General features: G+C 34.6%; 2 protein-coding genes across 2 annotated transcripts; one reads left to right on the forward strand and one right to left on the reverse strand.

The window, feature by feature from the left end:
• Positions 1–11,141: 11,141 nt before the first annotated feature.
• Positions 11,142–12,922, forward strand: LOC129941172 (uncharacterized). Its single transcript, XM_056049740.1, has one exon. The coding sequence runs from the start codon at positions 11,213–11,215 to the stop codon at positions 12,773–12,775; it is 1,563 nt and encodes a 520-aa protein (XP_055905715.1). The 5' UTR covers positions 11,142–11,212; the 3' UTR covers positions 12,776–12,922.
• A 6,739-nt stretch (positions 12,923–19,661) lies between these two features.
• Positions 19,662–53,817, reverse strand: LOC129939398 (protein patched). Its single transcript, XM_056047396.1, has 7 exons — positions 53,018–53,817; positions 23,929–24,121; positions 23,504–23,864; positions 21,493–23,440; positions 21,210–21,417; positions 20,851–21,122; positions 19,662–20,715 (listed from the first exon to the last, which is right to left on the reverse strand). The coding sequence occupies exons 1-7, from the start codon at positions 53,153–53,155 to the stop codon at positions 19,837–19,839; spliced, it is 3,999 nt and encodes a 1,332-aa protein (XP_055903371.1). The 5' UTR covers positions 53,156–53,817; the 3' UTR covers positions 19,662–19,836.
• Positions 53,818–72,089: the final 18,272 nt, after the last annotated feature.

Below are 72,089 nucleotides of genomic sequence, written 5' to 3' on the forward strand. Positions count from 1 at the left end.
GTTATTATAAATAAAAAGTTTCAAACCCTCTAAAAGGTCAACGATATAGTAAATCAGCCTTATCAAAATAAGGCATAGTGTTGATTGATAAGAAATTAGGAAGTGAGATCGAATTAATTCATTATTGATTTCAGTGCAATTTTATTCTCTCATAAGTGCAAATAAGTTATTTTTGAAGCATGAATTGCGTTTCAAATTCTAAAGTTCTAATTTACCTATTCTTCTGGCTTTCAAGTTTTCCGATCCTCTATGGACTTTCGCACAACGAAAGTATTAGCAGTGCTGTCGAAGAAATACGTAATGGTGAATTTTTACTAGCCCAACGAATTATTTTGTCGACAGATTTAAACGACGAAGTGATTTCTGAAATAGTTCGAACACTTTACAATAGTTCTCAAAATAACGCCGACATTATTTTGAATTTTTCAAGAGCAACAACGAAAATCTATATAAGTTTGCTATTACTGACAGATTTGCATAATGAAATGGTGAAATACGGACATCGGGATCCTTACAAGCTTATGGCTCTTGTCAGAGCTATGACAAGTGAAGTTCTTAATCAAAGCACAACCAAAAACAGTGAAAAGGCAAAAAAGGTAATAGATGAAGTGACACTTGAAAATGAGAAATCTGTCAAGGAAATTCTTAAGTCATTTATGATCGCAAATAATTTTCAAAATAACAAAGAGGTTCGAACTTTAACCGGAAGTCTTTTCGAATTCAACGAAAAAAGTTCCGAATTAGTTATGAACGAACTAATTGACGAACGAATCCCAAATACCTCGGCTGTTCGTATTGCCGATGACATCATGTTTGGTTATTCACAAACCTCACAAATCGCGTCCGGATTGACGTTTTTATTTTTAAGACTATTACACAACAACAATTTGGATAATCCTGCTATTCTAAGAATTGCAAATTACATTTCTTTGCTTAAATCATCGAAAAGCTATGTGAACACTTCGAAAAAGATCAAATATGCAGTCAATGTACTCATTGAAAAATTGCCCTTGTGCGCTAAAAATTTAAATTTTGCCAATGAAATATGCATTCGGAATAGGGGAAACGCGGAGTATATTTTTGCGTCAGAATCGGAATTTTATCGCAATACGAGTAAACGCAGAGCTGTCTTCACCAATGACATAGACGAAATCACGGATAATGGTGCTTGGAGAGTTGTGAAACTTAACCATGATATTTATTTCAAAAATCAAGCTCACACAAAGGAATATTTGTATGCTTCACCATTCGAAATGTATGATTCTGAAAAACGACACATTCAAACTTGGAGTGATGATGGTACAAACAGCCGGTCAATTTACAGTGCTTGGAGTGTAGAATTGAAAGGAGATTATTGCCAAATCAAAAATACCCATTTTCAAGAGTATTTGTATGCGTCGAATTTGATTTATAGTGATCGAAATCGGTATATTTTTACCGCTAAAAATGGTATGTTTCATAAACTGGAACCAGAGTTTCAATGGCAAATAGAAGATTGTTCTTAGCGTGTGATTTTTTTTTGTAATAAAATTTTGATCAATGATTTCGAGTTTTCTTTTTCCTTTTATTTTAAGAATGGTGATCATATTCGAATCTCTTTAAGGTAACTCTTTTGACATTATATTATTGTATCTCTTTCTCGCTTGATAGTTTAAAAGAGACAGGAAAATAAGGTGTACATGTTTGTATTTTTTTTAATTAATGGGAGTTGAAAAACTAATGAAATGTCATTAAATGGAAACATACTTTTGGATGTCACTTTTTTTAAATGTCAGGAATGTCAATATTCTCAATATAAATGTAAAATCACAACTTTATTTTAAACTTTATTTTATAATAATATTTGCCAGACCTTGTAAGATCCAGTTTTGTAAGATCTACCAATTGTGCAGCTTTATACTTTAGAAATTCTTTCAATTGTCAGTAAAGCAACAGGTACTTTGCTATCTTCCAGAACCGTTTAAAATGGCATATTAGGTCGTACTTCCCAAAAGTAAAAGCTGACAGAACTTAACATTTTAGGTATGTTTGGTTACTAAAATTTAGTATAACGCCGCACAAAGTTCCATAAATTCTTGTTTGTCAACTCAAGAAAGTTGCAACAGGATATCACAACCTGAAAGAATAAAATTTCCCCTCCATTGAATAACTTGCAACTTTCTCCTGCAAGAATTTTTGAGTGCAAGGAGTTTGACATCTGTCACAATCAGCATTTGACATTTCTGTCTTTGTTTTTAAATGTGAGAGTTGTTTTTTTAAGGCTTTGATGACTAACTTAATTTAACTATTGCCTTCGAAACTTTATATCGGCTTTCAAAGAACTCACTTGTTCTCCTCAGTGGGCTACTTTGTGGCTTTGAGGCTCATGTTGCTGAGGAACATTGTCATTATTTCTGTTATTCCAAAAAGAAAGATTGAAACAAGAACACCAAATCGACACCCACTATCTTTTCATCGATTTCAAGGCCGCATAAGACAGCATCTACAGGGACGAGCTGTATTGAGCCATGTCTAGTTTTGGCATTCCTGCCAAACTCGTCTGTTTGTGCAGGATGACCATGAAGAATTCACGATGCTCCATAAAGGTTGGAAACAACTTAACAGAACCTTTAGATGTCAAAAATGATTTTAGACAAGGTGATGCGCTGTCATGCGATTTTTTTAACATCGTACTTGAAAGAATAGTGCAGAGTTCACACGTCAATACTAGAGCCACTATCTTTCAAAAGTCTGTCCAATTCCTAGCATATGCTGATGACATTGACATAATCGGAAGAACTCACCGTGATGTCAATGAGGCTCTTGTGAGTATTGAAGCAGAGGCGGCAAAAATGCGTTTAACTGTTAATGAAAGCAAAACAAAGGACATGTCAAGAAAGGACATATAACACCGACGTATTGGTCGAAACGTCACCATCGACAGACGTTAATTTGAGGTAGTCAAGAACTTCGTCTACCTAGGCTCCACTACAAACGCAGAAAACAACACCAGCTCTGAGATCAAACGCAGAATAACTTTTGCTAACCGCTGTTTATTTGGACTAAGAAAGCAATTGATTGTAAAAGTCCTCTCTTGAGGGACGGTGCAGAAGCATGGACTACGACAAAAGCAGATGAAAGCACCTTGGGTCGGTTCGAGAGAAAAGTTCTTCGTGTTATCTACGGTCCCGTATGCATCTAAGGGGAGTGGAGGAGAAGATGGAACGACGAGCTGTACGGGCTGTACAGCGACGTAGACTTAGCCAGAAGGGTAAAAGTCTTACGACTCAGATGGCTGGGTCACGTAGAGCACATGGAAACTAATGTTCCCGCCCGGAAAGTCTTCAAATCCTCACCCACAGAATAGCGCAGTAGGGGGAGACCGTGGATCAGGTGGGGCGCACAAGTGGAAAGTGACCTCAACCAACTTGGAGCGCGAAACTGGAGGCATCCAGCTAAGGACCGAACTAGATGGAGAAGTTTGTTAGGTGAGACCCTAGTTCACACAGGACTGTAGCGCATTCTTAAGTAAGTAATAGGGCCCATACACTACACATGCCTGCATGCGCATACAGTGCTTGCGCATGCAAACTGCCAGTGTATGGTGTGAACTGTGTGTTTGTGCAAGCGGCATGAGCAATATCAAAAAATTTTGATATTTTCTTGCTTGTGCATGCAAGCATGAGTGGTGTGTGTGCTACATTTGCTCAGTCAAGGGCTAAAGCAATCAAAATTGCCGCAGCAGCGGAGTCGGAGCTTGACATTTTTTAAAGTTTTCTGTTCAGCGGTGAACACAAAACTGAATTTTGTACAGTTTGCAGGCGTAGTGTATGGGGAAAGAGTGTTTGCGCATTTTTGTGCTTGCGCATGCAGGCATGTGTTGTGTATGGGGCCTATAAGTAAGAAGGCACAACTTTCGAGTTACTTTTTAATGAATTTCTTTGTGCACTGCTTCCTTGCATTGCCTTTTCTATTCCAAATGATCCCACGTCTGAATCATTCATCATTTCAAAAAATATACTCGAGTTATCATTGAGTCATTATGATTAACAGATGAAGACGAATCCAAAATTTCCGACACCACCGTTCACTATTTTCTGAAGACATATCGGTTTTATAAATAAATTTAAATTTCACAAAAAAAGATCCTGCCACACTGTTGTTTATAAGCATATGATTTTATTTTACTTTGTGGCAATTTTACTCTCACTAAATGAATACTCCCCTCCTTTCAAAAATTTTCAAAACAGACCTTTTAATATTTTTTCGTTCATTACATTTTCAGAAATGCTCTGACATTCCTATGGAACATAAGGTGTGAACTCTCACTAGATTCTAGATTCTGACATTTTTTTAGTGTAAGTGATAAGAACTGTAAGTGTTGAACTGTCAAAAACCTAAACTTGGGCGAAAAAACACAAGACATCAATTTTGACGTTTTGTTCAATTTTAACATTTAGCTTATATGTATGTGTGTGCTGTCACACTGACATAAGTCAAATTTCCTGAAATACTAATCAAAAACTGTCGAACTGAAAACAAAATTGAAGGACCGTATTTTATTTACTTTACACAAATAAGAATTCAATAACTTTGTTTAATGTTGGGTAAAAATTACGCAGGGATGGGCAAATGGATTTATGAAGAAAAAAAAAACTTAAATCTCTTATAAAGCTGAAAAAAAGCTTCAAAGGAGTTGGCTTGTAACTGTTATAATCCTAGCAACTTTAAAGCGAATTCCAAAATTTAAAAGTTCGTACTCCATAGAAAACTTTTATCTTAAAGCTTTAGATAAAGCTTTGAGAAAAACTTGACGATGTTAATGCTATGTTTTTAATAAAAAAGGAAGTTAAGGTTTTTGAAAAGAACAATTTTGGAATGGAGGCTTTTAAAATGAATACAATTTGAATTTTTGGTAGTTTTTAAAAACTAAAGTGAATTTGAAACCGTTAAGAAACAAGACTTTGGATGTAACAACGTCTACATTTTATTACCACTATGGTATGTTTTAGTAAGAGTTTGGAAATACAAATAAAACAAAATAAGTAACTACTGATTGCGACCGAACTTTCGATTTTCCGAAATTAATTGAATAATTATAATTCGAAAAAAGAAAGATAAGTTATGTTATCTCATGCTCAAAAGCAGGACAATAACTTCTAGCATGAGAAGTTTTACTACCACCAGATTGGTGAATCGAGGCATCCCCAAGGTGGGGTCCTTTGAATAATTATAATTCGAAAAAAGAAAGATAAGTTATGTTATCTCATGCTCAAAAGCAGGACAATAACTTCTAGCATGAGAAGTTTTACTACCACCAGATTGGTGAATCGAGGCATCCCCAAGGTGGGGTCCTTTGGACTCTTATGGAACATACGACCTACTAAGATCATTGGAAGCAAAGGGTTTCAGGGTGATTGCCTATGCTGACGACGTTGCAATGTCTGTATCTGGAAAACACCCCCAAGTTCTCTCGGAACTCCTACAAAATGCCTTAAATAGGCTAACAAAATGGGCTTGGACGTCAATCCACATAAAACAGAATTAATACTCTTTTCGAGAAGACATAAAATTCCTCAGATTAGCCCACCCAATATTAAAGGAATACCATTAAGCTTTTCCGACCAAGCTAAATATTTATGTCTCATTTAAGAATTATTGATGAAAGAGTAAAAATGACTACTGTAGCGCTTTTTACTTGTAAAAAGGACATAGACATAGGAAAATGAGGCTTCTCCCCAAAAATAACCCACTGGCTATACACTTTGGTAATCAGACCGATACTCATTTATGGAGTTGTCGTATGGTGGACCGCACTGGACAAGATGGTAAATCTAAATAAACTCATCAAAGTCCAGCGGTCAGCAGGTATGTGCATCACAGAAGCACTTCGCTCAACACCAACCGCAGCACTGGAAGTGCTTTTAAACCTAACACCTCTTGACATCTTCTCCAAAATGGTGGCAGCCAACTCATATATGAGGTTTAGAGCGACCTCTCAATGGAACAGTAAAAATATTGGACATACTACTATTCTAGACAATTTCAGAACTATCCCAGATCGCTTAAACTATACCAACCCAAAAATGGTATTCGGTAAAAGCTTCCATGTGTCCATCCCTTCAAGATCCTCCTGGGAAGAAGAGGGACCCCTGGAAGACGATGCGGTAAACTTCTATACAGACGGTTCAAAGACCGACCACGGAGTTGGAAGTGGTATCCATTCGGAACAACTGAATCTCAGTCTATCGACTTCCCAATCAATGTAGTGTATTCCAGGCATAAGTAATGGCAATTAAAGAAGCACTATCCTGGCTCAAAGAAAACTTTATATCTTGCAAGGATATACGAATCTTTTCGGACAGCCAAGCCACTCTTAAATCTCTCCCGTCTGTCTCCACAAACTCTCAAATAGTTCACGATTGTCGATCATCTCTGAATGAGATGACCGAACAGTTTAACATTCACCTCATTTGGGTGCCGGGCCACATAGACATTCCGTGAAATTGCAAAGCCTATGATCTCGCCAAAAACGGAATACTTCTGTCCAATGTTAGACAAAAACATAACATAGGAACACCACTTGCTATATGCAAATATCTTCTTAAACAATATGCTCTAGAATCAACAAATGCTAGATGGTCCAGAGTACCACCTGCCTAGCAACCAAGCAAATATGGCCAAGCATGGACTTAAAACGGTCAAAAGGCTTGAGCAGACAAAGTATAAGCTCTACAATTGGAGTAATAACAAGACACTCATAGCAAGACATGCCACTCCAACCTAACCTAACCTTTAGCGTTCCTTCCGATATCATTGTTATTATTATATAAAACTCGTTTCAATTAATTCAATTTTAAAATCAAAAGCTACAAAATATTAATTTTTCAGCCACACTTCAAGAATGTAGAACCCTTTAACTTAACACCATTATTTTATCATCATATTTTTTTTAAATTCAAAGCTTCAATGCGCAGTTCATGATCTTTGCTTTGATAACAAAAACAAGTAACAACAAATGGCCATACGACATCACCCTGAGGTACTCCAACATTCCCTACCGTTGTCATCAATCCCAACCCATTATTTTACATATTTCTCAGATTAAAAACTAACATAATTACGTAATCAAATAAAATATAAAAACTTTGCATCAGCAATCATAAACAATCAATAAAAATTAACATTATTTTGTTTTTCGTAGTGAATGAAAAATAATTACTTCATAAAAAATAAAAATGTTTGAGTATTAAGTTGTTTGTTTTGCCGGCAAATTTATTCTTCAAAATAATATCATACAACACAGTACTAACTATAGTTGTGACAATTTATACATTTTTCAATCATTTGTAATAATAAACAAGTTTAATAAATAAATTTCAACTAAACATGCATTTTACCACGTTTATATTATATGGATATACGAGTAAGTACGAGTATTCTTATTTTGATTATTATACTTAGTAAAAGGTATCCCCAGCTTACTGCACGTCACATGTATAAAGACGCCATTCAATTGCACGTTTTTATAAAATAAATTTAACATTTCTCAGGTAAATAAACACCTCAATAGAATAAACTTGTTTTTGACATAATTATTAACTGACAGTCGGTGATGAAAGTCATCGGCACTGTCATAAATTCATTAAAACGTACCTTTATGAGTTGCGCTAAGTTCAATGTTTAACATTCCTTAATTTTCTTAATGGTAGTTTGAAGATTAAAATTTGTAATCAATATTAATAATCGTATAATTTCGGTAAAAAAAAAGTATTCATAGTTTTCTTCTTCAATTTGTGTTCATATTCAATAATTTTGGCCCAAATTCATGTGTTTAAACACTTGTTTGAGTCGTTTATAAGTTAACGAAAAAACAATAAATATTTCATTGGATCAACGTATTTATTTCATACATCAATTAACTTAATAGAAGGGTTAATAGACTAAACGAAAGATATCAGTTAAGCAAGAAACACTTAGTCTCATGCATTCTCCTAACAACAACTACACAGAACGAAAAAAGTCATCCTATTGACTATTTTGGTATTGACTCTTAATTTTCAGCTGTCAATTTCGTGATATAGAATTTTTTTACCAATTGGTAGTCAATGTCAATGAGGTGTTTCCACTTAAAAACCTCTTTTTATCCAGACGGTAGCGGAGGAATTCCCGAGATGGATTCAACGGTGGCGTTTACAGTTCCAGTAAGGGGGGACTACTTAGTGAACACCTCATAGGGCTTCTACGACTTATTCGGAGCCCAGGCCTATAGGGAGCGGTATATCCGGCTCCCCGTCTTTGGAGTTATACTAAGGATCCGGCCCTCCAGCTTGGGGGTAGTGCCGTTGGGGTGACTTCCTGGCCACGTAAAAACATCATAGTTGCGAAGCACCAACAAGCCTCGAATACGGACGGATTTATTGTTGACAACCTACGCAAATGAATTAAGGACAACGAACTGCGGATATGCACGTGGAATGTTAGGTCCCTTAACAGACCACGTGTAGCCGAAGAATTAGCCGAAGAAACAGCGCTTAGTTGGATGCGCCTTTGTCATTGGAGCGAGACTTAGGCTAGAAGTCTTGAGCTATAGGTGCATCAATGAGTGCCTCATGACCATAATCATCAAGGCTTAATTCGGCAACATAAGCCTGATATGCGCGCACGCCCTAACAGAAGAGAAAGATGACAACACCAAAGATATGTTCTTCGAGCTCTTAGACAAAACATATGAGCAGTGTCCTAGTTATGATATTAAAATTGTCCTGGGCGATTTTAATGCCAACCTAAGAAAGGAAGACATCTTTGGTGGAATAATCGGAAAAAAAGCCTGCACGACAACACTTCCGGATTCAGGCTCATAGACTTTGCTGCGGGGCGAAACGTCATGGTAGCCAGTACGCGTTTTCCACACCTCCACATCCACAAAGAAACTTGCAGTTCTCCAGATCAATCTACCGTCAACCAGATTGACCATATTGCGATCGATGCCAGACACGCTTCCAGCATCATAGATGCCTGAACTTTCCGAGGAGCTAACATCTACTCGTACCACTTTCTCGTTGTAGCCAAGGTAGCATTTCGGGTTTCCAGACCCAAGGCAAAACAGGGAGGTGCTGGGAGAAGGTACAACGTCTAACGGCTACAATCGCCAGAGATCACTCAATCATTTTCCGACCGAGGTACAAGTAACCTCTCTCGAAGTTCTCTGCCGCCAACACAATGTATCGAAAATCAGTGGCAACATTGCCAAGATGCAATCAGAGAAACCGCTTCTGATGTGCTGAGTTTCAAGCAGCCACCAACAAGGAACCCGTGGTTTGAAGAGTAATGTCAGCAGGCAAATACAGCCAATCAACAGGCACTGAAAGCGGTGCTGCATAAAAGGACGAGAGCTGCTAATGAGCTCTATAAGCAGAAGAGGCGAGAGGAACACCGACTTCTCAGAAGGAAAAAGAGAGGGCATAAGAAGCGTGCGGTCAAAGATTTTGAGAGAAATGAAGGTTTAAGGTGAAACGAAAGTCACAAATACATAAACCTAGAACTAGAGGCTGCAAAGACGAAAGTGGAAACATCATAGTGGAACCGTAGTCAATGCTGAAGATATGGAAGGACCACTTCTGCAGACTGTATAACGGCGATGACGAACTGAATTCCGCTGTCAGGCAGGATGATTCATTGAACATAAACGACGAAAGCCAACAATCCCGTCCTCCCGACTTAGACGAAGTAAAGATTGCCATATCTAAGCTGAAGTCAAAAAAAGCCGCTGGAGCGGATGGCTTGAATGCCAAGCTTTTTAAAGCAGCTGGATATAAGTTTGAACCTCAGTATTGTTTGCCCGATCCTGAAAAAAGCCCTTGGTATGGGCTGTATTATTGATGTTGAAGGCTACGCTATGTTTAGATCATTCCATTCTTTGAAAGGCGATATTTGACGTCTAAGTGCATATTTTAATGTCTGTTTTTAAAAATTTGAGGCAGGATTGCATATGTAGGTATTGAGTTACCCAGTTTAAAGATGCGCTTGAAAAATAAGACTTGAATTACTTTAAACTCTTCTAAGTTTTGATAGCCAAACACTTGATTTGCATAGCATAGGCATGTTTTAATGATTGCATCAAACACTTTAAATTTAGCAGTTGCATCCACATACTTGTTGCAGAAGAAATTTGTTTTGGCTGCAGTGAATCTTTTTTACATGTCCAAAAACCAAGGTTACGAGTTATCAAGCAACCTAAGTAATTGAACTGATTTACTATTTCTATTGGTCCACGTTCCAAAAACCATTTCTCTTGGGAACTTGTTCTTCGATAAGTATTTTCAAAAACCATGATTTTCGACTTTGCAACATTTATACTTAAATCCCATAAATTCACAAAAACGCTTGAGCTTGTTTATTTGTAACTGCAAAGCTATGGTATTATCAGTCAATGATTTCGGAATAGCTTCCTCAAGAAGCCTGTTAAAGAATAAATGAATATGAACCAAAAAATTTACTGATGAGTTTTTGTAAAATTCAACGGGAATACCGTCAACAGACTAATAATTTTTCAAAGTATCTGGTACCTTTTTCATTGAAATAGGCCCATCAAGTTCCGGGATTTTTACTAAAGGTAAAACGTTTGTTGTACCAATAACGGGTTCAGAAGAACTTTGAAGTGATCAGTAAGTTTTTCAGCTGCCAACACTGAAATTGTCACATTTTTACAGGCACCTAACAACCTCACCTTTGATTAATATGTTTTTGAGTCCTGACATGATGAGTGAGTTTCTGTTTTTGAACTAAAAGCTGTTTATATTGTTTGTTCGCCTCTTAGTAAAGTGTTTTGAAAAACACGGAATTGTTCTTCCTTAAAAGGTTAAGAAGAGCAAAACACTTTGCAGTAGTAAATCTTATTTTTTAAAATAAGATTGTCATATAGATTATTTTGGTAGTCAATGAGACAATTTGGCCAAATTTTAAGTTGACTATAGACGATTGTTAATATGACAACTTTCAGTGCAAATAAATCAGTCGGAATAATTTTGAACACCACAGTATTAAATGGAAAAACAGAATCTTTACTTTGAAAATTAAAAACGTCACTAGAATTTCCAGCAAAACTACCTTACATGCTAATTATTAGTTAAAAATTGTATAAAGTTACTAGCTGCCTTCAAATCTTCTTAAGTATCAATTTTTTCCTACACAAGTTCAGTTCAGAACCTTAGGTCTAAGCAAAAATAGAAAAATGTTTTCTTATATTGTTATTATTTTGTGTTGTGTTCAATTTATCAATGCCGTTGCATTGCCGAAATATATTTCAACTTCTTCGCATCTTAATGAATATCATGAAAATTTGGTAGAAACGGATTATTATTCACCTTCCAAAGAAGTGGAAGTTACTTTACCAAGTCGATTATTGAAGTTTTCTAACCCTACACCTGCACCAGACATCAAACCACAGATACTAAAAGAACAACTTAGGCAAGATCGAGTTCCTGTCACAAATAAGGAAACCCAAACAACTCCTATGGAATATGAGAACCCCATCAATAAAGGACTTGCAGAAATTGTTGAAGAAATTCGCAGACATCATTTCACCGAAGCTCAGAAAATTTTGAGCGGAATAAATTTTAATGATAAAATTCCAGACATCGTTCATCAAGTCTACAATAATTCGATGACAAATATTGATCTTCTATTGGACTTTGGACGTAATCTGACCAAAACCGATGTGGCTTGTAGTGTTTTGTTTGCTCTGTGGAATGAAATGAAGGTGAATGGACATCGTGATGTGTACAAAATGATTGCTCTTGTAAATGCAATCGAGTCGCAGTTACTTAATGTCAATGGATCTACCGAATTGAAGAACAAAGCTGAACTCGTGACCAATGAAGGTATCTTAGACATCACAAGTGCTACGGTAAAGATTCTCAAGGCAGCTATGACATCAGCGCCAAATAATAAAAGTAACACACAAGCTAGACTTTTAGCTGATTCGATCTTTGAACTGGACTCAAATCATAAAGTGTTCGATGAAGTTATTAAAAACGTGGCTAATGAAAGTTTCTCCGAGGTTTCAGCAATCCAAATTGCTCAAAATCTCTATAGTCATGTGTTTATATCACAAGCTATCTCAGGTATTCAGGAATTGTTTAAAAAGCTCGAGGATTCTCATAACTTAGACAGCCCTGCGGTGCTAAATATTGCTGAATACCTTAAGAACCTCAAAAATATGCCAAACTATGTAAACTTAAGTAAGCCCAAGAAAGACGCTGTCGATGCAATGATCCAGAAGATGCCTCTCTGTGCAAGAAATCTTATCTTCGAGCCATATGTTTGCATTTGGAATAGGGGCAAATCGGAGTACCTCTATGTCGCGGGTTCAGAATTCAATCGGAACGAAGACAAACGGAGCGTATTCACTAGAACCACCCGAGAGGCTGTTGGTCCCGGTGTTTGGATTGTTGAGAAGATGGGCGACGAGTTCTTTTTCCAGAACAAAGCTTATGAGAATGAGTACTTATTTGCAGCTACTGGCATGCATAGCAAAGACAGCCGTTTTGTTCATACATGGACCGAAGGTGGCAAAGTGGGGAAGAAGAGCTCTTGGCAGATTGTACTGGAATCAGATGTGTGTTATCTTCGAAATGTCAACTATGATGAATATTTATTTGCATCGGATCGACAGAGTGGAGACAAGAGTCGATACGTATTCACTTGGATTCCAAAGACGTCGACGAGAGAAGCAAATTTCCAGTGGCAGATTAGAAAATGTGACTTAAGTGAGATTTTAAAGAAAGGTCTTTAAATATGTTTTTGATTTAATTGATTGTGTATTTAATGCTGTTTGCATTTTTGTAATTAAATTACCAAAGCTTAGTTAGATAGTCATTATTATTTATATTTAAATGTTTAAGTTAAAAATTAATAAAATACTAGAATTTTTGTACATGAATTACGACGAATTTGTATTTATTTTTGTTTTCAAGTTCGATAGTGTCAAAAATTGCGATACATAAGAAAACATTTCGAAAATTTGATACACACTAAAAATACATACCTTACTTCGTATTTGGTTCATGGTGGAGTCCAAAGATATTAAGTCAGGGTATAATTTTGTATGACTTTGTCCAATATATGACTCATTATTCTAGTAATATTAACTCGAATATTGAGATTTGTTAAAATTTGATGATTCCTAATAAAAGATAGAGGAAAGGGAAAATAATGGAGTCATTAGTCGAAAAATTTGATAAAATGAAAATAATGGAGTTCTTTTTGATCACCCAGCTAGTATCACCTCAATTAATAAGGTCCAAATTCAACCGTAAAATAAGCCTTTAACAATGCTATTCAATTTATCGTGACAGGGTCAATATTTCTTTATTTTTCGGACATACATCAATTTTGCATTGCTTTTTTGGACATTATATAAAACGTTTCTTTTTGTATAAGTTTTATACATACATTTTCCACAAAGTTGTTGTTTTCTGCCATTATCCATATAAGCCATAAGCCATATAAGCGACATCTTCCGGAAAAATAAAAGCATTGGAGTAAGATTTTCTTAACCCCCTCCGAAGATAGCGAAAAAGCATTATTTTTACATAAAAAAACGTATGAAAAACGGATTCATAATACCAAATGTACTCTTAATTTCCAAAGAAAAATATTGCCTTATTTTCTTCCAAAAACCCCAGTTTTCCAGCTTTGGAGAAAGTAAGATTATTGCACTTGATATTTAAAAAGCATTTAATAGGGTTTGGCATCAGGCTCTCTTATCGAAAATGCGTTCTGTCGGTTTCTATGAATCACTTTTTCATTGGATAAGTAATTACCTCTCGGATTCAAGTTTGAAGTCCATAAAATAAATGCTGGTGTGCCCCAGGGCTCTGTTCTATCTCCAACACTCTTTCTCATTTTTATTAATGATCTCCTGTCTGCAATTTCTAATCCAATTCTCTTAGCTTTTCATATTCGTTTTCAGATTCACATTCCACTTCTTCGGAAAGGAACTGCAACGACAAAATATGATAAGTTCATCAAATTCTGACGTAAAAACATATTCAATATTCTCGGTAGGTTTACCACCAACTGGCTGTTATTTACAAGACTTATATACGTCCAAAGCTTTAGTATAATTCCCATCTAATGGCTGGTGCTCCTGCAACTTACTTAAGCCTCTTGGACAGTAATGAACGTAGAGCATTCCGATTGATTGGTGATAATACCATCATAGGATCATTTACGTCGCTCGAACATTGTCGTTAAGTTTCCTGTCTCACCCTATTGTACCGTTATTTTAAGGGTTTATGCTCTAGAGAAATAGCCAACTGCATTTCTACCCTTAAACAGTTCAATTGTAATACTCGCGCTTCTTGGAATGCCTATCAGTATACCTTCGAGCCCAACTTCAGTTGTATCTTCAAGTACAGATATTCGTTCTTGAGCCGTACTACGTGAATGTGGAATTCCTTACCACACTCTGTCTTTCCCAGTAATTGCAATATTCAGGAATTCAAAGCCAATGTGCACGACACCTCCTTTTAACCCCTCTCTCCCTTTCCTAGTGCTCACACTGTGTCTTCATAATATTGGTAGCAATATCCCATTGAGTGTGTGCTAATTATAAAAAAAAGTACGAGGTCGGCCTAATCTTTTCTTACATTCCGTTGAATCTTTTTTCGCTTTTTTGAACAGAATCTCTGAACTCTTTGGATTTTCGCATTCTATCGGTTTACTTTTCTACTCCTAATGCTTGAAACTTTGATCGTTTCAAAGCAGAAACGTTAAAATATCAAAAGGTATTGCTTATACTTTCTTATTGGCATTTTGGTGTTTTTTCGTGTGTTTTCTGTTTTAATTAATTACTTACTTACTGATGGTTGAAAGTACCCGTGGCGTAATAGTCAGTGCGTTAAAGTATATCATGGGTTCAATCTTTGCCTGTGCCACAAGTTTTTTAACATGTACTTCCTCAAGTGGGGAATAATTGACAAATCCTCCAAGAGTAATTCTTTTCATAAAAAAGTCGATCGTAATATGGTCAATCTGGTTGACGATAAATTAAGCTGGAGAACTCCAAGTTCCTTTGTGAGTTATTTAAGTGTTTGGGTAACGCCTACTGGCTCAGCAGCAAAATCAATAAGCCTGAATCCGTTATGGAGAGTGGTTGCGCTATTTGGACCGATTATTCCACCAAAAAAATCTTCCCTTCCTAGCTTGGTATTCAAAACCTCTAAGATAATTTTAATACATCGTAACTGCTTATATGCTTTGTACAAAAGCTTGAAGAACATATCCCTGGTTTTGTCACCCTTCTCTTCTGCGGGAATGTATGCGCATATAAGGCTATTGTTGTCGAATTATGCTTTGATGCGGATGAGGCCTCATTGATGCACCTATAGCTCAAGACTTTTGCAATTGCACGTAGTCTATTCAGATACCTAGCATTCCAAGTGCATATCCGAAGTTCTTTTTTTTTAAGTCGTTTGCGTGTATTTTCAATAACAAATCCTTCCATAATCGAGGCTAGTTGGTGATTCCCAACTTGTTTTTTAAAATTCACCCCGACCCAAGAACTTCAACCTGAAGGACGAAGTGTGGAATCGGATAACGCGATTATTGACTGTCGCGTTGTTGATAGTTGTTTTTGATTATCAACTCTGATTTGCTCTGTGTAAAGTTATCAATAAAACGGTTTGAGTTTTTGGCAGCACTTGCTGCGAGAAATGTCATTTTGCTCAGTTCATTTTTGTTATTTAAATTGTTTCGATTTTTAATTTTGTTTTCTAGTGAAAATGTAAGGAAATTTAAAATTTGTATGCATATAAAAGAAATACATAATTGTTATTTTATAAGGTCGCATGTACCGAAAGCATAAATTTCAATCCTCTCCACGCATATGGAAGCACATCCAGAGCTGGCAATATCGTACAATGGCCTCTCAGCCACTGGGCAAACCTCTCCCAAAAGCAGCAATGGGAAAAATTGGCACGATCCTTAAATTTGAATAGACCACCAACAAAATTCGTAGCGGAATGGAAAAGGGTAGATATAAAATAATGTAAATAGAAACATCATTAGTTCTAAAATAATCATATCTTAATTAGATTTGGACGCTTCGTAAATATGCTTCGAAAAAAATATTGATGGAGAATAAAAACTCCATCAAGAAAAAGACGCAACTGATGAAGCCATAATTGCTGCATGCGGGATGGAAGCATCAGTGAGTACTTTTTATTGATTATAGTATTCTATATTTGCTTTTTTTAATAGGAAAATAGCGAAGATATAATTCATGAATTTGAGCAGCTTCGCGATTATCTAAAAAACTCATCAAACCGGAAGAGTCCAAAGCAAATATTGTGTGTGCTTCATATATTGAGCAGAGCAGCACATACGTTTGCTATTTCCACAACTCCTATAGGTTCGTATCTGCATTTTATTTCTTCTAAGATTATGCGCCATCGACTTGCACCGGTGTGCATCGGTTTTTATCTATAAAAGATAAGTGTCAAATGTTACATGATTTAAATGCTAGACATCCTGGGTGTGCATTAGCTACAAAATATGGTGTGTCCAGGTCAACAATTACGGGAATAAAATTGAATTCCAAAAAGCTGCTGGACCATTGCAAAAAAACTGAATCAGGACCAGGGAAGAAAAAGACGCTTAGGAAATCCGAAATGCCTATAATGGAAAATGCATTGTTCGAGTGGCTAAAAAAACAAAGTGATAACCACGTTCCAGTTTCAACAGATCTTCTCTGCCGAAAAGCAAATTAGTTTAATTTACGATTTAAAGAAGCCCGGAAATTCAAAGATAGTCAAGGTTGGGTACACAAATTCAAGCAAAGGCATGGTGTTCGAACATTAAAAATATGCGGCGAAAAGTTGTCATGTAATAAAACTGCAGTTAATCCATTTTTGGAAAAACTGCATAAAACAATACGAGAAATGTCTCTTACTCCACAACAAATTTATAATGCGGGAAGAAAAACTAGCAAAGAAAGGATAACGTTTTTGGCCTGTACGAACGCAACTGGAACACATTAGCTTACTCCATTAGTTATCGGGAAGTGGATGACCAGTGAAATCTTTCAAAATTGGTTTAATGACAATTTTGTCAAAGAGATAAGCACTTTATTTAAATTAATTCTTTGTCTTAAGCAAATCATTTCTATGATCACTTTGCACCTACAATTTTTTTTTCTTAACGCTTTCCAGGTTAAACTCTATCTGAGAGAAAATAGTTGCTCCTTGACAATGCAACTTGTCACTCCAATAAAAAAAAAGCTTACTAGCCCTGAAGGAGACAACAGTTATGTTTTTTCCCCAAAACGTTACTGCTTTGATTCAACCTATGGACCAAAATGTTATAAATTTAGTCAAGGCATACTACAAAAAACGATTGCTTAATGAAATTATTGCAACAGAAAGTGAAGACATTGCTGCTGGGATAAAAAAAATATCCTTGAGACATGCTGAAATGAACCTGAAATTGTCTTGGGCCAACTTCCCACTTCCTCTATCGCAAAGTGCTTTAAATGTATACTTCCACGTGAAGAAACCTGGGAGGAAGAAGATTTAATTCCACTTTTACAATTACGGAGGACACTGCCCGAAACTCTGCTTCAAAGAGAGTTGCAGGAAATTAATGATCTTCTTGCAATTATAGATAGTGAACAAAGCATTTCAATACAAGAAGTTAGAAAATGGGTAGTCGTAGAAGAAACTGCCCCTGAACCAACTGAGGATATTTCGGAGAGTGAAACCGAAGAAGTCTCTACAGCTTCTAAAATAACAAGCTCCCAAGCAATACAATGCACAAATACGCTGCTTGAGTACTCATATCAAAATGAACTGGATCCAGAAACGATTTCCAGTTTGCTGAAACTAAGAGCAGTGGTAATAGAAAGGTCAAGCCAAGCTGTTCGACAATCAAAAATTACAAGTTTTTTTTATGAAGAAGATTTAACCGAATCTAATGTTTTATTTTTAGTTTTTTAAATGAAGTGTACTCGCAATTACTGGTATTTTATGTATTTATTTTTTTGAGAATTCAATAAATGTTGAAACAGTGATTTAAAAAAATATTTTTTGTTGTATTCGATGGAGGTAAGGATTATTTTGATAATTTTAATGAGAATTGAAAAAAGTTCCAGTAATGTGAATCCCTCTAAAATCCGAAAACCCCTTGTTTTAATTAGTTCACATTATCGAGGGACTACTGTAGGTGGAATATGTGTAGACCTTACTCCAGACGGCAAGTCGAGTAACCTCAAAACAATCATGAAGGCTTCTTTTGATTGATACATTTTTTTTAAGAATCTAAACAATGTAATTTATAATAGATGAACGTTTATTGATCATTTTTATGTACATACATTTGGTCAGCGAATTCCAGAATATTTGCTTTATTACGTAAAGAAGTTCTGAGCAATCGGACAGGCTCATAATTGTGTTCTTCATTTCTCCTATTCACGTTATTAAATATTCTCACTGAAGTAAACATTCCGGTTCTTTTATTTATGATTTTGCTTTTATTTAACAATATTTTACACACAATTTATTTGCTTTGGAAATTGAATGCAAACAAACGATTTTACTCACAAAAAATCCATGAAAACAATAAAGAAATGTGATAGCTATTCAACTATCAAGTAAGCCGATTTTACCCCAGATCCTTGATTTGAAACCGGCATAAAAGCTTCTTACATGCTCATGCATAACTTTATTTACGAAATCACCAAAAACCTAATTTATCCTAAAACCAAAAATCAAAAACAAAAAATTGATGACTTTAAAAAATAATGCAGCGTTTTTGATTGTTTTATGTTTATTTATTCATTCTATTCCCAACATTCTTTGAGGTACAAGAGTTCGTTATTTTTGTTTTGTTACGTTCTTTTTTTTAATTTAATTTATTCCTTTTTTCGTATCGCGAGCAGCAGTTTAGAAAAAATATCTAAGTATCGTTAAGTTAAGAAATTTGTATGTTCAACTCAAAGATAAGACGGTGTTGCCAGATTGAGATTCTATTATTTTGTTTTGTTTTTCTTTTGTTAAACACTAAATAAATGTCATAACATTTCAGTCTTTAATGAATACAATTAATTATTGTTTTGTTCAAATAAATATTAATCTGATGAGTTTTGTTTGTCTGTTTAAATATATTTTCGTTAAAAGAAACAAAAAAAAAGTCAAACATTAATGTATGTAGGTATGTATGTGTATGTATGGATGTATGTGTTCGTGTATGTGTATGATAAAGATGGACACAAAAAAAAGAAGAAAATTTCAAGGATACAATAATTATTATTATACATACTTTATACTAAAATAATTAATAATTAAAACTTTTTTCATAATTTTTTTCACGTGGTGTCTCGTAGTAGTTCGTCCTAATATAATAAATAAATAGGTTTTATTTTGTATAAAACAACAACGTTTTTTTGTGTTTTTTTCGTTTTTCTATTTGTTATATAATAAAATTATGTATAAAACTAAAAATATAGTAAGTACATATACAAAAGAGATGATCTTCTTAAATTTACGAATAGTTAACACTCTACAAGCATAATTCTTATAATTTAAAATATATTTAAAGATTTAAAAAAAAAGAAAACATTTTTGTTTTTTAAATTATAATTATGTATAATCATTTTTAATATCTTATATTATGTACATTAATTTTAATATTAATTGTTTTTTGTTTAATACTATGCGTTCGCATTTTTCTGTTGTTTTTTGTTTTCTTTTTTTTCTCTTGTGTTTGTTTCAAAATATCAAAAAATTAGGGTTTTATTTCTATAAACTAAAATAAATAATAATATTAATAGTAGTTAATTTTGGAAAACACTTAACGCTAGCTTGTGAAGTTATAACTTCGAACCGCTCGTCCTGGTGTCACGAGCTCGACTTTGATGTTCGCCGTTGCTGTCACCTTCGTTGTATTTGAATCGGAGTGATGTGTCTCAACTGTCACTTCTGGCTGAACTACGATACTTTGTAATTCGGGATAGTTTCCACCCATGTTCATGCTTCCGCCGCCATAGTTGTTGTTCTTCGATGGACCATGGTGTTGATTGTGATGTTGATGCTGATAGTGTTGTTGTTGTTGTTGTTGATGCTGGTGTGGTGGCTGTGATTGTTGTTGATGTTGATTATGTTGTTGTTGCTGCTGCGATGGATGTTGATAATGATAATTGTTGCTGCTATTACTGCTACCGCCGCCACCACTTCCTCCACCACCACAATTCTTCTGATTCCAATCATTGTTCATTGTTATGGACGAATTCGAGGACTTCCATGATGGTGGCTCTTCAGTGATTGTTGTCAATGAAGGGTCATTGATATTCACATGTTTATGATGGTAGTGTGGTTTATTACAACGTGAACGTGATCCATTCACAATGACAGTCTTATTAGCACCGCTTCGCTTGCTTCGTGACAATATCGGTGAGGGTGTAGAAATTCGATCCGGATGCTCAAGGGGTATCAGTTCGGCTTCTGGTCCAACAATACTTAGAATTATGGGGAAGAAAATCAGACCATTGATGGCACCAACTGTCAGAACAACTAACAGTAGCCAAAAGAAATGACGTATGATAAATTCGAAGGGTGATGTTGAGAGCATGAATACAGCTAGAGCGGAAGTGAGGATACCGTGCACAAGTGGTCCCATCGATACTTGCATTGATAGTAGAACACGTCTTTCACGACTGCCGACAGAAGTCATGAAACCCTGGAAGAAAAAAGGATACATTTAATAAGTTAGAAACTTTTGAATGAGGAAAACTTGAGTGACAAGAGGAGCTGACGAAGAGTGACCAATAGCCTTTAGTAAAAGTGGAAACAAGAAGAAGAAAACGCAACTCACCAGTGATATCCGGACAGTAAAGCACACGATTAATCCAACGCCCAAGATCAAAATCACAGCTGGAATAGCTGACAATTTAATGCCAAGCAATGTCATTGCACCAAAAATTTGCACTAACGATGCCACAACATTTATAACCACCAACAAAGCCGCCCATCCGGAAAGTAACAATGCCGCAACGAGCACAAATGCGGCCGCCAACGAGCAACATAAAATCAGTGCCAAAGAAGAACGCAATGTCATGTACTGCTCCCAGAAGATAAATGGAATGCCTGCAAGAAAAATTCAGAAAATATTTTATTCAAGACTTTTCAAGTGGTTGTATGTTTTTTTTTTTTTCTTTGTTTTGAAACACTTACCCGATGGATAGTTAGGTAGGCCTTTTCGTTCGAATTTTTCACTCAAATCACGAATGTGTCCAATGAGACTCTTAATTTCGGATGTATCTGTCAGGCCGTGTAAGTAGAATGGCAGTTGGGTGTAGACAAGTGGTTGGCTCTTTGGAATTTTTAATTCATACTCGAATGGGGAATGTTCGAAGGGACGAGGTTCTGGTCGTAATTTAGCCTAAAAGAAAAAAAAATTATCAATTAATAAAGTCTTAAAAGACAAGCAAGTTTCGTTAAGTTAAGTGACACTTACCTGAGAAGCTCCATAGGCAAACATGTCATTAGTCGCCCAAGCTGACAAATAATTATAGAACGCCTTTGGGTTGATAATTCCATTTCCATCGACCAAGCGATTTTCGGTTACCAGCGTCTTGTCAATAGGATTATCCACATAGCCAGTCTGAACGAGAAGCTTATACGCCAAAATTGCATCTCCACTCGCATTACTATACCATCGTTCTTGAGTAATTCGACCTTCCCTCCTCTCCCGATCGAATGTGTCTTGTAAATTCTTCAACCAATCTCGAAATAGTGAAAGCCAGAAATCCGGTAGTCCTCCATTATCGTTCTTAATCACATGCGGAATACGCACAAAAGCCTCATGATATTGATGCAGCAACGCCTGATTATTGGGATATTCGAAATTTCCCTGTGTCACCGCATACATGCTATAGAAGCCAAACATTGATGTTTGGGCATTAAGGAACTTATATTCGTTTGTGTCTTTGGGCACTAAGTCTATTAAATCGAGGCCATCTTGAAGTTTCGTCGCCGAATAGAATCCAAAGATCAGGGTTCCTATGAAAACCATAACAGCCAGGAACTTAACCGAGCTCTTCATTAGAATCGGAGTGTAGTGTTTGTAGGCGAATTTCGATAATGAAAAACGCCACATACGTTTCTCGGAACACGATAGCAGTGCTTCTTCTTGATTGACTTGGTTGGGGAGGCCACTAACTCCTGAGCCACGATTGTTGCAGTTCTTGATGGGGAAACCCAAATTTCGAGGATTTTCATAACGATTGTTATTCAAACTTGACGAACCACTTGATGATCTCGTGGAGATGCTTGCTGAAGGTTTCTCCTTCCAGATGGGGAAACAGCAACATAAAATATCAGCCCTTCCAGCTTGTCTTCTTCGAAGATCCAGGGAAATCATAGCGGGAAATACCAACAAGGCCGCTGCCAAATTGAAACACATAACAATCGCAGCTTGAAGACAGAATGATTTCAAAGCTGGGACGGGAATGAAGACTGCAGCAAAGAAACTCCCTGCTGTTGTGACCGCACTGAAAAGGATACTTGGTCCGACCTTCTTGAGAATGTACTTGGTCTCTTCTTTGCGATTACTCTCCGCATAAGCCGCTGTTAGCATGAAGATGTGATCCACTCCTAGACCCAGAGCTAGAAATGGCACAACTTGAGTTGTAGCTGCATTGAACACAATCCCCAATAACGCACAGAGTCCAAGACCAGCTGCCGTTGATACTCCAATTAGAAGCACTCCAGCAACTCCCACAGTACTCTGTCCCTTAACCGGCTCCTTCCAACGAAGTAGAGTGCAAAACGCATAAAACACTGTCGCTGCAACTCCAATCACAATACTCAAGGGACTGGCATTGGAGAACTTAGCAAGAATATCATCCAACGAGGCCGATGAAAACACATAGATATCATAGGAATTTGATATTCTCGAGTTTTTCAGCAAGTTATCGACTTCGTTGGAGAACTTCTTTTGCCAAGCATTCAAGACTTCAGCTGCTTTCTCTGGTGTCCAGCTTATGTGATGGACTTTGTATTGATCGTAGAACGAGTCATACATTTCCTTTTCTGTCATCAACTGAACTACTGTCTGAAGTCCCTTAGCCTTCTTTAAGTGTCCAGTTCGATTCCTGATCACTCCCCCAACAATAAGCTCCTCGGGCCAGTGCATGTATTTCGTGGCGTATCCATAGCATCCTCCAGTTAGAATCGCTCCAACATCAGGTGGTGTCGTACTATTCTTATTCGGAGCCGTATCAGGACAATCGGGATTTTTCGGATCCAAACATGGTTTCTGCGTGTAGCCTGATGAGATGCCAGCCCGTTTCATGTACTGCTCCACAACTTCAATGGGGAAAGGATCCTTCATGTCGCGTTTCATAGAATGCAGGAAATTCAGTGGATTCAACCAAGCCCACTTGATACGTTTGTCCATGCCACTGAAATAGAGAAAACAAGTGTTAAACTAAATTTTCGAGAAATGCCGGTTTTTCAAAACTTACGGTATCTGCACAGGGAACTCCGGCCCCAGTAGATGACTGCCCTCCCAAAAACAATCCAATGGAGTTATTATCGAACAAGGTATAACATGGTTGAAAATCTGTTCCACCAAATAGTGTTCCTCGAAACTTGGTATTGTCGGCGTGTTGCACATATCACGCAACGTCCATTCCGTTTCGAACATATAAACTCCCACAGAAGTCGCCTTTTTCAAAACTTCTAAATGCGTTAGCAGGGCCTTCGGATGTAGGACCGAGGCATTTGGATCATGCGCCGTTTGTATAATAAGCTGATGCGTTGATGATTCTACTTCGCCAATAGCTTTTTGTGTATAAGCTAACTCATTTTCCAATCGACCACCCTCTACAAAAAGAAGAAACCAAAAGTAAGATGTATGGTCAGAGTGGAGACCTTCCTGAGAACTTACCTTGTATCCATAATTGATTTACTGTGGAATGCATTTGGGCACTTTTAAGGCCAACACAAAATGTACTGAGGACTAAAATCGCAACAAATAGCACTTTTCCGGCATGTTTCTGTACCGAATAGCCAAGGGATTGGAGGTGAGATTGAAACACTGAACGTAGGTATATCGCTGTTCGACTTCCTCTTGCTTTTCCCTGGAAATATAAAGAAGACACAAAATATAGAGATTGGTTTTGAGATTTTGAATTGAGCAATTAAATTAAGATCAAATAAAGTCTGATTTTCCTGAAACCATCATAGATAAGAGCTTCCTCTTCAGAGCAGTGTTTCGTGAGGTCTCAGACCCTCATGATTAGAATTGATCACCTATCATATAAATTCATAATATTTTTTTCTACAAAATAAGCTAAGCAACGACTTCAGATAAAATTCCATTCCCATGCTTTTAAGTTCGTTCGTTCATTCGTTTGGTTTGTTGATTGTCTCCCTCAATCAGCGACCATCAATTCCGTCGTGACACCTAATGAGGGTCACAAAACCAATTCACCTTTCCGAAAGAATTCTATCAATAAGAATAACAAAAATAATAAAAAAAAGTTTCAGTTTTACGATAAAGATTATGTCTTCTTCGAAAGCGAACATTCTATAGATACCTCGAAGATGCTCTACCTTACATAAACCTTTACCTTCCTACTAAAGTCGATGATGTTATCAATTAAAGAAGAGTTCCGAACGAGCCTGGAAATTCCCTGAATACTTTCGATAGCCTACCTAGTTTGTTCTCTTTTGCATTCTTTAACCTTTCAGAAATCCCCAAGATCGTTGGTTATATGAATGCAAAAACAAAACACAGCTTCCATTGAATCAAAAAGATATAATATCTTACAACGTATATAGGTTGGTATCAACCTTTAAAGGCATAGAATTTTTTGTACACCTATATTTATTACCCGAGAAAAAGCCTACTACACCAGCCGCCCATGTGTTTTTTTTTTCTTTTTTGACAACGAACCACCCGACCCGACCAGACCAACCAGTGTGATGGACCCATAAATGCCCAAGATTGGGTCCCATCATAAAATGAGACCTCACAAGCTCAATGCTCTTTTACAACTTTACCAACTAACCACTATATATCGCTTAGGTAGGTAAGTTATATTAAACACTATACACAATATCACAGGGCAACAACTCAATTTTCTCCGAACGCCCAATGTGCGCGCTCTTGTCTTTCGGTCATAAAACCTATACCGGTGCCTATCCCTCTGCCACACCATCACGCCATAGGCACCTTTATACTTTTTAAGCCAAATATCTTCAAAATACAACAAAAAAACATAACAGAATTACGACAGAAAAGGTATTTCATTCCATACCTAGAGGAGGAAAGGACTGAAAAATAGATAAAAACAAACTTAAATCTGAAATGAACCTCAAAGGTATCTGCACAAACAGGGACAGATTTACTAAGCCCCTTCTTCAGAGAGAGCACATTGCATTAATGAACATTGTAATTTGTGACAGTTAAAGTCACTTTTTACAACTTGAATGAAACTTGTCTCCAAATGTCAGTCTGACAGAATTTACTCTCCAGTATTCAAAATTGTTACCAGAAAGTATCCACATAAAATCCAATATTAATATTTCAAAACATCCTTTTCTTTCAAGACAATGAACTTGGCTAGTCAATTTTGACAAGTTAGCACTCGTGTAAATCTGGTAATGTCAAACTGTCACACTAAGGTTGTCTAAGGCGTTTTTCTTTTTCATTTAGTTTAGAGCAGAACTTGATCTGTCAAACAATCGATTGTTTTTCTGTTTTACATCCGAACGTTCAGAACTTCAAATTTGTGTTTCTTTCTTTCGTCTGAACGTTTTCTGAGCTTGTTCAGAGCGCACTCATAACAAATTGAATGCTTTAGTTTTTCCAGTTTTTAATCTAAGTTTTTAATCTTATTTCTTGTTCCTGTAGAAGAAAATGACAAATGTCAAATATAGACAGCTAAGTATTCAATTCTATCTCAAAAATACTTCAGAGCGCTAAAATCGCATTTTGTGCATAGGATGTTCAAACTATGTTCAGAACTCTTTTCTGAGCAAAACACGAAAAATGTCTTATAATGGTTTAGCACGTATTTAACGAACAGTTACATAAAAGCATTGAACAAAACCACTGCAACGTCAATATGAAGTTGTAGCTTGGAAATAATTCAATGTTGAACTGGTTATTTACTAGTTGATATTACCAACTATGGAGCTGCATGTTTTGTATACTATTTGTATTTTGACAGTTTTACAAAACAAAGTTGTTAGTTGCATTATTCATTATGACAGTTTAGTATTTCTCTTTTACCTTAAAAAAAAAAAGATGAAATGTCTAACAACACTTTGCTGTCATTTTCTCTTCATGCGTTAAAATGTGTCGAGCGAATAAAAAATCTCAAAATGTTTGTCAATTGTTTGATAGAAATCGTTAGTTTTGTACGTATGTAGGTTCAAAACAAATCCTCTAGCTTTGACAGTTCAGAAAGACTTTTCAGCTTGATTATAATTCTATTGAATAAGTTTTTTCTGGGAAAAAATGAAATGGCTGTCACTCTTTGTAATTTTTGTAGCTCTCAGTCAAGCAAAACAATGACTGTCATATTTAACGAATTCGTTAAGTTTACATAAAAGCATTAAACAAAACCACTGCAACGTCAAAATGAAGCTGTAGCTTTACAAATAATTAAATGTTGAATTGATTATTTGGTAGTTGATGTTACCAAATATGGAGCTGTATGTTTTGTATGTTTTGTATATTATATATTTTATAGTTTGACAGTTGTACAAAACAAAGTTTTTAGTTGCACAGTTCATTTTGACATTTCTCCATTTTGGCATTTCTCTTTGACCTTAAGAATGTTCTCTTCATGAGTCATAATGTTTCGAGCGAATAAAAAGATCTTAAAATTGTTGTCAACTATTTCCTAGAAATTGTCAGTTTTGTACGTATGTAGGTTCAGAACAATTCCTCTAACTTTGACAGTTTGGAGAGACTTTTCAGTTTGATTATAATTCCATTGAATAAGGTTTTTCGTGAGTGTATAAAAAAAAAACAGTGACAGTTGTAGCTGTCAGTCAAGCAAAACAATGACTGTCACATTTAACGAATTCGTTAAGTTAACTATTTTAAAACTGCTGTCAATTTCAGAAATTCATATTTTAAAATATATAAGAAATCTTGTACATATGAAAGACTTCGCCCTATAAAACTTGCCGCCCTAGACCGTTTCTCTATGTTAAATCCGCCTTTGTACAATCGAAGTACCAACGTACCTACATACAATTTTGTACTTCTTTTGTTGGCCTTGTTGTGTTTTTGGTCTTATGGCCTAGCTGAGTTCGCGGCATGGAACATATTTTAGCATTTCCGTGTGTGTCTACGGATAATTAAGACGTCAACCAGCATACTTTTCACAGCAGGCGGGCGGTGACGGCAGCGGCTGTAAGTGCAACTGCAACTGCTGCGACTGCAGTTTAGCGCAGCGCACAGCGCATCGACTAAACCGACAACTACGATCGAGAAACGATCGAAGATCGACGATCGACGACGACGACGCGACCGGGAGGAAATGCCGCCCTTGCTGTTGTTGTTGTTGTTATTGTAATTGTTGCCGATTTATGTTAAAATGTATGTATTTATGCGGATGTATCGGTAAACGCCCGCAGCTTGAACAACATCAGAATCTACTTAGAGAAGAGGCTGATGGTCTGTCTACATGGCGGCTAAGGCTTAGCAATGACGGCGACGACGACGACGACGTGCTACGTTACGGCTACAACGACGACAGATCGGCGCGGCGGCTGCCGTAAGTTGTGGTGGTGGCGCGTTGGAGGACGTACGGATTGGATGGCCTACACAGAAATAGCTATAAATGCTTTTGTTCGAGTTTCGTTTGAAATCGTTGTTGTTTTGTTTTTGGAATTGTTACGATGCTGCGAAAACCTTTTTTCCGTAAGTCCCTGATGTATAAGTATACATTGTTTTGTTTGTGTGTTGTATTCTTTCTCCTTTGTAACATCTTTTAACTTCTAAGAATTTGTTTTAATCTTTCCTCGTGTATTTCCACAAATCCGAAATTATAGGCCTGGCACGTTGTCGTCGAACGGTCGTCGTCGCGTCGGTCCTCAGTCATTCGTCGTATACAACTCAATTCAGCTGAACCGATCACACAGAGCCTCATTGTTTGGGATCATCACCAGGTAGGTCTTCATCGTCATCTTCATCTCTTCATACAGCTCAGCATATTCCAGTGCTTGATCATCTCTCTCGAATTGGTCTTCTGTCACAAATCACAATTCATTTCTTGAAAATTGTATTCTTTTTTTTCTCTGGATTTCTGTTAATTTGTTCTTCCGAAAATTTGTCGGAATCGTCCATAACGTCGGTGGTCTTTGTTATTAAGATATCGAAAAAGAATTTTGGTGGTTGTTAACACTTCATGTGCATATACATAGTTTGGAATGGAGAGAATGATACATTAGGGGCCAAGATTCTGGGATTTCAAGAGAAAAGAAAAGGAAATACCTACCTACCTATACCTTTGTTATTATTTGGCAAAACGATTTTGAATTTAAACGTTCCGTGACGAAAGAAATATTTTGTATTGACCACTGATGCTGTCTTGACATAGTCATGGTCTCCGTAGTCGTCATCGTGGTCGTGATCTTGATCTCTATACCTGAGTTACAGAAATTGATGTTTCAATAAACAGACATTTCTGGGATTCGATTATCCCAATCCCAGCGTACAGGTAGATGAACGACAACAATGATTGCATATCGAATCTTTTTTTTTCTTTAGAAGAAATAACCTTTTATGTATGTTTTGCACAAAATAAAATTTGGTAGGTTAGGTAGGTACGTACCATTAAATAACCGTAGATAATTTTTTAAGACGATGATGATGACATAAACGACTAATATATTTTTTTAAATGTCTCAATTTTCATGGGAAGAACGAATTTTTCGAGAGATGCTAGAAGGATGTTGCGCAAAATTGGAATAGCACACAAAAAATAGATGACTTAATTTCTTACATTGGGTTTAATTTACCAACAAGCTGGATGAACAGATGGCTGAAATTACAGCTGGTAGTAAGGTTGACGAACCCTTTGTTGTCAGGTTTAAAGACCGCAGATCTTTGATATGTTTTTTTTTTTTATTCTTTGACAAGCTTTTTAATGGTTGTCACTTCAATTAAATTTTTTATCTCTACGAGAACAATAGTTTTGACATCTAGACGTAACCTAAAGATGTAATTTGGCGGACATACAAAAGATTTATTTCGTGTTCATAGAACATCTGAAAAGAGATCTTGAAGAAACAATAAACAGAGGCTCATTTTGGAAACCTTACTTACTTACTTAAGTGGCGCATTTTGGAAACCTAAGCAAGGAAAAGTAAAGCGATGGTAGTGACCGAGTCCGTTTAGTACCCGTTCAAAAAATCGCCTATTCCAAATTTGAAAGATCTGCGAAAAATCTTTAAGCGAGTCTACACTCATCATCAGTTTACGTTTACGAGTTCAGCCTTAGGAATTCACACAACCGAGCTTCGACCTCACGTTTCGTTTGACAATCGTCTGACAGCTTGACAGCTGTAAAAAAAGTCAACAAACAAAATATAAGCCCTTTGGAGGGATGAAATAATAGAAATGTCATTCAAAGCAACCCCGAAGCAAACCCATCGTAGCGCAGACGAAGCCGAAGCTAAAGCGTGTTTGTGATTCAGCCATTATGCTTAGTGAAGTTGGCTGTCCTTTTCATATATAAAGATGTACAAATAGAACTTAGATAAATCTTAGCGGTTTAGCAATTTAAAACAGTTAAAAACGCATTGATAAATCTTTTTGAGCCTATAGTCAATAAATCACTCAGTTCATGAAAAATTTTAAAGATAATTCGATCAAATCATCGCTTTTTTGACAAGGAGTTTCCTTATGAAATGCCCAGTTCATATTTGAAAGATTACTTTGAATTTTCTCAGTCAGATTGACGAAGAAACATTTTAACCCAGCAATCAAATAAACTGTCTTTCTTGTCTTCCCTTTAAAATTGTGCGAAAGAGAATTCTTGAAAAATCGAATCATAAAAATTCTATTCCCAGATTTCTGACAGCAAATGTGAGAAAGTTTGTTTATATTCCTGAGAGTACAAAATCTTCACGATCTTAGAAATATAAACTTGCCAAATCTTTTAATTAAGTTTGTCTTAATGCCCAACTATAATAGACTTAACCGAGCTTAAGCCAGTTTAAGGGAACGAACCAATACGCAGGCTTATATGTCACTAACCATAATAGACGTTCTCCTAAGTTTCGTTAAATTCCGCTTACTTTCGCGCAATTACGCAAGAGCCATTTAAATGACTCGAGCTTAAGCAAATGTCAAATTTGCTTAAGTTACTTGAATCCATAATTGTTACTTTTTGTTTTGACGATAACTTCTGATAACTTTTCGTTCGGTTTTGACATTAGCTTACTTTCGGTTAAGTCTATTATAGTTGGGCAATTAGTTTCGTCAAATTTCTATTAAGCATTGCTTACGAAGGAAAAAAGTTCACCAAATGGAAGTTAATTTGACAGCTAAATGTACATTGAAATTGGTTAAAAAGACTATTCACATGAGCACGGCCAACAAATGAACGAATATTCGTCGAATTTGACATTTGTTTCACATGAGAGTTTTTAATTCGTCGGGAATGAAGTTCGACAAGGAGCCACAGCTAAACACCATTCACCACCGAAGCCAAAACAAGAATGATTTTTTAGGTTAAGTACGCGCGATTATTTTATTCGTTGCGAGTGGGACGCGAATTAAGTTTGACAGTTCGTAGCAACCACACTTCAATTCGTTACTACCAAACTGTTTTTGTTTTAGAGAACAAAATGCAAATTTTACCATCCTAACATTCATGTCAATTGGTTTCTTATAATTTAAATGTGTAAAATCACGTTTGTTCGTCCATTAGTTCATTCGCTGTTCGCTCTCATGTGCAAAGCCCTTAATAGTACATAGTAAAACATTTGGTCTGTTTATATTTCTAAGACATCTGAGAATTTTCCCATATATATTGACAAAGCTGGAGAATGAACTATGTAAAAAGTTTACTATTCATTTAAACTTTGTGTTCTTTTTCAATTATGCGATAGAGAGTTCTTATAAAATGGAATCAGAAAAATTCTGTCTTCAGATTACTGACAGCAAAACTGAAAAATGTTGTTTATATTTCTGAAAGTCCAAGAATCTGAAAGATCTTAGAAATATAAATTGGCCAAATTTCTTAAGGGAATTTTTCTTAGTTTCGTTCAATTTTCATTAAATGTTGATTAGAAAATAGAAAAAACGATTACATCCAATGGAAGTCAATTTGACAGTTGACTGGTGTAATAGTAGTAAATGCCAAAATTCAAAATATAAGCATTTTTTATTTGTTTATGATATTAACTTCTTCACGTATTGTTCAATTTGTCAAAATTAAGAGTGTCAGAAGTTATCAACGACTGTTCGATAGATTTGAGTCAGATTGAAGCTGACAAATTGAACACAGTACAAAATTTTGAAATGTTTCACTTGAAGCTAATTTTTGTATTTTTGTGGAACCTCGAATCTGGCAAATAAAAAATGTCAAATACAAATATAAAAATACAATGTAAACACCGCCTTAAATAAACTTTTGACTCCCTTTTGGAGCAGTAATTAAAGATTGACTGGAGAAGCTCTCAAGACTTTTGTTTAACTTTCAATTAACAAGAATCGCACATAACCCATGTCCAAAATAAGATATAAGTTCCAGGATATAGGTATAGATTATTAATTCAACTGTCAAACACAATGTGATCTTGAAATTTGTGAATTGAACGGATCTTATAGAGAATTCATTGAACTTTTTCCAATGCCTCTTAAAAAATGTGAATCCACGCAGGACATCAATTACATCACGTTTGGCCCAAAAGTGCTTTACTCCGATTCAAAATGCAAAATTCTTCTTTTAATAATCGTTTTATCAAAATAAAATCAATTAACTCGTAGACATTTTCAATTGGATGAGCGGTGATGCCAATTTCGAATTCGAATAATAAAATTAATTATTTCCGCTTCTCCGAAAAAATCAATTAATTTTTATTTATTATTATTTGTATTCATATAGACCACACACGCACTCAAAAGTTATACATACATACATATATACCTAATAGGTATGTTCGACGACCTAAAAGAATATTAAACAAAATCTCTTAACCCCTTTGAAAAGCATAAAAACCAATCAAATGACAGTTACTATTTATTACCGAAGAATATAAAATAAACCAACAACGAAAATAAAGAGCAAAATAAAATAAAGTAGGTATAATAAAGTATCTTCAATGTCGTGTGTGGGGTGAATATAAAAAATTCAAGAAATATCTACAAAATATGTAGGTATGTCGTCTACGTATACCCTATATAACTTCCACTCAACGCGAACGCATGACATTAAAATTGATAGCCATCTTCTTGGGTGGTACCCTCAGCGATTTTGATTGAACCTCTATAATCAACAACAGCAACAAAAACAACAACAACATCTACAACAAAACCAACATCGAGACCACCCAAGAGAGCTATCTGAATCTGACTGACAGTATAACTAAATACATCCCATCTACATTCAAGATATACCTACTCGACTCGCTATCTTGAATATATATGTATTGAACAAGTATTTAAATCTTTAAAAATTTTTGGCTGTTTTGTGTTGCAAAAAGTCTGACACACATGTGTACAGTGTATGCCATGGAAGTCTATCATTATAATGAAAACAATAGGCCAAAAAAAGACCCCCCACATGACATCTGTCAAAATATTTAGCGCATTGAATATGCCAAATGATTGCTGCTGCCAAACGTCTGCTGTACACATGTTCCTAGATATAGAAGTTTTCTTTTCATTTTCAGCGCACATAAATACATACATTCATATAAGTAGTCTACACGATGCGATATACGCCCGCTCCACTACTGAAGCCAATACCGACCGCTGCGCGCTGCGATCACTTCAGTTTAGAAGCAAAGTTCTGTTTCTTTACTTTTTTTTGTGTTTTATTTTAATTTTATTATTTTTGCTGTGGGAAATAAACACGAACTAGGTACCTACTACTACTGAATGGATGGGACCACCCAAGTTAAACTCTAGAAAAGTGTATATAGTCGTTTGAATGTGTCTATCGTCCGTCGTAGTTCGGTTCGACTCTGCAGGCAACCACTACCACCACCGCCGCCGCATGCCACCATAAAATAACAAAATTTAATTCAAAAACTTTACGACCGTCTAAGTAAGAATTTCACATTATATATCTACTCGTACAAACTAATTAGAATATAATGGGTTTACGGCAAAGAAGAGGGAAGAACAAACGCAAAATGTAAATGATAAATGACGTCTAACGTCATGTTGACATTAATGGCGACCTTACATAATTAAGACCCAGAGCTGTCAAACATTAAAATTAAAAAAAGGGACTGGCATAGATGTCTATTTCAGTTACAATTTTTCGTTTTCGAAAATGATTCCAAGTGGGCAACTAACAGAAATATAAATAGGAAGTAAAAGGGACTATTACAATGAAATTTTATTAGACATCATGCTGTCCCTGTCGTTCTTTCTTAATGTCTTAATGGTGATCGACCAAAAGGGACCACCAACATCGAAGAAGAAAAAACCAAAAAAAAAGAAGCATTTCAGAGATATTGATTCTAGAGTGCTCTGAGGAGAGTTTGCAGCTGCTGTTGTTCTTCGTTCCTATAGAATTTTAATACTCCATGGAGTGTATAGTTTGCTGTAACAGAGAGCAACAACGACAGCAAACAGCATATGGGGATAATGATGATAATGGTCCCTGCGGATGAAGATACAACAACATAATACCAAAATAAGAGAAAAATAATACCAACATCAACAACCAAAAAAGAAAAAATTCCAATCTTGTATATTGAAACAAGTGTGAGTGATAGAGACAGAGAGATATAGAGAGATGCCTTACCCAACATAATATCTTGTCCAGGAAGAAATAAAATTGAAATAAAAATAAAAGAGGAGCAAAATTGACTTGATGGGTAGCGTAGTAGCAGAAACTATAATGTTGGTCTTTCGGGACATCAACAACATCATTACGATGATCCCTCATTCTCATCATCATTAGGTTGGAATGGATATCACCTGTTGTTGTTTTTGATGGATCAGTGTGACGGAAAGGAAAAATATATATGAACATAGTTATACACCAAATGCTTTTTTTCGTCTTTAAGTCTTGAGGTGAATTAGCAACAACTTAAGGTTACGTAGGTACCAACCTTTAAAGGGATATGATAGTAGTGAGAAAATGAAAATGATCCGCTAACAGATTTGCTTTATAGACAAAGTGACACTTGAAATCATGTTGTCTTTCTTTGCGTTCTATTTCTAAGCTGTCAATTTGTTCCAATTGATTTAGCTCCAATATTACCTAGAAGATGGTGTAAATGTCATATCAGTGTCGTAAGATGCTATAATTTTTGCATATGGTGGCAAATGTTAATGAAAATTTGACACTTGTCAACTGAAGCACATACAAACGGTACGTCAACAAGACATAGATGCAATAATTATTTAATTTTGTAGACAACTTGTCGTCGACATTTTATGCGCCATCTTGTATTTTGATTTTATAAAATTTCAGTTTTGTACAACAAATTTTTTGACAGATGAACAAATACAGCCCATGTTTGTCAGTCAAAAATTCAATATGATGGAGCATTATAGCAGGTAAACATAAATTATACCATGTATAAAGCGATTTTCTTTTTTACCGCAGTAAAGTGTTTTGAACAGAGTCTGAGCATATCGAGCATGGTCTTAACATCCTATGAACAAAGCGTGTTCTGAAAGCTCAGAATTATTTTTCGAACAGAACTGAATACTTGGCTATCGCTATTTGACATTTGTCAATTTACTTGTCATTATCTTTCATCGAAACATGAAATAATAATTCAAAACTTAAATTAAAATGGAAAAACTATAATTATAATCAACCAAGCTTTCAATTGTTTTCTTTTTTTCAAAAAAGTGAGAATGTTGATTCTGATGCATGTGTTCAGCATTCAACTCGGTCTTCTCAGTTATTTTATTCTGAGCTCAAAGAGCACACTCTGAACACGTTCAGAATTGAAAAAGAAACACAAATTTGAAGCTCTGAACGTTCAGAAGCATACTTTTTTGTTTGACAGTTAAGGCTCTGCTCCGAACTTAAAAAAATAAAAACGCATACAACCGCGATTTTTCTAGGAATTGACGCCAAATTCTGTTAGTTTTGTTGAAACTCACTTATGGCAAGATCAAAATTGAAATGTTACAGAGATTGTAATAAATCAAGTTTTATATTAGTTGAACTGCTTAAATCACACTGCATCTGTCAAACTTAATTTCATTGAAAAAAGTGCTGCCAATTTTTTTAAAAAAAGTTTTGCAAAGGATTATTTGTTGGTTTATTTTCTTAGTGTAACTGAACTTTGGAATTTCAAAATAAAAATGGCTGCCCAATTAGTACAGAATTGAATTATAACCCTCCTGCAGATTAATCTTCTTTTAAAATCAAATTTTAAAAGTACAAATAAACTCCACTTCCATTAAGTTGACCAAATTTTATATGAACCCCAGACTGTCCCTGTTTAATATGTCAAAGAGTGACAAGTCAGAGCGGAAACCAGTGACAGTAAAAACTTAAACAAAACAAAAAAAACGTCCATTCATTCTGAAAACATCCTCCATTGAATACAATCGATTTTAATTCCCCCTTTTTTCTTCTTTGCTGTCACTGTACATTTTTATGTGCACCTCGTTTTTTGAATTTCAATTTATTTTGTATTTTTTTACAGTTTTTTTTTATATTTTTACAGACTAAACCATTTAAAACAAAGCCAAAGGTAGCAGGTACAACTGAATACCAAGCTGCGAGTTGCCCAACTTTTTGAATCGCCTTTTTTCGCATTGACCTTGATTTATATTCGAAAAATAAAAATGGAAGTGTATGCAAAGAGAATTTGTTAACACACTCTGCAAACATGATGCATTTGACGTTTTCTTTTATTCTTTTTTTTCTTCGTTTTTTGTTTTATTATTTTGTGCAGGTTTGTGACACGGAAAAAAAAGCGAATTTATCTCCAAAGCAAAAGAAAAGGAAGAGGAACTCCTCAACGAGGAATTGCTCATCGTTATCGCTGTCATCATCATTGTCGTCTTCATTGCTGTCGTCGTCATTGTCGTCGTCGTCTTCGGAGTTGTCTCCCACATTGATAAACATCAAAAGCACAGACAAATGCATCCTACATACACAAAGGCATATCTAAATGCTCGTGTGTTTGTTTTCACGAACACGAAACCCAACCCATATATTTGTTATTATGGAATTCACTTTGATCTACGTGCACGGAATACCTAACCTCTCATTCAATAAATTTGCAGTTAGAAAATGTAGAATAGCAGTAAGTAAAAAACAAACGTAAAATAAGGAAATACCAACCGTAACACGAAAGTGTGCACCATGCATCGCATCGTGTCGTTCGATTGTTTGGGCAGGATCGAGAAACAGAAACACTAAACTATGCAATACACCACAACAACATCACGCTTGCGCTCTGCGGTGCATATCCGGTTTCCTGTTTCTCACATCATTTACCGCCGCGTTGCATTTATCAGAATAACCGCCCGCAAATTGATCAAATAATTACCATCGTCGTCGTCGTCAACACGTGAATATCTTGCTACCGATGAAGACGGACGAGCGACGGACTGAATACGATGCGATGAGGGACTTTGTTGCGGTCATGAAGATTGGTTTCGTTTTATTTCATTTAAGTTTTTGTTGTTGTTGTTTGTGCTCGTATCAAGACAAACCCACATCAATGTCCAACAAAAAAGGAACCTAACCATGCTAAAGGGAAAAGATACGAGGGCAATAAAATGAAAAAGAAAAAAAAAGAAACCAAACCGTTTTATTTCGGCCAGCAAAAGATCTCGGAACAGATGAAGTTATTATTACTATTAACATTTCATTCTTCTTTTCATTTTCTACTTACAGCCGATCGTCTATCTCTTGACATAAATAATGATATCAAAAAAAAAAATATTTTATAATAATACCGGAAAGCGCACAGATGAAGAAGACTCCAAAAGGCCTCCGAGTGTTGCCAAGAAGTTTTATTTTTGTTTCTTCATTTTTCTTTTTTTGTTGGGCGCCATTTAACTGAAACTTTTCCTCGCTATGATGTGCCAAATTGTCCCTAGAGTTGTATGATATTAGATAGGTTTGTGTTTTATGGGATTCTGATTTGAAATAATGCACTTCTCATCTAAATTACGTATAACTCCACGTTGGGCGCCATTTTTAAAATAAATTCATAGTTGTCCTAATTGCTTATGGAAGCTTTTTGGGTTAATAATACCGGAAAGCGCACAGATGAAGAAGACTCCGAAAAGCCTCCGAGAGTTGCCAAGAAGTTTTTTGTTTGCTTCTTCATTTATCATCTTTCTTGGGCGCCATTTAACTAAAACTACTTTTTTCGCTATGATGTGCTAAATTGTCCCTAGAGTTGTATGATGTATAATAGATTTGTGTTTTATGAGATTTGTATTTGATATAATGCGCTTCTCATCTAAATAATCGTATAGCTCCACGTTGGGCGCCATTTTAAAAATAAATTCATAGTTGTCCTTATTGCTTATATAAGCTTTTTGGGTTAATAATACAGGGAAGCGCACAAAATGAAGAAGAATCCAAAAGGCATCCGAGTAGAAGTTGTCAAGAAGTTTTTTTTTTGTAAATTTTTCATATTTGTTGGTCGCCATTTAACTAAAAAAAATCTTTTCGCAATGATATGTCAAACTGTCCTTAGACTTGTGTGATGCTAGATCTGTTTGTGTTTTATGGGATTTTTAAATGATATAATGCTCTTCTTATCTAAATAATCCCCACGTTGGGCGCCATTTTTAAAATAAATTCATAGTTGTCCTTATTGCTTATATAAGTTTTTTGGGTTAATAATACAGAAAAGCGCACAGACGAAGAAGACTCCAAAAGGCATTCGAGTGTTGCCAAGAAGTTTTTTTGGTTTCTTCATTTTTCATCATTGTTGGGCGCCATTTAACTGAAACTTTTCCTAGCTATGATGTGCCAAATTGTCCCTAGAGTTTTATGATGTTAGATAGATTTGTGTTTTATGGGATTTTCATTGTATATAATGCAACTCTCATCTAAATAATCGTATAACTCCACATTGGGCGCCATTTTTAAAATAAATTCATAGTTGTTGAGCTAAACTTCTATGAGATTAATTCGTTTTCGGTTTTTCATTTAATATGATGCATTCCTGATCTAGATCGTATGAGACGATTTACGTTGGGTGCCATTTTTATGATAAATTCATAGTTGTTTTATTTGCTCATAGAAGCTTTTTGGTTAATATATATTTAAAAATGTCTGTGTATCTGTTTATTCAAAGGCTTGATGCTGTCCAATGTTTATATTTTTTGATCGTCTCTGTTGGGCGCCATTTAAATGAAACGACTATGTCGTAACATAGTTTCTTTCGAATATTCTCTAGATTATCAAAAAAGTTAGTCATTAAGTTTTATTTTGTTATAAATAATAATAAATTGGGTGGCGCAACAGTCCGTTGAGAACCAAGGCCTAGTGACCTAGTGACCTAGTGAACTCTCGACCATTCCAGGAATAGAGGGGACCTACAGTTTATATGCCCAATCCAAACGGCTTATTTGAGAAAGCACTTTTTTATGACAAGAGTTACTTTAAAAGAAATGGTTAATACCTCGCAAGAGGCAGTACCCGTGAAAAGACTTTAGATGGCATAAGCAGGGATCGAACCCAAGCCATCTGACATAACAGTCCAAAACACTAACCATTATGCCACTTGTAATATTTTGTTAACCATTTAGAACAGCAGACTGATTTAAATGCTTTCTTTATTAACGTTGGGCGCCATTTAACTCATGTTCATGTTAATAGCAACGAAACTTATTCTTATAAACTAAGATGTTATAAACACAATACCGGTGTTTTTTTTGGCATTCTATAAATATGGTAGAAAAATCCCAAGAAAACCCATCGGCAGTAGCCAGATTTTTGTATTTACAAATTGGTACAACTTGAAGAAGATCTGTCAGAATAATAATTTCCAAAAAAAAAAAACACAAATAGAGGAAAATTTTTGTGAAAATCAAACTCCATTTTCATTAAAATAACTAAATAATATCAACAGCTACCGATTGATTTTTGTCCGCAATGAAAAACGCATGATTCCAAATGCTCTACTACTCAACGAACACAGCCATCGAGATACAAATGCAATATCAATTGTACCAACATTTGAGAACGAAATCACATAAGATCCATTCGAGACTCGTATAAATGTCAAAAACCCATCCTTAGGAAGATTCTACTTTAACTTTTATCGGCAGTATTCATGCTGTGGATATTGTTTTTGTTATTCGTCTAAAATCCTACTATACTATTGATAGATTTTCCAACAAAACACGGGTAATGTTTGAATATGAAATCCTATTTATTCCTTTCAATTTCTTTTTGATTTTTAATCGAAGTTGGTAGATATTTAGTCAAAATTACTTTTGATAGATGTTCCATTTGAAGATTTGATTGTATTTAGATTATAAGAGATTTAAGTTAAGTCAAACGCAATTTCTTTATAATTCTTAACAGTTTATCGATTAAAATCATGTTAATCCTCACTTGGGCGCCATTTAAATGAATGTTATGATAATTATCTAACTTATACGTTCATATTTTTACAATCAATCTCTACAATCAGTTCTTGCTAAATACAATTTTAATCTAATAGTGACAAAATTAAAAGTGCAAGTCACATAAACTCTTAGTTGATTGAAATTGGTTTCCACTTGGGCGCCATTTAGTAAATTATCATTTTCTTTTGAAATTATTTAGAAAAAAAACATCCCGGCAACACTTTTAACTTCAAAAACCCGTAATAAAGAAATTAAATTCGTTGAGGTAACAATAGCATACACGAAAATGAAAAAAAAAGTTGAGCAAGAAGACAAAAAAAAACAAGATCAAAATGTTCATGGTGGGCAGATAGTTCAAAAGGAAAGATCGCGCAATACGACAAAAAGAAAAAGAGTAAAAATCAAAAATAAAAAAAAAACAAAAACAAAATAACACGAAATGAAAATTTCATTGAATACCTAGTGATCAAGACAAAATATACCCACGACTAATGCAACGTGGTAGATCTAGTACTATCACTATTTTCAAATACTCTCATCGTAGTTATATCCATGCATATAACTGAAGCTGCTGCATGCCGCCAAGAATCACCTTCATTTTGTATGTGAAGTCTTCGTCGTCTCGGTTCCACGTTCGTCGGTCTTTTCGAAGGTATAATGTAGGAGTTACTATAGAATTGTGGAGGCCGAAAGCAAGAAAATCATGGTGGTGATATATACCATATATAACGTTGTTAAGACCTCACTTTATAGATCTATCTATTGTATTTGTGAAAATGTAGACCTCACGGCACAAACTAAAGGAGAAGCTGGAATGCATTAAGGCGACGCTAACAACTTAATCCGGGTTCGGCCATTTGGATAGGTTTTTTTGGTTTCGTGGTAAAATAATGAGGGGCATTTATAGATGGGAGTCTTTTAATATCTAGGTAAATTTTTGTTTCACAGAGGCTTTTGAGAGTTAACGGTTGAAAAATATGGAAATAAAAGGAGTTTAATGTAGGCAAAGCGTTTTGAAATGTCTGCTTTTGTCTATGGCTTCATTGCGCGCATTAAGATGCTTTGGAAATGGTTTTATAGTTTTGCAGAAATGCTTAAAGGTTATACTGATGTTATGATAACTTAAAGAGGTATACGTTACGTTTACCTGCAGGTGAATTGGGGTTTGTTCAAAAGAATTTATATAAGTTTTAAAATATGATGGGAATTCGAAGGAAATACAACATGAGAAGACTTTGACCTTAGGCAGTGTTAAGTAACCCCGCTAAGATAAAAAATAAATCCTTAATAAATGAGCAATATAGTTTTTCAAAAGAGGAATAATTTGACATTTAGGTTTCCAGAAATCTCTGTTTCACTATTGAAATCGAAAGGAGACTGTTTTCTGTGTTTTTAATCGATAATTTGTATCTATATTTTTTAGATTCTGCAAATGTTCAAGTTCTTGGATATCAAAAAGCTGAAAAGAAATATGTAAACAAAAGTATTTGCAATTCATCAACTCGAAAACTTCTATCAAATTGTTTATTCAACAAAAATAACCCGAAATTATTCTTCATCATAAGAAATAAAGATTTGCTTTAAAGTATACAAGAATCTCAGCTCAATGATTATATTATGAAGATCAAATCTCATTCAACTGGATAGAAATTGAAGACTAAAATTCATATTCGCTAAGCAGCAAAAAAGACATAAAACCATTAATCTTTTTAAGCAGAAAAATCTTATTCGTTTGTAACGTTTTATCTTTATACGATAGCAAACAATCTTAAAGATCTTTTTTTGTTCTTAGATAATAATAAACACTTATGTATACAAAAGTCTATACCTGCGTATGAACCGAACGTAAATAATAATTGTTTGTTTTGTTTGTCAACAAATATTTATTATTATTTTTTCTGAAATACATTTTTTTCTCAAAGAAAATTACAAGTGTTACATGAATGCTTTTAAGTTTTATCAGTTGTTTATATTATAAAGAATTATTGAGATTAGTAAAGAGAGATATAGATACGTAAATTTAACTAAATTCATTCCGACAAACACGTGTAGGCATTTGAGTCTTTGAAAAGAAATAATAAAAGACCACACACCATACACAGGGTTTTTGTTGACAGAAAAATTAGTATTTCAATTTTATCTCGTCATAATATAACTTTGTTAGTTAAACAAGAAACACACATTTTTTATTTAATTATATCTTGAACTTTGAACATCAATTACAATACCGACACACGGTTGGCATTTCTTTATTGATGTATAACTTGATTTCGTTTAAATACATTCAAATACGTTTTTATGATGAAAATAAGAGTAAAGTTTATATCTTTCAAATGGTATGCATCTTTAACGGTTTGTTTTTGAAGAAAAGATGCAAACTCACCACGATTTGCAAATTCTTCAACCAAATGTCAGTGTGACAGTTGCAAAATTGCAAACTATTTAAGAGTAAAAGCGTACTCATTACATTTGCAGCTTAACTTGATTGAAGAAATTTGACATTTGTTATATACCTCTACGTATATTTGCCGCCATGTTTTTACCGTGAACAGTCAACATTTTAAAGCTGAATTTCACTGACAAATAGTGGAATTTCATTCTCTAGTTCATCTATAAACGTCAAACCCAGGTACAAATGTCATGACGCTCTTCAATATTTAAAATGTCCTACACAACATTTTGTTATGACATTTTTGATTATTAAAAAAAATTCCAGTAAATGGTTTTAAACAAATACTGTTTGGTCCTTCTTCCTGATTTTGAAATTTCAAATATCCGTGTCAAAAAGAAGAACAGTACATTTTTTGGTACCTGACATTTTTGATTATCTTTTAAAGGATTGAAAGACTATGATAGTCTTCAGCTATTGAACTTTTGATCTGTACCGATAGTTTTATTAATATTGTTTAATCATTCTTCGCAGCAAAAACAAATTAAAACACAGCTGGTCTAGCATCAGCTTAAATGTGTGGGGTCTAATTGATAAACTTTTCAACAGATGAGTTAGTTTATTTACTTTTAAAAATGTCAAAATGTCAAATTTTTGTAGATTATCAAAAAAGTATAAAATTTTAATCAAAGGTTTTTCTTCAATTTTACTTTGACGTCAAAATTATGTTCCAAAGCATAACCCAACGAAAAGATGTACGTATACAAACATTTTTTTTTTAATTACCCATCAGCATCAATTATTTCTTAAAAAAATCTTATCAGCCAGCACGAGTCTTACTCGAGCTTGATTAGTTTAAAGTCCAATCTTTCAAAACAATGGTGTAGCAGTGAAATAATAGAATAAAAAGATTGGTACCATTATGACGAAAATTCATAATATTCTGACCTCTTCCAATATCTTTTAGAGCTGACGTAATATCTGTCAACATTTTTTTTCTCTCTGCAAATAAGCAAAACCATGTTGAACTGTCACATTGACTTTAATTTTTCAATTCATTTTGAACTGACATAATTTCTGTAAAAATTATGTATCTTTGCAAAAAAAAAATGTTTTGAACTGTCAAATTGACTTTGAATATTGCAATGTCCAAAAGTTTTGTAACAATGGCTTTGCACAACTCTGTACTTACAAACAAAACTCTAAGCGAGAAACCCCTGAAATCAACGTAAAAGGCTACGTTACGATTTATGGCTAAATCACAAAGACGCTTCAGCTTCGGCTTCGGCTTCGTCTACGTTACGGTGGGCCTGCTTCGAGGTCGCTTTGAATGACATTTCTGTTATTACATCCCTCAAAGGAGCAAATATTTTGTTTGTTGACATTTTTTTGCTAGACAAAGGAAATGTTCATCAAATTTGAACTAGAGCTTCCGTTTGGAGTGACATTACGTAACATTACGTTATTTTCTTACGATTGTCAAACGTGAGGTCGAAGCTTCATTGTGATAGCATGCATTAAATTCCTATGGCTGAACTCGTAAACGTCAGACAAAGCCGAAGCTGAAGCGTGTTTGTGTTTCAGCCATTTATGACAGATTGATATAAAATGGCTGCCTTATTTGAATTCATCTATACAAATTTAATCAGTGGTTCAAGATTTTAAATCATCGTCTGATCATCTAAATCTCAATCAACGCGCGTTCAGAGTTCAGGCACTTTCGAAAAATAAAAAAGTCAATAAGGTACTCAAGAATTTCTCACTCAAATTGCCAATAAATGGATTTAATTATCAATAGGTACGTTTTTATTATTTCATGATTAACATTCAATCCCTATAATTGGCAAAATTATATGTAAATATCGATACACACGATCCATTCAGGTACATGTGTACTTTGAATTTCAAATAAGTAAGTTCAAATACCTGAGTGTACCTCACCTTAAAACGTTATTGGTGTTAACATGACAATTTGAAAACCCACATTCTCGTTTACATACCAACCAACTTCAGAAATCAATTATGCTAGGTACCACCACCGTTCGCCGCCGCCACTGCGCCAGCACCTTCAAGCTTCATATTATGCTAAGGTGCCAACACAATAATATTCAGCACAAGCTACTGCCATTTTTCCTCCGCTTATTTGTCAGCGGCGGCGGCGGCGCGGCGTAGTGCAAAACGAACATACCTAGTTCTGTTTATTTTATTAATTTTCTGGGGTTTTTTCTTTTCTTTTCTTTAATTTTTTTTCCGCAGATATTCATTCATTCTGACAGCTTAATGATATGAATGAATTCCTTATGTCCAAGTCAAAAAAAAGTTATCCATCATGTTCCCCAAACATAATAAATTCTAATAAATCTCCATGCCACCCACATGCGCGCCACAGATACAGCGCTTGAAGTCTTGAACAGATAAGTTCTTTGCCAGCAAGATAGATTTCCCTCTCGCTTAAATGCACATTTTATTTTGTTGTGTTCGTTTTCGTTTTGCTGTGTGATCTATTTGGAAACGTCAGTCCACCCAGAAGAGAAAGATTAAGAAAATAAATAGTAATTTCCCTCTCAGATTGCGTCGTGCGTCGCGTTGTCGTCGTCGTCGTTCCTCTGCGTCCTCAGCCCGTCTTTACGTCGTCCGTTCGTCGTAACTCGGTTATTCCACGGCCTGACCGTGCAGTAGATATGCCTACATTTCTTTTGAAGACCCCTCATTCTCATTGAAATGTACATTATGAATGCGTAAGTTTATACGCTCAAGAGATCGTGAAAATCGCGCGCGCCACCACCGCTAGTCGCTACTCGCTACTAGCTACTCGATACCACCAAACAACCGAGAAAATAAAAACAAAAAAGCATAACAGCAACAACAACAACAATGAGAAGTTATGGTGCCCCAATCACTCTATCTCATTCTTTCTTCTTTTGGAATGACAATTTGCTCCATGGGTGGTCGCCATCATCGTCATTGCCGCCGCCGCTGTTGCCTTCGCCGCCACCGCGTCGTTATCTTGTTTTCGTTTTTTTTTTCCTCCATTGATGTTGTTGTTGCTGTCAGTGGTGTGTGGTAAAGGATGGAGATCTCCCCACGTCTCGCGGCTCGACTCGCATTCTCTTTCAGTATTTCAGTTTCGGTCTGTCGGTCGGTCTTCGCGTTTTCGGTTTTCGGTCTTCGGTGTGCCAAAAGCCAGGGCATTTTCGTTTGATTTGGACATCTATCATTCCGGTTTATATTTTGTGTTATTATTCCTTTTTTTTTGTTGTTGTTGTTGATATCGTTGATATTCCGTTGGATGGTAGAGATCTTTAGGCTTTGGGGTCGTATGGCGATCATGGCGAGGTTTGTTGATATATATTCACCACTCTGCCGATCCTGATCGTTGCTATACACACCACACCCCAACAGCATAGTAATTTTGTTAGCATCTTAACATCGATCGAATCACCTCCTGCTCTAGAGACAGAGCCGAGAGTATAGAGCTGTTAACTGGTTTGCTGTTTCGTTTCGTTTATTTTCTTTCTTCTTTTTCAGCTTTTGAAGTCTTGAGTGAACTGGAGGGTATATTGTATCTTATCGCGGAATTTAATGACTCAATTTAAAATATAAAGACATTCAATATAGAAACATTATAAATTAGTTACGGTGTGGAGCGGGACTATGAAGAGGATGATAACGATGATGATCATGAGCATGATGATGATGATCATGATCAAGATGAAGGTAGGTATACACTACACTACACATGCGGTGAATAAGAAGTGTGTCCAGACCACAAATATATTAAGTTTGAATTTCATAGCACGTGAAAGGTTTTATTATTTTGTAATCAATACTTTTGTGGTATGTTTTTTAAGTTGGTTTGAACTTGACATTTTTTAAGGTGTTTTTAGCTGTACCGAGAGGTGATATTTGAGACTTTTCTTCTTATTTTTTTTGGTTGATAAATCTTTATTTTTTCTGAAGAATGTTGGGGTCAACTGTCTACAATTGCAAATGTGGTTTAATGTTTGATTCATGATTCAGACATTTTGTACCACATTATGGCAGATTGAATGGAGGTTTCAACTATAGTTCAAGGTTTCGATCTCTGCAATAAAACTGACCTCGAATTTTAAACAGTTTCTCACTGAAGAAATGTGTTTTCTGCAATATTTGTTTTCGTATTTATAAAGGTTATAATTTGTTTTACCCTATTGACAGCTTATTTTCTGTCACACTGGTTGAGTTTCTATCCAGTTTGAAAAATTCATAACTTTTTTGTTTTTACTTTTTTTTTGTTTTTAAGGAACTTATAAAAGAATTTCAGGAGATTTACTAAAATATACTACAGCAGTTTAGAAAGGGGTGAACTAATTGAACTTGAGTCTATTAAGGTTATGTTTACTTAAAATTTGGAAGTCCATTTTCATATTTGATACAACCATGACTTTTGACTGACCCGACAATGCATGATATAACAATGAAGCTTCGACCTCACGTTTCATTTGACAACCGTAAGGAAATAACGTAATGTTACGTAATGTCACTCCAAACTGAAGCTCTAGTTCAAATTTGCTGAACATTTGCTTTGTCTGACAGCTCAACGGCTGTAAAAAAAATGTCAACAGACAAAATATTTGATCTTTGTAGGGATGAAATAATAGAAATGTCATTCAAAGCAACCTCGAAGCAGTCCCACCGTAACGCAGGCGAAACCGAAGCTGAAGCATGTTTGTGATTTAGCCATAAAGGCTCAACTTAGAAAGCCCATATTGAAGTTTAGATTTAAATAAACTATTGTAGACCAAATGAAGAATAGGTAGACTATAATATAGACTAAGATGGTAGATTTGCCTAACAACTTTGTTTAGATACATTTTTAAGTTAGAAGAGTGGTTTTTCCAACTCATCTGTAAATCTATCAGAATACCTAGGTAAACTTTCAACTCTCTCAATTATAAACCAGCCGTCAGAAAAGTGGAATCATGCAGGCAATCATTATTTAGCCGATATCGAAGACAGAAAGGTGTATGATAAATTATTGAAATGTCATAAATTTTGTTTTGTCACTTATAATAAGTCGATGAATATAAAACCATTTACGCAGAATCTCGGGGTCATAATTTACATCAATAAATAATTGGAAATCATTTTCGAAGAATATGACAAAGCATTATCATCAGCAAAAGCTGTGATACTGCCTGTAAAAGGATGAACAAAAAGCAAGTTCACAAAAATTTAAAAAAAAGAATAGGGCCCAGAAGAGATCCTTGAGGAACACCCTTATTAATAAACTTCTCTGAGCTAAGAATATCCCCAATTTTTACCCTCTGTTTTCTATTCATTAAATACGATTCTAACCAATCATACAGGGTACCTCTAAACAATTTTCCAAGTAACAAAACATGATCCCCTTAGTTATATCTATGAACAGAAATGAACGTATCTCAGAATTGTTCAAGCTGCTATAAATTTCACCAAATAGTTTTAAAACGACATCCTCCGTAGATCTTCCAGTCATTTGAACGCAGTAAAAGATTTGACTATAGTATCATTACGGGCATAGTTTGTTCTATGATACTCAATATAAAAAAATCTCTAGATCTTATAGATCTTTCAGGTGCATAAATATTAAAAAGAGAAAGAATAGGAGGACATACAATATATCTCTAGCAAACATTATTAAAAAATATTTTCTTCTAGATTGAAGATTCATTAGCCCGAGAAGATTACATCGGTCCTTATAAGAAGGAGCAAAATCCCAATCCAGCTTTCTGATAGCATAACGTTTAAATTTTTTCTGAATGTTTTCAATTCTATTAATATGACAAACATAATATGGATCCCATTTAACAGAACAAAACTCCAAAACAGATCTTACTAACGATGTATACATTGATTTCAAAGCGTGAGGATCGGAAAAATCGTGAGAGTTTCTTCTTAGGAATCCCAACATGGCATTGGCTTTCAAGATTAAATAATCATAATGCGGTACAAAGCTAAGTTTCTGATCAAAAATTACGCCTTAGTCCATTTTAAAATTGACTCTAACTAGATCTGAGTTTGAGATAGAATATTTAAATAAAAAAGGATGGTGAAGCATGAAAAACGAGAGAACATTACATTTAAAAATATTAAAGTGCAATCTATGAATAACACACCAATTAACAACATTATTAAGATTCTCTTGAAGAAGACTGCAGTCTTAAAAACCTTGAGGTCATCAGCAGAAAGCAGACACTTTGAATTCATAATATACAAAGGCAAATCATTTATGAAAAGCAGAAAAAGTATAGGTCCCAAATGACTTCCCTGAGGAACTCCAGATCGGTTAAAGATAAGCTTTGACATTTTGTTGTCAATACGTACAAATTGCTTTCGTCCAGTCAAATAACTGGACAACCATATGAGCAAAGAAGAGTGAAACCCTATTAACTGTAATTTTCTTATAAGTATTTAATGTTGAACCCTGTCAAAGACCTTTGCAAAGCCAGTAAATATAACATCCACCTAACAACCATCCCCTAATTCAGTTCTTAAGAAATTAGAAAATAAAGTTAGGTTGGTAGTGGTAGATCGACCTGTAAAAAAACCATGTTGGGGTGTGGAAATGTAATTCTTCACTTCATTATAAATTCTTCGTTTTACAATTGCTTCGAAAATTTTCGGGATCGATGGCAATTAAACCTTAAACCTGATTTGAATATTGGGGTTATTAAGGATACTTTCCATGAATCCAGAAATTCCCCAGTTTGTAAAGATAAGTTAAAAATTGAAGTAAGTGCTGTTGCCGTAAACTCTGAACAATTTTTGAAAAATATCGGTGGAATGTTGTCAGGACTACAAGCAAGGTTTGAGTCCAAACTCAACAAATCAGCCCTTACTTCTTCCACAGTTAGAACCACATAACTAAGATTTTTTATATTATTATTCCTATAAATATTACCATTAAGACTTGAAGCGTATAAGTCTTCTACAAAATTTGACTGAAAGAAAGAACTGAACATATCACAAATATCATCCTTTTCGATACAGCTCCTTTATAAAACTTTAGCTCCTTCATAAAACATATTTTTTGGATAACCTATCGTTTTTCTTTTACTATTAAGGAACAACCAAAATGCTTTGGGGTTGGATCTTATATTTGACTCAACAGAGAAAAGATACTGTTTATATAGGAATTTTTTTAAGAATTCATATTCTTTTTTTGTTCGCAAATATTCCGAACGAATAGATGGATTGCATTTACTCTTCTTATATTTTTTTAATCATTTTTCTTAATAATTTAAAGTTGATCCAGGTTAAAGCTCAGTTTAAAATTAGTTCGTTCAAACTTTGATGGTTTGTTCAATTCGTTTACAGAACTGACGTAATTGTCAGTATAATTTATTTGCATAATATTATTGCATTAACAAAGTGTAAGTGTTAAAGCATATTGTTTCTATGTCTTAAAACTTTGTTATACTCAAAAATGGGTGGATTAGAATTTTATAAATTATGTATTCTATTAAAACCTTTAAAAACAATACCTATAGGTAGAAAAATACGTTTAGAATAAAAGCTGAATATTTAGTCAACAAGCGTAGGCTATCCTTAATCTTTCCTTAACTAACCTATCGACTTGTTGACAATTCATCTTCATTCAGTGGATTTGGTTTATTTGTTCAAAATATTTAAGTAACTAGACAAAAATAAATGGAATGAACTAAGTTTAAAAATATTACAGTTTACTAAACAAGTTTTCTATAGAACTTAAAGCGATGTACTCATCGGATATTAATGACTTTCGAAGGTTTTCTTTTAGTGGTGTTTATTAATAAAAATCTGTTAGTCTAAATGAGGTAACCGAAATAATCTTTTGAAAAAGAGGCGTTGTATCAACTTAAATTCATCAAAATAGGAGTGACCAAAAACTTGAATACCGTAAGACAAGCAAGTGTTAATGGTTGCTTGGAAAACCCGGTATTAAGATCCTAAGTCTATGTTTTTGCTTCAGAAGAAAGTTGGCCACATTATGTAAAGAGCTACTTTAGCTTTTTTACACTTACGCTGAACATGTTTATTGAAGCTACTGTTAGCAGACATCAACACTGTATATGAAGATTTATGCAAACCTTAAATTGAATACTTTCATTTTTTTAAAAAATACGTTTTCTGGTTCATTTTTAGTACTGATTTTGAATCCAAACTTTAATTTTAAATATTTGCTGAAGTTTAAAAAATGACCAATCACTGATTTTATTGAAAAAAAGGCACTTCAAAAAGTTATGTAACCTCAAAAAATCTTATATATCTAAGCGTTTATTTTAAATTTTTAAAAAGTAATATCTCAAAAACCTATCGAAGTCCGGTTTGAAATTAAGTACAAGAAAACCCATTGGAAAAGTGCAATTTTATAGTCAGTACGAAAACCTTACCTGGTTCTTATTTCTTAGCACTAGGTAAGAGAATCCAAAGCTATTCTTAGTATTCTAATATTTCCAATATTAGAATACTAACTTTTAACTTTAAAATTTCTCTTTTTTTAAGTCGATGGCTAAGCTAATTTCGACTTAGATAGTTTTGAAATCACAAATCTTACTCTTCTAAATAAAATGTATAGAAAAATCATTTTAGTATCGTACTTAGTTTTTAAAATTCTCATTAGTTATGAGTCTTTATTTGACTCCATAATTATGTAGATTTGAGCAAGCTTTGAATTGAATACTTTAATAGTTTTGAAAAATACGTGCATATTTTGAATCCAAACTTTAATTCTAAAAATTTGCCCAAGTTTTTAAAATAAACCATTACTGATTTTATTGCAAAAAAAGCATAAAGCCTCAAAAAAGACTTATTTATCTACGCGTAAACCTCTCAAAGTCGGATTTGAATTAAGGGCAACAAAACCCATTGCAAAAGTCGACAGCTTAGCCAATTTTGACTTAGATTTTTCGGATTTGTTATTCAACATATTTTTGAGAATGTTCACAATATTTTAGAAATAAGAATCTCATAAATACATAATTTATAGCTCAAAGAAGTGTAAATGAGCAAAATTTTAACATTCCTCGAACGGAGATAAAAAGTTTCGTGAGCTGAAAATTTAAAAACCATTGAAGTATTTATAAACAATACTTAAATCTGAGTTTTAATATCATTTTCAATGTAGAGTTTTTGCTACATTTTCCTGGATCTTCTTAAATTTAAAGAACTTATGGTCAGGAAACTAAGATCTCAGAACTTTCGAAAAGAAATTTAGATTTTCCTTCTCATTCTTTGAGGGATTTTAAATCTTTGGCCAACTGCTCGTGATATTTTGGACGAAAATCGGGCAATGTGTAGTGATCAATCAATTGATATTAATTTTTAAAGTGTAAAAAGAGGACTTAATGTGAAACTCTGCTTATGCTTGCACCAATAAAGCCGTTTTTGCAAAAAGGGATGCAATAATAGATACCCTTATATCTAAAGACGATTCCAAGCGTATAAATCTTTTTGAATATCTTCCACAAATTATCAAAATTTTCAACTAACTTGATGACAAGGAACTGGAAGTGTCCGTAGAAGAAGATTCTGAGCCTTCTTCTTCTTTTAAAAGTGGGAATTAATTTCAAACTCAAGGAGAACTTAAATCACACATTTTTTTCGGAACTAGATTCCCAGTTAGCATGGGATCTAAATTGAATTTAATAAAGTGGATTTAGTTCTCACTAAGTGGGAACTAAATCCCTCAGTGGAGTTAGTTCCCGTGGATTTATTTCAACGCACCCTACATTTCGACGACACATAATTTTCATAAACTCGTAAGTCGCGTTTGCAAATTTTTCAGAAATTAAAAAATCTCTTTAAAAAATTATATCTAATTAAAGAAAGATAATATTTTTGTTAAATTGAGTTAAAAAATTAAAAATTAATTAAATTTAATAACATTTATGTCGAAATAATTTATCATGCCGATGTATTACGGGAATTATAATTTGAGTTATTTAATTTCTGTCATTCATGAACTTTTGTTAGTAGGTATATTATTGTTTAACTGAAGGTGCCGAAAGATGGCTCTGAATTTTCTGATTTATTTTGCATCAATATTGCTTTCGGATTTTTGACTTACGACGTTAGGGACTTTAATTGTCGATATGTCAAATGTAATGTCAGAACAAACTACCATTTCTATTTTTTCATCGACTGTCTAACTGACATTCACTTTCAAAATAGGTGTAATTAAAAAAAAAAAAACGTCCTGATGAGGTTTGATCAATATCAATATTTCTTTCGAATTTTTGACTTCTTACGTTATGGAGTTTAATCGTCGATATGTCAAATGGAATGTCAGAACAAACTAAGTTTACTCCCATTTTTTCATCATTTGTCTAACTGAAATTCATTTTAAAAATAAGCATAAGTTTTAAAAAACGTCCTGATGAATTTTGACCAAAGGTCAGTCAAGTCGCTAGTAAAATAATTTTTGAAAAGAGAATGTGGAGCATTTATGGTATTCCAAACGATCATCTATGTAATTTTTATAAATATTTCTATAAGATTTATCTCAAAACGCCATGATGGCAACACTCCTCTATAGCATCTCTTGAGGTCTTCATTAATTTTTCTCTTCTGTGTGTTTTTTCGGAAGAAACTTCAAACGTCTCAACTCAACTCAACACTGATTAAGTTTCAAACCTTCTCTCAGCAATCATCAATCACTGAATTCTCTGTCTGCGCTCTGCGATAAAACCTCACCAAAAAAAAACAACATATTTTCATTTTTAAAAACAACATCAAAAAAATAACTAACAGACGATACCGAAAAAAGGGACCGAATAAAAAAATTAAAAACACAACATTTTTTAAAAATCAATGTCGTGAATGTAGATATCAATTTAAACACACAAAAATAAAAGGAGCTCTCACCTTATCTATTTGATCGAGTGCAACATGTGCATCCACCCAGCTCGTCCTTATGTAAAGATCCGAGAATAATTTCTCGTCGACGACGTCTCCATGTGTGTCGGGAACTCTGGGCAAAGTATCCATTGTGGGCACAACCATTTTTCCTCTCTTTTAAAAAAATACTATTTAATTTATGTACTTAATAAATTCTCTTTCTTTTTTTTCTCGTTTTTTTTTCGCCCCCGTGTATAATATTTTTATTTTGTATCTTCTTTTTATTTATTTTGTTTTGCTTTTAAAAAAAAATCTACTATTATTAACTTAAAATATTTTTGTTATGGTTTTGTTGATATTCACTGTTTTCATTGTGCACTATTTTTATTTATTTTTTTAATGATTTCTTGTTGCAAGAACAAAATTGAAGAATTTTTTCTTTCGAAAGAAAAAACTACATTTTATTCTTCTTCGAATTGAAATTTTTCATCTTTCACATTATTTTTTTTTGTAGATATTCACTCACGTTTATTTTGGTGTTGTTGTTGTTTTATATTATTTTGATATTTTATTTTTTTAGAGTGGAGCTTGTTTTCATGTTTCATGTGCTTGACTTGACCGATGTAAACCGATTTGAAACATTTCGCGGTATTTATCTATTTTTATATTGCTGAGTTATTTTGTATTTATAAGAAATTTGTGTTCCTTTCACGAAAATAATATCTTTGAGATATTTTATGAGAACAAATAAGTAACCGAATGACGGAGCAAACAGCGATAACGGTGTTACTCAAGCAAGGATCAACGACAATCTGTTCGTAGTCGGTGCGGCGGCTGTGATCTAGAGAGTAAAAGATACAAATTCGAACTTAAAAAAAACTCACACAGATACTATAATGTGTATCTATGGGAGTTTGTTGTGAGAGAAATTCTTATGTGGGTGTGTGTGAACGCATACATTTGCGTATATTTAACGGCCATTTTGATTTGCTAATGTATTGGATTCGTATAGTGTTGTGTTGGTTAACATTTCAATTAATGCTCCAGGGTTCATCGAAATGATGGAGTAGCGTGTACTGTGTAGAGACCGTAGAGCGCATGATGAAGAGGCTCGCCTCGGTTTTGGTTTTTATGGTAGCGCTGCGCTCTAGCTCTGGGTTCGACTCTGTAGCTGTAGTCCGTTGCCTGGCTGAAGATGAAGAATCAGAAGCAGAGTGAATTCAAATTGAAATGTCTTATTCTTGTCTATTTCGAAGCAGAGAGGGGATTTTGTGTGTAGAGTGGAGGTATGAATTTTTAAGGTTTTTGTATGGACTTCGAGATTTGTTGTGCATATACAGAGAAGAACGAGAGAAAGATCTAGATAAAGAGCGCGAAAATTATAATTTTTTTACAGTTGTGTTTGAAAATATCATGGAAAAAATATGAAAATGAATTCTATTAGTTGAAAAATAGACATCTGTCAAACAAATGTTAGTGAAACTGTCAGTTTACACGTCAAATAACAGAATAAAAATTTTCATTCTTAGTTCGGTGTTTTTAAATCAAAATTTCTGGACAGACCTTTTATTTAAATTGGTTAAAATGTCATACAAATTGTTTAATCGAAGAACAAATTGTTTTTTCTACTTCATGTAAACTACGCCCAATTTCATAACGTTAAAGCACTATTCACATGAGCACGACCAACGAATGAACAAATGCTCGTCGATTTTGACATTTCTTTCACATTAGAGTTTTTAATTAGTCGCGAATGAAGTTTGACTTTGACAATTGTTTTTTTTATGATTATTGTGTTTTGTTTTGAAAAGAACCGATTGAGAAAATGCGGTCGAAACTATATTTGTTTAAAAAAAAAGTTATTAGTGTCCTTGTTAATAAACAAAACAAGATACGATTTCATGCAAATTGGAACATTGAAAGAGAATATGTTTCCTAACCGTTAACCGTTCATCAAACTCCTGGAGTTATTTTATATATTTATGATTTGAATTTTATTATCAATCAAATTTTCTTTACCTTTTTATCTTTATTTTTTCAAGGAGCCACAGCCAAACATAATTCACCACCGAAACCAAAACAAGAATGATTTTTGTAGGTTATATACGCTCGATTATTTTATTCTTTGCGAGTGTGGATAACGTGGAACGCGAATAAAGTTTGACAGTTCGTATCAACTACAATTTTTTAATTTCCCATTGGAAGTTAATGTAATGGGTCCGATTTGTCAAATTGAAAATTTTGACATTTCTCGACGTTTCAAGGTTCCTAGAGTCGAAATAAAAGATTTTTAAAAAGATGTCTGTACGTGCGTGTGTACGTACGTTCGCGACGTTTTTTTCGTCGTCCATAGCTCAAGAATAATAAGGCGGAAAGATGCAGAAAAGGCTCTCAAGAAAATTGTGCGGGCGGTTTTTTTTACCATAGTAGTTTGAAAAAAAGGTGAACATTTTGGTTAACAGTAAATATCTTGCGAACCAAAAACGCTAGAGACTTAAATTCAATTTTATATAATCTATTGTAACGTGATATCAAAAAATTATATTTTTTGAAAAAAAAATCTATTTAACGGTTTTTTTATAAATCAAAAAAACTAAAAAAAAAATTTGACACTTCCAAAATTGCACGACTTAAATATGATTTCATCTCCAAAACAATTTTTTGCAACGAAAAATAATGTATTGTATTGTATTTGACATCTGATAAAATTTTGTGAAAAATCGAATTGACAGCTTTTTTTACAAAAAATAAAAACCAAAAAAAATTAATAAAAATTGGTAAAAATTGATTTTTGACTCAAATATATGTTCAAAACTTTGAGATATTGGCTTTAAACTACTTTTGTTTTCAAAAAATATTGTTGTTAACATTCAGTAAAATTTTGAAAAAATCGAATTGACAGTTTTTTTACAAAAAAAATTAAAAACCGAACAAAAATTAACAAAAGTTTGTAAAAAATGATTTTCGACTCAAATGTCTTTTTAAAAATTTGATATAATAGCTTCTAACTAATTTTTACTTATAAGAAATATTGTTTTCAACATTAGGACACATTTTTGGAAAAATCGAATTGACAGTTTTTTTACAATAAATAAAAACCACAAAAAAAAATGTATAAAAGTTGGTAAAAATTAATTTTCGACTGAAATATCTTTTCAAAAGTTTGAGATATAAGCTTTAATTTACTTTTATCTTTCAACAAATATTGTTGTCAACATTTAGTAAAATTTTGAAAAAAATCGAATTGACAGTTTTTTTTACAAAAAATTAAAAACCGAAAAAAAAATTAACAATGGTAAAACATGATTTTCGACTCAAAAATCTTTTCAAAAATTTGAAATATTGGCTTCAAAGTAATTTTATCTTATAAGAAATATTGTTTTCAACATTCGATAAAATTTAAAAAAAAATCGAATTGACAGTTTTTATACAAAAAATAAAACTCTAAAAAAATACTAAAAGTTAGTAAAAATTTACTTTCGACTTAAGAAATACTGTTTCAAAAATTAAAAATATTGGCTTCACATTTTTTATTTCACAGAAAATATTGTTTTCGATATTCAGTAATTTTTATATAAAAATCCAACAGTCCGTTTCTTCATAAAAAATAAAATATACATATATTTGGTAAAAATTTATAGGAGTACATATAGACAAACTTATAAGCAAGACAAATCGACAGACGGGACGGGAAGTTATCAGTGTGGGTCGCATCCTAGCCTCTTTTTTTAATATATGATATAAAAATGTAAAGGTATGCAGCAGATATCAAATAGAACTTATATTACTATCATTTTGTTAAGAATCTGTGTGGAAATATGTCTTCAAACGTATGTAAACTAACATTTTGTAATTCATTCGTCGTTCGTTGGCCGCGCTCATGTGAATACTGCTTAATGATTTCCGTGTAAACTTTATACTCTCCTTTCAAACTGTCAGAATAAATTTTCCTATATGTGTAAATTGTTTCTATCAATAACATTTTCAGGACACTAATTTAAATGAGATCTTGGTAATAATTATAAAACAAACAGAGCTAAATTGATTTTAATAAATGCATACTTATCTCTTTTTTCCATACGTTTTCATTAAATCCTGACAACCTTATGGCTGAAACACATACACGCTTCAGCTTCGGCTTCGTCTGCGTTACGTTAGGCCTGCTTCGAGGTTGCTTTGAATGACATTTCTAATATTTCATCCCTCCAAAGAGCAAATATTTTGTTTGTTGACATTTTTTTACAGCTGATGAGCTGTCAGACAAAGCAAATGTTCAGATAATTGAACTAGAGCTTCCGTTTGTGGTCACATTACGTTACATTACGTTCTTTTCCTTACGATTGTCAAACGAAACGTGAGGTCGAAGCTCCATTGTGATAGCATGCATTGAATTCCTATGGCTTAACTCATAAACGTCAGGTGAAGCCGAAGCTGAAGCGTGTTTGTGTTTCAGCCATTACTTGCACACAGAAATGGTTGAGAGTCGTAAGTCACTAGGCCCTAGTTCTCAACGGATTGTTGTGGCACGTACTTTATTTTAATTTTATTTATTTGTATATTTCTGTTGTCTTTCTAGTTACATTATTTAAACAGAAGCGAGTATTAACAATATATAGTAACTTTTATCCAATTGACATTTCACTGTATTTAATTAATTTGATTAAATAGACAGTTAGTCCAACATATCTGGAAGCTTCTATAATTTCAAATGACAAAGTTAACATATGTGATAAATTACATCAATTTTTTGCCGGAAATATACCACTGTTTGATTTTTACGTTTAATTTAGCGTAGAACGTGAAGAAGGTGTGTTTGTTTAAAACGTCAATGCAGTTTTCAAAACTTTTGATAACAATGACAGTTTACGGAACTTCATCTAATAGTAATGGAAGGAATACATTTTTAGTGCCGGTTGGCGTATTTAAGTAATTTTATAAATAAATTTGGCTAGATTTTGCTTCTCGGACCGGAAGAGTGCACAATGATGGATTTTGTTTAGAATAAATGTGAAATCAGTTTTTTTCACTTGATGCAGCTTCCAATTTATAAAATTTTGGAATTTGAACTTATGTTTCCTGCTCGGGAGGTAGATTTTCCACATACATACTGTTTTGAGATCAGTTAATGACTACATTCTGAACACTTTTTCGGGTATGTTTGAAAATACATTTTATGAGCTTAGTGCTTATGTTGCTTACTCACGAAAAACCTGCAGATCAGAAAAATTTACAGCTTAAAGCAGTAATCTTTGGGACACAAAATACATTTCCAAATCTTTCATCATTCTTGAATTTTAAGAAAATTGGAATTCAACAATAACTAAGTACCAACATTTGTAATCATAATCAAATTGCACAGTTGCCATTTTTTATTAAAATTATTGCAAATAAGTTTTATTTATAATTTGCAGTCTCTCAAGGGGTTACCCTTTATATAAAATAAAATAAATTGGGTGGCGCGACAGTCCGTTGAGAACTAAGGCCTAGTGACTTACAACTCTCAACCATTCCTGTGTGCGAGTAATGTTGTCAGGAATGGAGGGGACCTACAGTTTATATGCCGACTCCGAACGGCTAATTTTGAGAAAGCACTTTTTCATGACAATAGTTACTCTTGGAGAATTTGTCAATTCCTCGCAAGAGGCAGTACCCGTGAAAAGACTTTAGATGGCATAGGCAGGGATCGAACCCAAGACCTCTAGCATGACAGTCCAACGCACTAACCATCATGCAACGGTTACCCTTTATATGCTTATATTTAAATACAGCGAGCTTTAGGAAGATAAGGAAGTATCTAAGAGGAGATATCGGTTCACTTTGGTCTTAAAGTTCTGAATATCAAAGTGGGAGGAAAAAACAGAGTTGGCCAAGCGTTCCACATTCTTGATGTGCAATAAAAAAAAAATATCCATACTTGACAGTACGTCTAAAATAAGTTCAAGGATAAAATGGTGAACAATTCTTAAAGTACGAATATTACGGAAATGTGTAAGTTGAAGTTTTTTAGTAACTAATTTCAGAAGATCTTCATGAATTGATGTTTGAAAACGTAACGCAAAACTTAAAGTGCAATCCCTTAGAATGTGAGCGTGGTCTCCAGTTTTTCTATGTAATAATTCAGAAGTTTAAGTTTCAAAATAATTTAACACATCATTGGCGATGGCTTAAGAAGAAGATGCAAAATTAAGTAAATATAACAAGACGATTGCAGTTTTCACACCAACTACTACTGTTTTCTTTAATTTACACATCTTTCCTCTAATTAGTTAAACAAACATTACCCCATGCCTATTGTGTTATTTTTGCAGCTACTGTCTTGTTATTGTTTTTATTTGTACTTCTTCTCAGACTTCACAAATTCATGATACACCTTCTTCAATGACATCCACAGTACACTTAACTTTTTCAGTTTCTTTTTTTCCTCACAGTTTCGACCGCGGGATTTTAAAATCTGGTTTTAAAACATTATTCTCTTTCAAAAACACTCTCAAACCCTACCTTAATAAAAGATTGTTATTATTCTCTCTCAAATAAACATTTTTTCCACGAGAGAATCAGAGAAAGAGAGAAATTTAACTTAAATAAAAGAGAGAAATCGTCAATTAAACAACAGTAAACGCGAACGCGAACGCGTTCTATATTCATACAAAATTCAAATTCACAATTGTCCACCAATACAAATACATTATTTCATTGCAATCACATTTATACATATGTGTGTTGTGTATATGTGAGATTTGAATGGCGAGGTTGGAAGTCAGAAAGATACCACACAACCAGGCATTGGGGGACCACACACGTGGCTTCCGCAACGCTACACAACAATGTTTATCGTATGGGAGTCTTACCGCCCGCAGTCACAGCCGCCGACGCCACTCCATTACGCCCTGCACAGCTCAACCCGCAACCGTCCATTCAACCAACAAACCAACTAACCACCAGAATCAATCGAGCAGCAGCTTCAAAATCGTCATTCACCCGCGTGACAGTGACAGAGCAATAATAACGTGAAGGATGCAATTGCATTGCGGCAACCAACAATCCAACAGCAACAGCAAAACAGTAAAATATCAGCGAAACAGAGCCCCATTTCCCAGATAATGCTACTTCGGCTCGGTATTATGGTTAATGTAGCGATTGATCGTGTACACACATTTATTTGCTGCAATAAAATCCCTCAACACCAAACCAATGGACCCTCCGACTCAGAGACTCAGACTCTTTACAAATAAATTTTAACCCCCTGCGTTCATTTCGAATCACGAAATCTGAGTTGAAACTTTTCCGTACGAATGCAATATTTTTGAGCGCAATTATCAAGGGTGCATTTGGGTTTGAGTGAGCCTTAAATGATTGATGGATGATGAAAGTGTCCTCAATACTTAAGTGAGGAGTTTCATAGAAATTGATCTTAATATAAAAACCACGTTAATTTTGCAGGAATGTTAATTTTCTACCTCGATACTGGATGTATATTTCCAAAATCAAGTTGTTTTTGTGTGTGAAATGTTTCACTTTCCTTAAAATATCCTTCTTAACTCGAACAATGCCTAACAATTAGATTTGTTTTAAATGGCGCCCAATTGAAAACATTAAAAATTGTATTTCTAAAAAAGTTTACGAAATCAAGTAATTTTTTGTGTCATACGTTTTGCTTGCTATAGAATATTATACGGTTTTTTTTCTCAACAATGCATTAGAATAAGATTTGTTTAAAATGGCGCCCAATTGAAAACCTTAAAAACTATATCCCTTGAATTCCATCACAAATTCAAGTTTTTCTGTATGCCATATGTTTCATTTACCATAAAACATCGTTCTTCAATCAGACAAGGCTCCATAATTCGACTTGTTTTAAATGGCGCCCAGTTGAAAACCCTAAAAATTAATCCATTGAATTCCATTTCAAATCCAATTTTTTCGATATGCCATATGTTTCATTTTCCATAAAATATAGACTGTCGCTCAGACAACGCTCCAGAATTTGATTTGTTTTAAATGGCGCCCAATTATAAACCCTAAAAAATACATCCCTGCAAAAATTTCCAAAATCAAGATTTGTTTGCGTTCAATGTTTCACTTTGCCTGAAAATATTTCAAAAATCAATTTTTTTTTTGTTTCAAATGTTTTATTTCCTATAAAACATCGTAAGTTTTCTGCACTTCAATGTTTTCGAGTTTGATTAGTTTAAAATGGCGCCCAATTGAAAACCCTAAAAAGTACAGAATTGAAAACATTTCCAAAATTAAGAATTTCGTGTGTCAAATGTTTCACTTGCTATAAAATATCCTTAGTTTTTATCACTCAGACAATGGTTTAGAATTTGATTTGTTTCAAAATGGCGCCCAATTGAGAACCCTACTGAATACATCCCTGGAAATGTTGTTATTATATTGCCGAAAGGGGAAATGTTTATTATTACCGCCGCGCCGAACCGTTGCCGCCACTTCGTGCCAAGGCTTTTTCAAAGCCAAAAAATTGTATTGTAAGCTGTCGGTAAGGAAGATAAAGAAGGTAAGCTATAGGTGGGTTGTGTTGGGTTGGGTAATGGGTATTGGGTATAGGTAGGTAAATTAAAGTGTGGGTGTGGTAGGCTGAGGTCTGAGGAGAAAACGGTGACCAGTCAATCCGAATTTTAATGTCTTAATTTATTTTCATTGTTCGTTCGGTGGAACTTTTATTGTGCATTAGGTAATTGTCTACCTTCACCGCTGTGGCTTAATTTTGGCTACCTACCTGCAATTTGATATCAATTTTTTCGACTTGTTTCTTTTTTTGGTATTTTCAGGTTTTTGATTATTTTATTACGCCTTTGGTATGATTTGCAATGTTTTTTTGTGTCTTTTTACTTAGAGACCAAAATGTGTTTTTTTGGAAGAAAACCTTAAGCGAGTGATATTGTGGGGAGGGGGGTGTCTAAAACCAAAACCAGAGGATCGTTCGTCGTCGGTCGGTCGGTCGAGAAAGAGATAAATTTCTGCCATAAACACACTCGGTCCAAGTTCCAGCTCCCTGGAGAGACGTTTACAGGAAGGACGGGAAGAAAGCGAGTAGTTCACTTTACCTACCACATAAAGCCGCATCAGCATGGCCACGGGCCGGGAGACCACCAAAGAAGACTTTGATATACGCTGTCTACTTTGTCTCTCTTTTTTATTGTTGTTTTTGTTGTTGGTGTTGTTTTTGTGTTTTCTTTTGTTGTTGTTGTTATTGTTGTTTACTTCATTTGACTTGGAGATGTGCGGACTTTTGTTGTTGTTATTATTGTTTTTATCCTTTTGATAGAGATGAGTAGCATTTTCATTCTTTGCTTGTTTTTAATAGTAAACGGTGATGTGTGTTCAACGGGTTTTTGAGCTCGTTGTTTTTGTATAGCGATTTGCAAGAGGTTTGTTTGATTACACTACAACTACATTTATGCATGTTTAAGATAACTTTCTTGATGCTTGTTAGATCACAATTCTCTAGTCTTTTGTTGAGTGTTTGTTTATACAGATTGTTTTGTTTGAATAGGGTCTTGGATTAGATTATGGCTCGCTAGAAGGACACACTTATAATGTTTGTTATACTTGAATTTGATTGGGAAACTATTTTATTTGTTAATAGTAGTGATTGGTTTGAATTTGGGTTCCAAGTTTAAAAGTTTTCGAAGCAATCAAGGATCGAACAATTGTGATTGATTTAAGAGGTTTGCAATCTCAACCGATAAAATAGGGGTATTTAAATATGTTTTTTGAATATATCAAGAGAATCTAGAAAGATTCTTTTGACCTTAGGCACAAAAGTTATTTCCATTTAATATTAAACAAGATCTCGAAGTAACATTTATTGATTTTTATATTCTTTGTACTTAGTGCAAGTTAATCATATTGATAATTCTTAAAAAAATATCAGACTTAATTTGTATATGTTGTGATGAAATGAAAGTTAATTTAAGTTATTTTCTGTTAACTGTTAGATCGTATAATTTTTCTAAAACTAATTTTGTTCAACTAAATATTTATTTCTATGATATTGATTGTATGTTTCTTGATTTGAAAAATATGTATAACCGCTTCATTGATTTCAATTCTAAAAGAAAATCGATAGTGATTCCAAATACCATGTTTTTTCAGAGGTGTTGAATCGTCGATTTAGATTTAGACTCCATAGTTAAATTGAATCTTGGAAAAAACCCAGGAGCTTCAAATCGATACCCACCATCTCTTTATCGATTTTAAAGCCGCGTATGTAAGTATATGCTGTCATCAAAAAAGGACACTGAACGACGACGTCTTGGACAAAACGTCACCATGGACAGCTATAACTTTGAGGTAGTTAAGGACTTTGTCTACCTAGGCACCGCTATTAATGCAGACAACGACATCAGCGCTGAAATCAAACGAAGAATAACTCTTGCAAATCGCTGCTTCTTTGGACTTAGAAGGCAATTGAGAAGTAAAATCCTCTCTCGAGCATGTAAAATCACCATCTATAAGACACTCATCATCCCGGTTCTCATTTATGGCGCTGAGGCCTGGACCCTGTCAAAGAAAGATGAGAGCGTCTTAGGATGCTTCGAGAGAAAAATTCTTCGGGAGATTTTTGGTCCCGTACGCATAGATGGAGAATGGAGGAGAAGATATAACGACGAGCTGTACGGGCTGTACAGCGACACTGACCTAGTTAGCAGAATCAAAGTCCAACGGCTTAGATGGCTAGGTCATGTAGAGCGGATGGACATCAACGCTCCAGCCCGGAAGGTCTTCGAATCCAATCCCGAGGGACGGCGCAGTAGAGGAAGACCGCGACTCAGGTGGCGCACCCAGGTGGGAGAGGACCTCAACCAACTTGGTGTGCGAAACTGGAGACAGCTAGCTAGGGACCGAGCTGGCTGGAGACGCTTGTTGGTTGAGGCCCAGGTCCGCCCCGGACTGTAGCGCCACCTTAAGTAAGTAAGTAAGTTGAATTGTTTGCTAATTATATCAAATCTTATATTATTACTCTCATTTAATAATAGTTCACTGAACAACATAATAAGTAGGTTTGATATTGGCTCGATCCAGTTACGTATTGAAGAAGTTATTTCCGGACTGAAATCGCTTTAGTCTAATTATAGTTCTGGATAATAGTATTTCTTCGGCAGTGTTAAAAAATTGTCGTGATGCCATCTGTGCTCCTTTACCGTCCCTACACACAAATCAGGTTCTAAAAATGATGTAGAAAATTTTAAGGGTATTTGTAAACTCTCCGCAATTCCCAAATTGTTTGAAAGCATGGTTAAAATAAAGCTTGATTTTCTTACAAGTGAATATTTATCAGCAGTACAGCTTGGTTTTGTATCCGGTCGATCATCTGTTACCAATTTAACTTATTTCACTTCGTATGTCACTAATGCTATGGAACAAAAATTTTAAGTGGACGCAGTACACACTGATTTTAGCAAAGCCTTTGATTCTGTGAACAACCAAACACTTCTGAAAAAACTTGAGATTTTCGGTTTTCATTCTCACTTTCTTCGTTAGTTATCGTCATATTTATCTTGTAGAACACAACAAGTTAAGATTGGAGATACATACTCTAAGGAAATTCAGTGTACATCAGGTATCCCGCAAGGTAGCCACCTAGGACCGCTCCTTTTCATAATGTTCGTAAAAGATTTTGTCTCGGTCTTTAATTATTGTGAATGCTTATTATATACGGACGATCTGAAAATATTTTCAAAAGTTTCGAGTTTGGACGATTGTCAACTTATGCAATCTGACATTGATTCTTTATCAAATTGGTATCACATCAATAGCCTTAACCCTGCAGTCGTCGCGCGGATTACTATTGTAATCCACTCATATAAAATGGAGTATTCCTAAGAAACTAGTGGTGGGGATTTTTCATCTCTTTTAATATTTACAGTTAAATAGATAGAAAGTTAACTTTACTTAATATAACATGTAATTACATTTTAAAGCCAAATTAAATTTGAAATAATTAAAGCATTTTGGTTTTATTGTAATTTTAAAATGCATTACATATGTAATCCACGCGACGACTGGTGTAACATTTTGGTGCTCGACGACTGCAGGGTTAAATTGAATATCAAAAAGTGTAACACGATTTCTTTTTTCTACATCGAAAACTCAAGTTTTCCCATACATTTTTGGTAAACGACAAGTTTTCGTAAACAACAAGTTTTATATAAAACCTCTCGAATACGAGTTGCAATTCAAAGTTTTACTAAACAAACAAACCTTTCGAAACATTCAGTGCTCAAATTAATGTAAACAAAACAGCTGATGGCTGTTGTAAAAACAAATTTTTCATTTTGAAATAAATTTGGTCGGTTTAAGTAATATTATTTATACAATTTACTTACATAATAAGAATTATTGCTTTTTGTTTTTATTTACAGAATATGGAAGAGAAAACAAAAAAAAGGAAAATTTGGGGGAGCTGCGTGGCAACAGAAAAAATTGAGGGAAAATTTGCCAACGTCGAGAATAAAAGCCCCGGTGACTGTTTGCGGCACTGGCGGTTCTTTTATGATCCTCCAGAGTTTCAAACGCTCTTTGTTAAGCGATTAACCGGAATTTACTATGGCTACTCTCGTGACGACCCCAAGGACGAGGAAGACTTGATCATGGTTCGTAATGACGTTTCCAAGAGATGCGTCTTGCAACTCGTCGACGCTTTCACTTACTACCTGGAGAAAGACTTTCCGGTAACTCCGTGCAATCACAAGGGTTTGGGAGATATGAGAAAGGTGATAAGTTAATTTGTGGAGGAGAATAAGTATGAAAGGAAATCTCTGGTGGAGGCTAAGTCGCAGCGAGCTAGGAAAATTTGCGCCAAAACATTCCTCAATGTGGCAATCGTTGTTCCAGTGAATAAAACCACAACAGTGGGCTTTCGCCCATTGATGGACAGCGATGCCAACATCAAGAAGATCCTCAGTGCTTTGGACAAGCCAGGCGAGTGTGATTTTGGTACTAATCTGTTTCCTCAAACAGCGGGTTTTTTTGAATTGACGCTATGTGTTTTTCTTTTTTAGTTCAGAGAAGAACTGTCAAGAACAACATTTGGTTTCTTTTTTACCTCTAATGTTCAGAGCGTACTTTACTGAGACCGAGTTAAACACTGGACACAAACAGTACTTTCAGAATCATCATTCTCACTTTCTTCAAAAAAAATGTATTGAATGATTGTTTGAATATAATTCCATTTTCATTCAAATTTTCAATCACATTTCTTGTTTCTGAAGAAAAAATGACAAGTAAATTGCCAAATGTCAAATAGTGACAACGAAATGATTCTAATCACTTAGAACATACATTAATCATTATGTTGGTAAATTTAAATAGAGGGTATCGTGGGATGAATATAAAACCCTACATTCAGCATGAACTTAACAACTCATTTTTTGAAGAAGTTTAGCTCATAAATGTAAAATAGTGGCATTCAACTTGACAGCTGGTGAATTTCAACTAAAACAGAAGACCACCAGACGGTTAGAAGTCAACATTCCATTTTACAATCCTATACAGCTTACTTCCTTTACTAAAAACAAAATACATGCTGCAAATTACGTCCTTAGCGTCCTTATACGCTCTTCATTAGTTCAACTCTAAGAATCGTTCATATGGTTTTAGTGTAAATTGGAAATTTTGAGGGCTAATGTTGATTTTGAATAAAACACAAATTATTTAAAAAAATTACTGTCATTTCTTTTTTATGATAATATTGGTACGGTTCAATTATGTATGGAACAAGATATCGGCCAAACTGCCACCCCGACCTAGTTTGCCCACCTTTATCCGTTGGTCCAAATTTTCGATGACGCTAAGGCATAATTGATATTCTACGTTGTTAGTTTGCCGAATTAAATTGTTGCTTATTTACATTCAAATAAACCCAAAGAAAGAAGTCGAACGTTTTCAAATCTAATATCTTGGCGGCCAATTGATATCGCCACCACATAAGATAACACAGCCATTTAATTTGTCGCTCAAAAGAGACATTGTATCGTTAGCTGTGCAGCAAGTGGCGCCGTCACTTCCTCTTGAGACCGCATATCCAATCTTCCAATTCGGTACAAAGAAAAGTACGTTATTGAACACCAATCACAATAACTGTCTGAGAGGAATCATTTTCTAAAAAATACGGCCCGATAATGCCTCCAGCAGCCCATAAACAACACCAAACAGTCACTCTTTGTGGGTGCATTAATTTTTCGAAAATCACTCAAAAACACATTTAAATTATAAGAAACCTATTGACACTAATGTAAGTATAATGAAACCTGCTTAAAGGCTTGCAAATTTTTTCTAAAAGAAGAATAATTTGTAAAAACAATGGTTGCTGCGAACTGTCAAACTCTGTTCGTGTTCCACATACCATCCACACTGCAACGAATACATTTTAAAACAACTTAACATCAAAATTATACTCCCCTTGTTTTGTCATTTGTGTGATCATGGCTGAGGAGAATATGGAGAAAAGGATAATCCAATTCGTCGCTGTCTGTGAATCGAAATAAAGCTCATATGAAAGAAAAGTCAAAATATGCGAACATACACATTTGACAGTTCCTAGTTCGTAGCTCAAGTGCAAAATGCTTTAACACGTTGCTCGATTGTGTATTTTTCTATGGTTTCAATTGTTAGCAAAAAAAAACTTAACGTTTAGGTGTAGCCCACATTCAACTTGGGCCTTAACACTTAGTCACCCTATACAATTATTTTTGTCGTTGCCACAATAAAGCAGTACTCACATGAGCGCGACCAACGAACAACGAATGAATTACAAAATGTGAGTTTATATGCGTTTCCACATATTCCACACAACTTCTTAAGAAAATGATAGCAATATATAGTTTCTATTTGATTCATCATCCATACTTTCACTTTTTAATATAATATATTAATAAATTTAAGAAAACAAATTTATTTGTCGCGAAAAAATTGTAGTTGAAACGATCTGTCAAACACTCGCAACGAATAAATCATTTCGGTGGTGAATGGTGTTTGGCTTTGGCTCCTTGAAAAAATATGGATAAAAGGGTAATATGAAAAGAACTTTTCTGGATATTTTTCCAGCAGTCATATTAGGGAAACATATTCTCCTTCAATTTACCGATTTGCATTAAATGGATGAACATGAAACCTTTTTCCTGTTTTGTTTATTTACAAGGACACCACAAACTTTTATTTCAACAAATATAGCTTCGACCGCATTTTCACAATCGTTTGTTTTTAATAACAAAGCACAATAATAATAAACACAAAACAAAAAACAATTGTAAAAGTCAAACTTCATTCACGACGAATTAACAACTCAGGTGAAAGAAATGTCAAAATCGACGAATATTTCATTCGTTGCTCGTTGGTTATGCTGATGTGAATAGTGCTTAAGAGAAATTTAAGAAAACAAATTGTCCATCGCGAATTGCAATCTGATTGTAAAGAGCCTTGCACATGAGAGCGAACAACGAATGGACGCACAAACGTGATTTTACACATTTCAAAAAGTCAATTTCAAACAAAAACACAATTAAATTATAAGAAACCAATTGACACCTAAGTTAAGATAATAAAATTTGCATTTTGTTCTCAAAAACAAGACAATTTTGTAAAAACAATTTGTTAGCAACGAATTGCAATGTGGTTGCTACGAATTGTCAAACTCTATTCGCGTTCCACATACAATCCACACTTCAACGAATAATTGTTCGCGCTCAACTTAACCTCAAAATTATATCTCTCTTATTTTGTTTGTTGAAAAGGGTAATTATATATTGACAGTTCGTCGCTGTCTGCGAATAGAAACAAAGCTCATGTGAAAGAAAAGTCAAAATATGCGAACATCCACAGTTCGCAGTTCGTAGCTCATGTGCAAGATACTTAACAACCTATCAATTCATGTTCCACATACAATCCACACTTCAACGAATACAATTTTCGGGCGCATCTTAACCTAAAAATTTCATCCTAGCATTTTTAATGACGCATAGAAACAAGCCATTTGAAAGAAATGTCATAATGAACAGTCCATATGCTTTGACATTAGAAAACATATGCTACCTGTGACATGTCGTTTATGTTCATAAAGCTTTAAGCCCCATAGCGTTAGCTAATAACTCAATGGTTCTGTATCCCCCGATAAAAACCGCTTTAATCAAAGTTCATTTCTCTGGCCCTTTTTTCGAAATAAACATTTTATATTCAAGCTTAATAACTTTATTGTTATTTTAATATGTAATTTTCTATTGGAAAGAAGAACATTCTAAAGATGTTTACATTTTCTGACTTCAGCTATGACCCAAAAAAAGTAGGCTAATAACTTTGACGTCCTCACTTTTCTATAATATTTTATTAAATTACTTTTGTACATTAAGATATATCTCTTATCCAACAACATTCCTCCGTTCCGCTATCCTATAACTTTACCTTATCATCTGAAAAACAAACATTAATTATCTCCAAAAACTTCACCTCTTACCACAAATTCATATAAACTTTCAGTGTTAATTAATTTTTAATAACTTTTACCAAAGCGATGAGTTAAACAAAATCCATAATCAAAAACATAAAAACAACAACAAATAAAAAACAAAACAAAAACCAAGCAATCAACTAATAACCGCTGCGGCGCGGCGGCATAGGTAACCCAGAGCGTAGCGCAGTGGCAGCCTTTGGCAATCAAGTCGGCACACACCGTTCGCATATAAAATGCAGAATTCATTACCGCAATATGGCCCCCAAAGAAGAAGATCGACAAACGATGAGGCGAGGCGCGGCGAGGCGAAGCGAGGTGAGATGAAGCGAAGCGAACCAAAGCAAAGCGATCAATGTGTTGCGGTAATACGGGTAGGTTAAGATATATGTACACTGATGGCCAAATGGCAGTGGTAAGTGCGCGCCTGCGAAAAGGAAGGCGCATAATGCCACCGCACCGCGTATACGCTGAACACTGAACGCGAGGTAAGGCGGTGAGGCCGGCGCACAATTTTACACAGTGGCGGCAACCTTCAAAGCCGTCAGTTGAATTATTACAAAGTGATGTAGCATGACTAAGTACAATTTTTACTCACTGAATGAGAGACAGCAGCGCAGTGTAGCGCAGCGGTAGAAGTAGTAAGAACACATTACGTATAGTGTAGTAGAGTAGAATAGTGTGAGAAGATATCAAAAAAGGGAAGACAAAAAGAAACAACACGAGAAAACAATAATCATAATAATAATACTAATTATATTACTTTTATTATGGATTTCATTATTATAAGTTTGGTTGGGTTCTTCCCTTTCATCATGATCATCATTGTCATCTTGAGCATCTATTTTTCATTCATTCTGGTTTGGTTGTAATATGTGGCGGGCAAAAGATGACGCAAAGTGTCATTCCATTGACAGTTCCAATGCTACACATGACGTTTTTTATTTTCAATTAAATAAACCATTAAGCTCCCATGACATATTAATTTATCGATATCTACAATACGCCTTATTTCTCTATGTGTGTGCCATTTGGATTTAGAGTTGGAGTTGGATTCAGATTTGGATTGTTTTTGTTCTGCGAGAATATGGGGACGGTTATACGACAACGACGATGATAATGACGATGACGATGACGACGGACCTACCGCAGACAAAGTTTGGAATAATCCAATCTCTTCTCTGACAGTTACCAGCACTCTTTGATTCCAGGTAGACATACATAGAGCTACATGCATGTTGAGCCTTTACCTACAGCAGTGTCCCAAGTCCCAAGCCCATCCAATCCACCGAACTGAAAAGATTATAAAAACCAAGAGCAAGGGACTGCCTCTCTATGCCTACATATCGTAAGACCTATAAGATCTTTTCACATTCACATTTCTTCTTTTGCTGTTGTTGTATTCTTTTTGTTCATCGATTTTCCGATTTTCAATTATACGCCACATCCCCCTTGGATTTGGAAGATTAGGTGTGCGCAAGTGAGTTGTATAGAGTGACAGTTGTTGTTTTGTTATAAGAAGACACTCTGGCGGACCTAATCCGATCCGATTCTCTCTCTCCCTTCTGTCTTCTGATGTCTTCTATATTATGTTTTGTCTATAAGAAGCTGAGGTCATTTTCTCGCACCTATTTTTTGTTTGGTGTATCGCACTCAGAAAGGTCTACAACAAAGTCTTCAGTTGTCTTTTAACTTTTCACTCTTTCCGATGATTCCGTTTAAATTCGAAACAAAGGAAAATGCATTTACAAAGTATCAAATGCACATTGAGATGTAAACACAAAGTGACACCTTAATTGGATAGGTTTTATATCTCTACTGCCGTCTCTTTTTCTCTGCTCTTTTCCGCCTTCAAAAAGAAAACATAGATGGCAGCATAATAGCCCAAGAAGATGGGGTTTTATTGAGAAATTTGGACAGAAGATAGACATCGCTTCTTCTTCGTTCAAAATGATTAATGGATTATAATTGAATTTGACAGATAGATGATGATGATGATGTTATGTTAGTATCTCTATCTTGAACCTTTCCAGAGATCAGTCGCTTCTTTGAATTTTCAATGGTCCTTCTATGAGTCTTCTTTGTATACCAACTATAATCCTATTGATCCTTCAGAATCTTTCCTTCTTTGGTAGATTCATTAGCCTTTTGTTAGGTGTGAGAATATTTCTTATTTTTCATCTTCGATTTTGCAAAACTAAGTACAAGTCCGAAAAATGGTGTAAATTTCTATTCTCACTTTGAACAGAAGAAAAGTAAAGCGTATAGAATGATCGTGTGTGTTTACACAAAGTAACAGAACTTACATCCAAAGAGCCAACCGGAAAGGTGAAAATTATTTCTGACGAAATGTGCGGTAAGTGAAAGAATTTTGGTCTCTTTGATTTTTTGAATGCCGGCAATCTCCGATACTAATGAATTTGTTCAGTTTTGTATCGGTTCGGTTCGGTTAAGTGAACACATCTTTTAACAGGCGGTAAAGTTGAAAGTATATTAACCACAGCGCAAGGTTAAAAGAGGAAGTTCTACCTATTTTTTTTTCTTGTATACTTATAGGCCGCAAACACACTATAAAAGTTTCCAATATTATGTTGTAATTATTATATCTTCGAGTTTCGGCAGAGGGTGAGAATG

Source organism: Eupeodes corollae, chromosome 1 (genome assembly GCF_945859685.1).
Source record: "Eupeodes corollae chromosome 1, idEupCoro1.1, whole genome shotgun sequence".
NCBI classification, from domain to species: Eukaryota; Metazoa; Arthropoda; class Insecta; order Diptera; family Syrphidae; genus Eupeodes; species Eupeodes corollae.

Coding starts and splice junctions, on each gene's coding strand:
- LOC129941172 (XM_056049740.1), top strand. CDS start 11,213: ATGTTTTCTTATATTGTTATTATTTTGTGTTGTGTTCAATTTATCAAT.
- LOC129939398 (XM_056047396.1), bottom strand. CDS start 53,155: ATGGTTGTGCCCACAATGGATACTTTGCCCAGAGTTCCCGACACACAT. Junction 23,441..23,503: donor GAGTTCCCTGTGCAGATACC/GTAAGTTTTGAA, acceptor TCTCTATTTCAG/TGGCATGGACAAACGTATCA. Junction 20,716..20,850: donor TTACTGTCCGGATATCACTG/GTGAGTTGCGTT, acceptor TTTTTCTTCCAG/GGTTTCATGACTTCTGTCGG.